Genomic DNA, 72,089 nt, shown 5'->3' with positions numbered 1-72,089 from the left:
TCTTTCCTGACTCTGGAAAAAAATTGCTAATGGGTTTTCCCCTTCATTTAGAGACATCCAAAGATGTTCTGAATGACATGTAATGTAATGTTAATATGAAGGCTTTGGGGACTTCCCTGGTGGTCCAGTGGTTAAGACTCACCCTTCCACTGCAGGGTGCGTGGCTTTGATCCCTAGTCCCTGGGCGGGGAGCTAAGATCCCACATGCCGCTCAACAGAAAAACAAAAACAAATATTAAAATTTTTTTCAACGCTTTGTGTGTCCATTGAGAAAGGTACAGCTTTAAAAAAAAGTCAGCAACATGGGATGGCTTGTGGTCAAGAGTAAAATCCATCACAAAGCCAAGCCTTGAGGTCAGCTGTTTGCTACAGACACGCTTCAGAGATCATTGCGGAGGACCTATTATTTTTCTAGACCCATTTACTTATGTTATTTCCACTAATCTTCACAAGGTGGGTGTTAATAGACCTCTTTTCATGGAAAAAGAAACCGAGGTTCCAGGAGGTTATGTAACTTTCTCAAGACACGTAGCCAATCAGCAGTGGGGGCAGATTCCCACCGCCACCCGTAGCCAATGGGAACTCATTCTGAGCGATGTTTCGTGAAAGCTGTGAAGATGACAGCACTGCATTTCTGAAAGAGCCCATTTACGTATCAGATGCTGCATAATATAATTTGGATTGAACAGGAAGGCTGCCCCTGGCAGATTCTGCACACAATGCAGGGAGGGAGAAATTCTTGATGATGAGCCCCATTGTACCCAGCTGCATACCCCTGGATTCCGAACTCAGGGGGAGACATCCCTGGCCACTCCAAATCTGCTCTTCTTGCAGTGTGATCTTTTCCTAATGTGTTTTGCTAATGCTCTGTTTCAACCTCCCACAGCTCAGATCCACAGAGCACAAGCCCCGTGAGCTATTTCCCTGCCTGTGGAAATTGGCAAAAAAGAAAGGGGAGGAGCCTAAAAGAAAACAAACAGACCTCATTTTCTCTCTTCTTGGTTATCACCTCTAGCTATGGACTGTGTGTGTTTCTGAAATAGTTAAAAGTCTCACCCAGTTTCTAATGCCTCTATGAAAAAGTTGGGAGTGTTCAGTGGGGTTGGAGGAACTGAGATACAGGGAGACGGCAGTGGGTACAGTTTGTGCCAGAGAGAACTTGGAAGCATCGTGACAGGATGAAGGGGTCCCTGGGGAGGAGTGCCAGCCCGCTTTACTGGGGTAAGATGAAGCAGAGGGGCATTAAACTCCTTCAGAACCAACTTCGCTGGCTTTCTAAGGGTTGATCCTCTCGCCGGCCCCTCTGTGTAAAGTCTCTGATCTATTGGCTTCATCTGTTTCTGAACCATCTGTAATACGTGCAGACAAGTGAGGCCCAGGTGGGCAATGAAGAGGCCTGGAGAGGAGGTGTCTGCCCATAAATGGAGACTTTTGAGTCTTAGGACAAGCCTTACTCAAGACCAAGTGGACAACCACACAAGCAGTGTGGTCTAGGGAGTTTGAGATCTAAGTTCTAGCTCTAAGGCGTTCTAAATTATTGTCCAAGGAAAACAGGTACATACACACCCACATCTCCTCATCCCGGTCCCTCCTTCGCATCTGATAACTGGAATTATGTTAGAGTTAATGCCCTTTAATGGAAGAGATTAAGCCTTTTTAAAAAGGAAATATTGACACCCCCATGCGAGAAAAAACACATCAGACATGGGTGTGTCAGCAATCTTTCATGCTTGCTGGGAAAAAAAGGATTTCGGGGTCACATTCAAGCCCTTATTGAACCTGAACCTCTGGTTTCAGGTATAGGAAGCTCTATTTTAAAATGCGGCATCAAAGTTTACAGAACTACTTCAGTGGAGAGTCATAATTCTTAGAACAATTCTTTACTGTTCTAATTTTTTTTTTTTTTTGCGGTACGCGGGCCTCTCCCGTTGCGGAGCACAGGCTCCGGACGCGCAGGCTCAGCGGCCATGGCTCACGGGCCCAGCCGCTCCGCGGCATGTGGGATCCTCCCGGACTGGGGCACGAACCCGTGTCCCCTGCATCGGCAGGCGGACTCTCAACCACTGCGCCACCAGGGAAGCCCTCTTGTAGGTTTTAAAGTACATCACAGAGGAAAAATGTAAACAAACTGGAGAAAGGAGGCAATAGAGCGGAGCAGAAGTTATATATGTAAACCAGAAAAAAAAAAAGGATAGAAGTGAGATTGCTCGAAGGCTTCCGGGAAGATGGCGGAAGAGTAAGACGCGGAGATCACCTTCCTCCCCACAGATACACCAGAAATACATCTACACGTGGAACAACTCCTACAGAACACCTCCTGAACGCTGGCAGAAGACCTCAGACCTCCCAAAAGACAAGAAACCCCCCACGTAGGGCAAAAGAAAACAGAATAAACAGAGACAAAATTATAGGGACGGGACCGGCACCAGCGGGAGGGAGCCGTGAAGGAGGAAAGGTTCCCACACACTAGAAGCCCCTTCGCGGGCGGAGACTGCGGGTGGCGGAGGGGGGAAGCTGCGGAGCCGCGGAGGAGAGCACAGCAACAGGGGTGCAGAGGGCAAAGCGGAGAGATTCCCACACAGAGGATCGGTGCCGACCAGCACTCACCAGCCCGAGGCTTGTCTGCTCACACGCCGGGGCGGGCGGCGCTGCGAGCTGAGGCTCGGGCTTCGGTCGGAGCGCAGGGAGAGGACTGGGGTTGGCGGCGCGAACACAGCCTGCAGGGGGTTAGTGCGCCACGGCTAGCCGGGAGGGAGTCCCGGGAAAAGTCTGGACCTGCCGAAGAGGCAAGAGACTTTTTCTTACCTCTTTGTTTCCTGGTGTGCGAGGAGAGGGGATTGAGAGCGCTGCTTAAAGGAGCTCCAGAGACGGGCGCGAGCCGCGGCTAAAAGCGCGGACTCCAAAGACGGGCATGAGACGCTAAGGCTGCTGCTGCCGCCACCAAGAAGCCTGTGTGCGAGCACAGGTCACTCTCCACACCCCCCTTCCGGGGAGCCTGTGCAGCCCGCCACTGCCAGGGTCCCGGGATCGAGGGACAACTTCCCCAGGAAAACGCACGGCGCGCCTCAGGCTGGTGCAACGTCACGCCGGCGCGACGTCACGCCGGCCTCTGCCGCCACAGGCCCGCCCCTCACTCCGTGCCCCTCCCTCCCCGAATCAGCGGCTCCTTTAACCCCGTCCTGTCTGACCCTCCTGCGACCTACACGCAGAGGCAGGGCCAAATCCAAAGCTGAGCCCCTGGGAGCTGTGAGAACAAAGAAGAGAAAGGGAAATCTCTCCCAGCAGCCTCAGAAGCAGCGGATTAAAGCTCCACAATCAACTTGATGTACCTGCATCTGTGGAATACCTCAATAGACAATGAATCATTCCCAAATTGAGGAGGTGGACATTGAGAGCAAGATTTATGATTTTTTCCCCTTTTCCTCTTTTTGTGAGGGTGTATGCTTCTGTGTGAGATTTTGTCTATAAAGCTTTGCTTCCACCATTTGTCCTAGGGTTCTATCCGTCCGTTTTTCTTTTTTTTAATTTTTTTTCTTAATAATTATTTTTTATTTTAATAACTTTATTATATTTTATCTTATTTTATTTTACTTTAGCTCCTTTCTTTTTTTACTTCCTTCCCTCCTTCCTTCCTTCCTGCCTCCCTCCCTCCTTTCTTTCTTTCTTTCTCTCTTTCTACTTCTACTAATTCTTTCTTTCTACTTTTTCTCCCTTTTATTCTGAGCCATGTGGATGAAAGGCTCTTGGTGCTGCAGCCAGGAGTCAGTGCTGTGCCTCTGAGGAGGAAGAGCCAGCTTCAGGACACTGGTCCACAAGAGACCTCCCAGCTCCACATAATATCAAATGGCGAAAATCTCCCAGAGATCTCCATCTCAACACCAGCACCCAGCTTCACTCAACGACCAGCAAGCTACAGTGCTGGACATCCTATGCCAAACAACTAGCAAGACAGGAACACAACCCCACCCATTAGCAGAGAGGCTGCCTAAAATCATAATAAGTCCACAGACACCCCAAAACACACCACCAGATGCAGTCCTGCCCACCAGAAAGACAAGATCCAGCCTGATCCACCAGAACACAGGCACCAGTCCCCTCCACCAGGAAGCCTACACAACCCACTGAACCAACCTTAGCCACTGGGTACAGACACCAAAAACAATGGGAACTACAAACCTGCAGCCTGCAAAAAGGAGACCCCAAACACAGTAAGATAAGCAAAATGAGAAGACAGAAAAACACACAGCAGATGAAGGAGCAAGATAAAAACCCACCAGACCTAACAAATGAAGAGGAAATAGGCAGCCTACCTGAAAAAGAATTCAGAATAATGATAGTAAAGATGATCCAAAATCTTGGAAATAGAATAGACAAAATGCAAGAAACATTTAACAAGGACCTAGAAGAACTAAAGATGAAACAAACAATGATGCACAACACAATAAATGAAATTAAAAATACTCTAGATGGGATCAATAGCAGAATAACTGAGGCAGAAGAACGGATAAGTGACCTGGAAGATAAAATAGTGGAAATAACTACTGCCGAGCAGAATAAAGAAAAAAGAATGAAAAGAACTGAGGACAGTCTCAGAGACCTCTGGGACAACATTAAATGCACCAACATTCGAATTATAGGGGTTCCAGAAGAAGAAGAGAAAAAGAAAGGGACTGAAAAAATATTTGAAGATATTCTAGTTGAAAACTTCCCTAATATGGGAAAAGAAATAGTTAATCAAGTCCAGGAAGCACAGAGAGTCCCATACAAGATAAATCCAAGGAGAAATATGCCAAGACACATATTAATCAAACTGTCAAAAATTAAATACAAAGAAAACATATTAAAAGCAGCAAAGGAAAAACAACAAATAACACACAAGGGAATCACCATAAGGTTAACAGCTGATCTTTCAGCAGAAACTCTGCAAGCCAGAAGGGACTGGCAGGACATATTTAAAGTGATGAAGGAGAAAAACCTGCAACCAAGATTACTCTACCCAGCAAGGATCTCATTCAGTTTTGATGGAGAAATAAAATCTTTACAGACAAGCAAAAGCTGAGAGAGTTCAGCACCACCAAACCAGCTTTACAACAACTGCTAAAGGAACTTCTCTAGGCAAGAAACAAAAGAGAAGGAATAGACCTACAGTAACGAACCCAAAACAATTAAGAAAATGGGAATAGGAACATACATATCAATAATTACCTTAAATGTAAATGGAATAAATGCTCCCACCAAAAGACACAGATTGGCTGAATGGAAACAAAAACAAGACCCATATATTTGCTGTCTACAAGAGACCCACTTCAGACCTAGAGACACATACAGACTGAAAGTGAGGGGATGGAAAAAGATATTTCATGCAAATGGAAACCAAAAGAAAGCTGGAGTAGCAGTTCTCATATCAGACAAAATAGACTTTAAAATAAAGACTATTAGAAGAGACAAAGAAGGACACTACATAATGATCAAGGGATCGATCCAAGTAGAAGATATAACAATTGTAAATATTTATGCACCCAACATAGGAGCACCTCAATACGTAAGGCAAATGTTAACAGCCATAAAAGGGGAAATCGACAGTGACACATTCATAGTAGGGGACTTTAACACCCCACGTTCACCAATGGACAGATCATCCAAAGTGAAAATAAATAAGGAAACACAACCTTTAAATGATACATTAAACAAGATGGACTTAATTGATATTTATAGGACATTCCATCCAAAAACAACAGAATACACATTTTTCTCAAGTGCTCATGGAACATTTTCCAGGGTAGATCATATCTTAGGCTCACAAATCAAGCCTTGGTAAATTTAAGAAAATTGAAATTGTATCAAGTATCTTTTCTGACCACAACGCTATGAGACCAGATATCAATTACAGGAAAAGATCTGTAAAAAATACAAACACATGGAGGCTAAACAATACACTACTTAATAATGAAGTGATGACTGAAGAAATCAAAGAGGAAATTAAAAAATACCTAGAAACAAATGACAATGGAGACACGACGACCCAAAATCTATGGGATGCAGCAAAAGCAGTTCTAAGAGGGAAGTTTATAGCAATACAGTCCTACCTTACGAAACAGGAAACATCTCGAACAAACAACCTAACCTTGCACCTAAAGCAATTAGAGAAAGAAGAACAAAAAACCCCCAAAGTTAGCAGAAGGAAATAAATCATAAAAATCAGATCAGAAATAAATGAAAAAGAAATGAAGGAAACGATAGCAAAGATCAATAAAACTAAAAGCTGGTTCTTTGAGAAGATAAACAAAATTGATAAACCATTAGCCAGACTCATCAAGAAAAAAAAGGGAGAAGACTCAAATCTATAGAATTAGAAATGAAAAAGGAGAAGTAACAACTGACACTGCAGAAATACAAAAGATCATGAGAGATTACTACAAGCAACTCTATGCCAATAAAATGGACAACCTGGAAGAAATGGACAAATTCTTAGAAATGCACAACCTGCCAAGACTGAATCAGGAAGAAATAGAAAATATGAACAGACCAATCACAAGCACTGAAATCGAAACTGTGATTAAAAATCTTCCAACACACAAAAGCCCTGGACCAGATGGCTTCACAGGCGAATTCTATCAAACATTTAGAGAAGAGCTAACACCTATCCTTCTCAAACTCTTCCAAAATATAGCAGAGGGAGGAACACTCCCAAACTCATTCTACGAGGCCACCATCACCCTGATACCAAAACCAGACAAAGATGTCACAAAGAAGGAAAACTACAGGCCAATATCACTGATGAACATAGATGCAAAAATCCTCAACAAAATACTAGCAAACAGAATCCAACAGCACATTAAACGGATCATACACCATGATCAAGTGGGGTTTATTCCGGGAATGCAAGGATTCTTCAATATACGCAAATCAATCTATGTGATACACCATTAAAAAAAAAAAAAAAGGAAAAGTGGAAGGAAACTGTAAGGCAACCCAGCAGTATTTATCAAAATTTCAAATGTGCATTTCCTTTTGGACAGAAATTTCACCACTAGGAATTTACCTTAAGGATATCCTTGGAAAAATACCTCACCATGGTGAGCATGTATAAATTAGGGCAGGTCAGCACACGCTGCGGTAAGAGACAGCGCCCAGGATCTTCTGGCTTACCACGTAAATTGGAGTCGTCACACACAGAGCACAGTAAGTAAGGCAGACCAGCAGGAGGCTCTGCTCCATACAATGACTCGGGACCCAGGCAGCTGAGCCTTCACCGCCTCTGAGCTGCGCCCTCCAGAACTCGTGACATCCTCGTCGAAGCAGCAGGGGGCAGGGAGCCTGGGATCCCACACCTGCTCTTTTGTCCTTCAAACGACATCCCCATCGTGGCCCATTGCCCTCAACCTAATTGCAAGTGAACCTGAGGAAAACAGAGGAGTACGTAATTACCTGATGAGCCCCACTGTCTCTGCCATTAACCATGAGATTACTCGTGATGTATTGTGTGTAGGAGCTTAAAAACCAAATTTTGCTAGTGGGTGATGATTTAAATGAAGTGTGGTGGTTGAAAAAAAGTGAATCTGAATGTACCAATGAGGAAAGATCTCCTAGATGTATTATTTACCAAAAAAGCATGAACAGTGTGAATAGTGTGATCTCTAGAGACAATATTTAAAAAATATATAGATAGATAGATAGATAGATAGATATAGATAGATAGATAGATGCAAGTATGTACATACAATATCTTTCGAAACAGGTAGACAATATTCTGGTTATGACGGCTGCTTTAAGGAATGGAGGAAGGGATGGGAAAGGAAACATAATTTTTCCCAGATGCAAGCACAGTACTAATTCTTTTTTTAAATTTATCAGATGAATAGTTCTTCAGATAGTAAGTGATGAACACTTTTCTAAATATGTACAAATTGTTTTAACAACTAATAAATGAAAACTTTCAGGTTTAACCACTTAGACGAGTTTTCAAGCATTTAAACATTATTACTTAAATACTTCTAAGCATTTAAACTCCCCAAATTAGTACAGTTGACCCTTGAACAACATAGGGGTTAGGGGCACTGGCCCTATACACAGGCAAATATCTGCATATAACTTATGACCTATAACTCTGCTCTTTCAACTTTTCTGGATATCTGAACATTTTCAAAGTAAAAAGTTAAGGAAAATGAAATGAAATGATAAAAAGCTTAGCACCGAAGAACAGAGAGCTTCACGAATCTCCTATCTTTCTGAGGTAGATGGAGTTTAGAGGTTGCCATATTAAAACGTCAGAAATCAGGCATCAAAATCTGAAATCAAGACACATCACAGGAAACAGTGGTGACAACGGTCTAGTGGAAGGAGTTCCCTAAAAGGATTTCTGTTCAGGCCTATAAAAAGCTGGGCAACCTTGTTAAGCGAAACCAGACCCTTCAAACTGCTTCATCGCTGTCATAAACATGGTACCTGCTTGGCTGGAGCTGCTGTTTGAAAAATTCAGTTGCCCTGTTTCAAACACTTTTCTGGAAACTGATCTTCAAGTTAATGTCAAGGAAACTCTTAAAAACAAATGCACGGGGGATGAAAAGCCATAGGACTGTAATCCATCCTCTCCTGCGTCCTTGGGGTGGTGGTGACTCATGGAGAAGGTATGTCCCTCCAGGTCATTCTCGGGGAGGCAGGGATGCCACCATCAGAGTTGACAGCTGCCTCTCACTGCATCCTTGATGATGCTGCACACAGAGGTTTATGAGTCCTGCCCGTTGAGTTCCGTGCAAACCCTGATATTTCCCACATTCATTTCACTGCAGCCAAACCCTGTCCCCATGGCGCAGAGCCGAGGTGGCCAGAGAGGAGGAACCATCAAGGGGTATTTTCCATCATCTGACAAAGTGAATCGTAGCTTCCTCTTTGGGTGGTGAGTGGTGCTTCTACCACGTGCTGGAGACCCTTTTAATGAACCTGACACACGTGCTCCTGGAAAGAACACATGTGGCGTGTCCTTGTCTTTCTCTGACACTCAGACAACAGTATGGTGGAAGCCGTGTGTGTCAATTACAGTGAGATTAACACCGTCATTATTTTTATCTAAGGTAGCTAAGGGAGTTGGTAGGCACCCCTTATCTTTTCTTCTCTCCTTTATAAGGAGAAAAGTTAAACGGCAGAGACCCAGGTCTCAGCAGGAAGGGCCCTGTGTCTGCTTGGCTGGAATTCTACGGCACGCAACTTGGAGGTCAGTCTGGCAAACATCCCAGATGCTCACACTTCATTTTTTTCCTGCTGTTTTTGAGCTCAGTGCTCACTACTGTTAGCAGACGTAAAGCTCGCTGCAATTCTTTCCTCAGACCTAGCTACAAGAAAACTACCAATTATAGCCAAGAAACAGTCTTTCAAATACACATACACTTTGTAATGTGGGCTGGAAACCAATTGGAAACGTTTTAATTTGCCCTTTAAGGCCAGAGGCAGGCACTTAAGCAAACTCCAAAGATGTTTTGAAGAACCGTTACACTAAATTTAGCATCTGAACCAGCCATTTGGCATATATGTAATGGAAGATTTAAACGGAAAGAAATGCAAACCACAGTAACAAAGATATAGGTTACTACTGGACAAACACGTTTTAAAAAAGGTGCTCCCGGAATAACACACAGACTGGTTATTATCGTTATTACTTCTTTTCCTTACACGTGTTTGAGGTGCTTCATTTTTATTCATGAAAGTTTTGAATTGCCGAATGGACCGTGAGGTCCCCGATAGGAGGAATCCTGTCTTTCATGTTGCCCTCTCCAAGGCTTAGCACGCTGGCTGGCATATATTAAGTGCTAAATAGACGCATGATGGGTAAGTGAACAAATTAAGTGTGTGTGGGTGTTCACTGGACAGAAGCTTCTAGACTTGTGTAGGGTCTGCTTGGGTGGGGCTCTCTTTTTTTTTTTTTTTTTTTGCGGTACGCAGGCCTCTCACTGTTGTGGCCTCTCCCGTTGCGGAGCACAGGCTCCGGACGCGCAGGCTCAGCGGCCATGGCTCACGGGCCCAGCCGCTCCGCGGCATGTGGGATCTTCCCGGACCGGGGCACGAACCTGCGTCCCCTGCATCGGCAGGCGGACTCCCAACCACTGCACCACCAGGGAAGCCCTGGGTGGGCCTCTTGTTAGTGTCTTGGACCAGAGTCTGATGAAAAGGCTCTCACTGAGAACGGCTGAAGCCAGTGGTACTCCTGCCTTTGTGTCTTAAGTGTTCACTGCGGATGAGCTACAGACATAATAGTTTTTGATTTGTTGCTGTGTTTTATAAGCTACACTTCAAAATGAGATGCATGTAACTGAGTTTAACGTTAGGAAGTCTCAGTGAGTGTCGCAAAGAATCCAAGTGCAGATGATTGGCCTCGGGGGAGGGGCAGCTATGCAGTTTGCCTGGGGGTCATACAAGGACCCAGAAGTTCCAGACAGGGGGCCCCAGTTCCGTGGGGTGTATGCTTTCTCTCAGGCAGAGGGCACTTCATCAAAAGGACGCAAAGGAGTCCAAATACAGTAAATTACACATGTAAAACAAAGACATTTGGGGTTCTGTTTACAGAAACTTCTTACACCTTTCTCAGCATCCTGAGTGATATGCAGATTTCCCAGGTGATAAAGAACTAACGGACCAAATAACTTACAGACTCCAGTGAAGGATGTAGCAAGTTGGGAGCTTTTCCTGTAGCGTTGTTGTTTTTCCCACTTGAGAGATCCTGGAGCTAGACATTCATCTCCACTACTTTTTTGGTTTTCCTTTCATGTTGCATTAATGAAGCTACTATACAAAAATGATATACCTCAGAGGCGTCTTGTGTTTGGCTTAAGGTTTCAGTCGATTTTAAGCAGTTTTCTTTGATGACGTGTATCTCCTCTACTGTTCTTGAACTTTTTAAGATAGAGCCACGATGGCTTTAACAACAAAACACACACAAAAACTCTAATCTCTTTATTAAGCATGAATGGCACTTAGGAAATAATAGTTCCATTATCAACCAAAGGGTGTTTTTTTTAGTCAGGCAGTTCTTTGCCACAGACTACAGAATCAGAGGTGTAAATAATAAAGGAGATATAAATAATAAGCATGTGTTCCAGATACCAGTGTGGAAAGAATGACTAGTAAACAAATGAATCTCAAGTGCAGGGAAGACAAAGCAAACTTGGGCTCAGTTAACTGGTGGAAGAGAACACTGCCAACAGCTAACACATTGCCTGGCCCCCGGTGGACCCTCGAGAAATGTTTAAATAGAAGCTGGGGGCCTGCTTGCAGTGACCTGACAATGTTTTTAAATAAAGACAAAAGAGTTACAGGCATGCCTCATTTTACTGTGCTTGGCTTGCCTGTTTTACAAACTGAAGGTTTGGGGCAACCCTGAGTCAAGCAAGTCTATCGGAGCCATTTTTCTAAAAGCATTTGCTCACTTCATGTCTCTATGTTACATTTTGGTAATTCTTACAATATTTCAAACTTTTTCATTATTGTTGTATTTGTTATGGTGATTTGTGGTCAGTGATCTTTGATGTTACTATTATAATTGTGTTGGCGTTTTTTTTTTAGCCATAAAGCAATTTTTAAATTAAGGTCTATACATTTTTTAAGACATAATGCTATTGCACACTTACTAGACTACAGTATAGTGTAAATATAACGTTTATATGCACTGGAAACTCAAACAATTCACGTGACTCGCTTTATTGCGGTATTTGCTTTGTTTTGGTTTGGACCCAAACCCGAAATAGCTCTGAGGTGTGCCTGTACTTGAAAATTATGGACAAAAGCCTGAAAACACAAGAACAGGGCTCCCAGTTCAATCAGTATGTGTAGATGCTTAGTTATTGGATCTTTCTGAGATTTAACGCAAGGAAGGGGTGGAGAACAGCAGAGCTCAGAGTCCGGATGCGGGCTCTTGATGCGGAGAGGGTGAACGGTCAAGTGCAGCCCAAAGCGGGGTGGGGTCTGGCTGTGAACAGTCTTCAGAGCTTTGCCCGTGGGATGCCAGGACAAATAGAAGCTTGCATCGAGATGCTTTTGAACAGCTGAAAAGACTGATGGCTTTGCTTCAAATCCTATAAAAAGTTGAAAGTAACCTTCAGTGTGTTGGAGGCCCACCCTCTCGCTTTATAGGTGAGGATCTGGGGTGCAGAACACAAAGCAATTTGCTAAAAGGCCATGGAGACAACGGTAGCAGGAAGAGAGCAGGAAGCCAGGTCTCACTTTCATTCATTGGACACATTTATCAACAATTTATGATTGTCCATAAACTGTGTGGGTATCATTATTTCTCACGCTGTGTACTTATGTCTCTGGAGATTTTTTATAAGGAGGTTGGCTGTTTCTTAAAATATAATTAAGGGGAAGCTGGGACAAAGTGAGAGAGTAGCATTGACATATATACACTACCAAAGCTTGCTGCTTTGTGACCACCTAGAGGGGTGGGATAGGGAGGGTGGGAGGGAGGCTCAAGAGGGAGGGGATATGGGGATATGTGTACATATGGCTGTTTCACTTTGCTGTACAGCAGGAACTAACACAACATCGTAGGGCAATTATATTCTAATAAAGATATTTAATAAAATAAAATATAATTAACTTCATATGAAGAATTGTTTCTAAGAGGTTCCATTAGTCAGTCCGTTTACCACAGTATAAAAATCTTGAGATGAATATATCTTCAGCTTTGGGGGCACAGTTTAATCACTAAAAAATTGATTCGTCTCCCTGGTATGCTATACTTTACTACAAAAATACAATATTTTAATATCCCCCCAATCTTTGATAAATCATTCTCTACCTGGAAAAATGAGGGGTAGGAAATACCCTTCTATTACAACACAGAAATTTGCCTTCGAGGACGTCTATTGTGTAAATATCACAAACAGAATCCCAAATTCATTGAAAACGGAAACAAAAGAACATCCAGGTCCTCTGTACTTCAGAAGCAATTATGTCTCCTTTTGGACCACCTGAAGACCTATTTGCTACCCAACCAAAAAGTGGGGTAATTTATCCTTTGCTGCATATAATAGGAAGTCAGTTTTACTCCTCTGGGTTTTATTTTATTTTATTATTTTTTGCGGTACGTGGGCCTCTCACCGTTGTGGCCTCTCCCGTTGCGGAGCACAGGCTCCGGACGCGCAGGCTCAGCGGCCATGGCTCACGGGGCCCAGCCGCTCCGCGGCACGTGGGATCTTCCCGGACCGGGGCACGAACCCGTGTCCCCTGCATCGGCAGGCGGACTCTCAACCACTGCGCCACCAGGGAAGCCCCTGGGTTTTATTTGTTTTCTTCTTTCGCTGATTCTTCTCTGGGTTGGGTCCAGAGACTGACAGCAAGCTGCAGAGTCCTGACACTGATATTTTATTGATTTTTTTTTCTCATTTCCATTGTGAACCTTTATCACAGTGTTTGAACGGGCAAACTGTTTTTACCGAAAAGGAAATGGACAACAGTGAGAGATGTTCCGAAGAGTTACCAGCTGGCCGGTCAACACTTAGCAACGCAGGGCAGGGACGTTTCAACAGCAGGGCCACTTTTCAAACAAAACGAGGAGCGGCCGCTTTTACAACCTCTGCGAGAAGTTTCTGTACGTGAGATTCCTTCTCGCTGGTTGAAAAGAATAAACACCAGGCACATTTTATTCTTCTCAGTTGAGGTTGGCTTATTCAGTTGGGAAAGTGTGGTTTCAAAAACAAGGTGGAAAAGATGACACTTAAATCGTAACAGGGGTCACAAAGTCAAAGTTGTAAATGCAATATTTCGTCATTGTTTTCGTTTACTCAGACTAATCATTTGTGACCCTGGTAGGTGGGGTCCAGCCTTCAGCTTAGTGACGTGGCTGTATACTGTGCCTCGAAACTTGGATTTGCAGTGAACGGGCGGTTAGGGACAGTGAAATAACGTGATGGAGAAAATGAAACTACTATTCAAGCACCAACTGAAACTGGGGGCCTCTGGAGAATTTTGTTTTCGTTATTTGGAAGGAGAGCGTTTGTTCGACAAACATTCCTTTAGTACAAGTCTGCTGGGCCAGTGCTGCAGAGATGCAGTCTTTCATGAGAATCTCCTGAGGGGCTTTTGAAACACACAGATTCTTCATTTACTGGGGCTGTGATCTTGGGCAAATCAGTCTGGGCTGGAACAATGTCTGGCTCCTTACTTCAGGGGCCCTTTCTCATCCTCCCAACCTAAAATACTTCAGTCCTTAAGGTAAGGATTAACCAGAGTTAATGCAGCTAGAGATCTGAGCACTTCATGGTGACTAGTAGTTGCTTCTGCCGTGCACAGCTCTGCCCTCAGATCTCATAGGAAGATGAGGGTGGGTGTCTGATGATCAATCTTAAGACCTCAAAGACAACGAGAGTGGGGAAAACACTCAGTGCACCTGGTCAGTTTCCCCAGGAAGGCAACAATGAAAAGGGTGGTTAAATTCACCACTGGCCCCTGACTTGCCTCAATCCAGTATCACAACACGCGCTTTCACCATGTTACAGTATGTTAAGACTTTTTCCTTCCTCCTGGGATTATTTTGTGAAGAAAAGTAAAGCAGTCGATAGCAAACTGCTCTGCTTGAATGGAAACTAGATCATCTTGAACTAAGCGTTGGGATAAAAGTCCCTCTTCTTCTCCTGGCTACTTTCACTCAGTGCAGGTCAAACTGCTCAGGATGAAGAGGATTTTATAAAACTTTATGCTAAAACGTGAGTTCAAAAGATTTATGGGGAAACCAGTGGGCTCATGCTGCAACGCCGCAAGATTAACCTTCGCGTGTGTGCACGGCCTGATTTGAAAAATGGGCATACACGTGCCCATGGGCAGAAGGGTCTTGATAACTAATCACAGAGAAACAGAGGAGGCAAATTAAAATAACAAACGAAAAAGAAAGAAAAAGGAAAAGAAAACAAGAAGGAAAGGAAAATACTTTGAAGGCGCTTTTTCCATAGGAAAAAAGTATTTTATTTTTTTAAGAACAAATGCAGTTTGAAACAGATTTGGAATGTGACTTCACGGATTTCATCTTCGGGGGGCTAACTGCAATGTGGAACTAAAGCAGATCAAAAACTTATGACAGGCTATCAAAATAAAACAAAGAAAAGAAAAAATATTTATAACTCAAGCATAATACTGCGTTACTTACAAATTGGACAACGAAATTTTAAATAAATATTCATGGTACATAATTACGGCACAAATATGCAGCAATTTGGCAACCTTTTATACCATTTTGTTTCCTCATTACAGTGCAAAGGGGAATGACACTGCCGTTTAACACGCTGTAGCTACATACATTGCAAAATTCAGATTTTATACAAAACATCTTGCCTAGACTTTATAAAAAACCAACATTGCTCTATGTACACAATCTGGGTAAGAAAAGCCATTTCTGTCTTGTTTTCATGTGTATTTTTATTAAAAAGGTGAATAAGGCTACTGTAACACCCCAAATCCATATACAGTAAAATCTGAACCTATTTACAGCATCTTCACTTAAACATTATGGTGCAAATTCCAAAGTCGGATGACTAGGGATGAGAATACAAGGAAGGCATTTACAGTAACTTTCCAAAGCTGAACCAACTTCAAATAAAGGGACAGTTGGTAGATTGTCATATTCTGCACCACACACAAAACAGACGCACAGAACACTGGTCAATTGCTTGCAGGTAACTCTTCAACAATTCATCTGATTTTTCACAGTTTAGCATATACCCAAAATGTAGCCAACTGATGATACACACCTTTGATTTCATTAAAATCAGACTATTTCCCATTTTTCCCCCTTCTTGCCCCTCTCCCCCATCCTAAAGGTAATTTTTGATGGCTCACAAGAAAATCTTGTATGAATGCACGTACAGGAGAGGTTAGGGTGATGGAAAGAATTACATATGTACTGTGGCCGATCACCATGGCAACCTTCCACAGAAATATGATATAGATATATATAATATATATTGTAGATATATATTATACATATATATACACATGTATACCACACACCCACTCACGCATACACACACGCACTTTGGACCAACATCATTTTCAGGTTCAGGAAATAGAGAAGAATTTCTGTGACAACTCATTTTTGCAGGTATTCACTGGAGGTTTGAGAACCTTAAAATGCTGTTGCTACGTTTATTCTTTTCTCCCAATTCAGAAAGCAAAGTGTTACCATAGTAACAGGACTATGTTAAAAGATGTCTATTTTGCATAGCACATAAAAAGTAGGTTTCCTGTTTACTCACTTCTTTTCCCAGAAGGGAGGGGGAGAGGGGAGGGGGAGAGAGGAAGGAAGGGGGTCAGGCTGAACTTTCAGCTGAAACCCCCTCGATGTGACCCGGTGGATTCTAGCGAACACTTCAGCTCACAGGGCAAAGGGAAAACACAGCACAGAAAATAAATGCCGGCACGTCTTGTCATTGTCGAAAACGATGCAGTAACACCGATTTCCTGGTATTTGGGGCTTGCATTTCCTAATCTACGGTGACGCAAGATGCCTTCAGAGGACTGGGTTATTTTTGTGTTTGCTCCCATTATTGTTATTTTTGGAGTGATGTTGTTTTTCCCAGAAGTAGCTGTCCAATTTTTTTTTTTTAAAGCACGGAGCATTGGGACCACTTAATCGCCACAAATGAATTTCCCATCTTCTGGTGTGGATCGTGTGCAATCTTAAAGTATATATTAGTAAAAATCTTTCACTTTATATCCCTTGTGTTCTATATATCTATTATAAATACATCCTACCTTCCTTCTCCCCCTCGACATCATAATTTATTTCGGTCCTCGGGACTCTAAGAGGTTTGCCATGTGTGCCTCACCTTGATACAGGGCCCCGAGCTGTGGCCTCGCTCAGTACCTACCCCTTGGCCCTCGCGGCCAGGACAGCACCGCCATAAACCAAAGTGTCCTAAGGCGCAGTGGGGAGGGGAGCGGCGGGGAAGGGGCATTGGGGGGGCCGGGGAGTCTGACCTACCTTTTATATATGAGAATGCCTTAATAACGTCGATGATGATGGAATTACAGCCTGTGTGACCTTTGGCTTTTAAACTTCTAGGTCAGATTTGGCTCTCTGCTAATCTCCTAAATGCTCTCCCTGTGTTGAATAAAATGTGATAAGTATAGCAGCTGAGTCTGCCTTAAACATTACCCAAAGCAGACCGACGACTTTCCTACAGCTTCACCGCTGTACATCCTATTGCCAGTACCACGAGAGTCCTGCCGGTGTCCATCCGTCCCTCCAAGCCTGGCCCTCTACCAACAATGCCCCTTTGTTCCACCCAGCGTAGAGGGACTATTTCTTTTTTTCCTGTGCATTGCTCTTTGATAAGAGTGAATTCCTTCAAATGCACCCTAATCTACCGTGTGTGTCGTTGTGTCTCCTACTTGCCTCTTAAAATCTTAGCAAAACCAAAGTGCTGTGCTATCTAATTGGAGTTTTCCCTCCCAACTCTGCTTCAGAGGTGGCAGAGCTGAACTGCCTTTGCAGACGGCCTTTCCCCCGGCCCTCCCTCCCGTGAACTCCTCACCTTCCCGGGCTGACAGCCTAGTATCTGACTGGAAGGCTCCTTATTAGCAAACAAAATTTCTATCCTTGTATCGCCCATTCGGCGGTAGCTGCTGCAAACAGATGAAGCAGGAGACGCCAAACGTTATTAATGTCTCATTAGTGATACGGAGTGTGGCGTGAGAAGAAATCTCATGTGAAGGCCTGCAGCGCCCTGGATGACAGGAGTGTGTGCAACAGTGAGGACTAAAAGCTAGCGCTCTCCGAGAGCCTCACGCGGCCAGAGTCTGTGCGACAAGACAAGTCCGGGGTGCAGCTCGGGGGGGAAGGGCCACGCCCGAGGCGGAGGACGGCCTTTCCAGGCCCAGCAGCCTGGGGGCCCTGGGACACCTGCCCGGGATGCTCCCGCCCACCGACCGCTCTGTCTCCCCTCGGCTCCTGCGGAGGCCCGAACGCCCGTGGTACCCGGAAGAGGAGAGGGGCGGGGCGCGCGCGGTCCCCACACGCATCTTCCACGCGAGTCTTCCAGCTGCCGGGGCGCATCCTTTGTCACCGCGGCCGAAACGCTACAGACTAGTAAGCTGTCCGACTCCACAGGGCTCTCCCGAGAAGGAGTGTCCCCTCTCCCCGCTGTGCGCCAGTCCGTCGCAGACACAGGGGGCCTCGGACCCTCCGCGGGCGGCAGCGGGACAGTAAGTTTCCTCCGGGAAAGCGAAGGCACCGCCGAGGCTCAGACCTTGTAGTAAATGTTCGCCGGGCTCTGCGGCGGCATCTCCTGGACTATGTACACGGGATGCCCGTAGTCCCCGCTGACCTTCTCGTAGTGAGGGCAGAAGACACTGTCCGCAGTCCTCAGCGGGATGATGATGTCGCTGGGCTCCGAGCCGTTGTTGTTGCCGCCGCGCTTGGGCGTGGCCAGCGTGCTGAGCGACAGCGTGGCCGTGTGCTGCGGCGAGTGCTTGCGGTGCCGTCTCCGGTACTTGAGCAACAGGACCACCAGCGTGATGATGATGACGATGAAGATGATGCACCCTGAAGCAATCCCTGCGAATAAGGCCACTTCGGAACCGAGGATATTGTTCCCAGAATGTCCGGCGCTGTTGCCGTCTGTGCTGGAACCTGCAGGGGGTGGGAAAGAGCAGCCGGAAGAGTCACCGCTCTCGCCGGGGCTGGCCGGCTGCTGGCTGGCCAGAGACTTCCCTGGCAGCTAGACTGGCAAACCAAGCGCCTCGTTCAATAGCTAAATGCAGGGATAGATTTAGGAGGCTGGGAATTAACAGATACACACTACTATATATAAAAGAGATAACCAACAAGCACCTACTGTAGAGCACCGGGAACTCTACTCAATATTTTGTAATAACTTATAAGGGAAAAGAATCGGAAAAAGAATATATGTGTGTATATATAACTGAATATCTATACATAACCGAATATATATATATATATGTATATATATAAAACTGAATCAGTGTGCCGTACACCTGAAACTAACACGGCATTGTAAGTCAGTTATACTTCAATTTTAAAAAATAGCTAAATGCAAACGGCAGAAGCCAGCCATCGGGGAGATGGAACTCCAGGTGGGACTTTGATGCTGCTCCCAGACCTCATTGCTTCCCTTCTATACATCATCATCCATCAGCTGCGTGGACAGGTTGCGACAGCCAGCCCTTGATCTTGCCCCACGCCTTAACCCAGGTCAGCCAGCCTGCGGCCACCACCAGGAGGAAGAAGGGAAGTGGCCGATTCTCCAGGTCAGCATCTGCCGCCCAGGCCATGCTGTTCTCGTGCCCTTTCTGGCTACCGTGGCTTCATGGGAATATCCAAACCGCCTGCCTTTAAAGACAAGCCCTGCCGACGGCTGGCTGGAGAGCCTGCAAAGAGGGATGGGGCCTGGGAAAACGTTCAACCCGTAACTCGTCTGTATTATTTGATTTACACTTAAAATATATTTGGAAGGCAGCAGAAAACTCTCACACGGAACAGACTGCCAACCCAAATGTTAAGCACTAAAAAATTGCCTGGCATCATTATATTATCCATTTATCAGTTTGTCATAAGAATTTGACACATCTTGTCATTGAAAGTTAGAAATAACAACTTTCCTCTTCGAAGCTTGGAAAGAGATGGAATATTGCTACAGATGCTAAATTCGCACGACTACCAACTAGGCATGCGGATCCCTAATACGGAACTGCTGACGTCTGCTCAGCGACCACCATATAAAAAATTCATTCCCGTGGTAACAAACACATAGCTATTTGTTCAAAGACCGCTAAAAAACCGAAGTTAAACGGCAGTCAATTTTATCCAGTATTCTAAACCTCTGCCAGGAATCCGTTTAATATTTTATTCTACACTGAAAATGTGAAAAAAAATTTTTGACGAAACCACCTGAAAAATGTGGCATTACGCAACATTTTAAGATGTTACCATCTTGAATGTAGAAGAGGATCAATCAGGCTCTCTGTGGATTAGATATAACTAGATGAAGCACTGGTACAGTTATATATACATTAACACTGGCTTGAAGCTAGGTTTGCAAACAGCACGATAAAGTGTCAGCCAATGAAAACAGCTTTGATCTGAAAGAGCAGTGCTAATAATTGGCACTTACAGCCAATTATGATGAATTCTACTCTTTTGAATGTAAGACTTCTGTGGGAATTAATTATTTTATTCTGGTTGAGTAATTGACAACAACTGATCGAGAGCAAAGATTACTGACTGCGGGAGCTACAAGTTCATCCTCCTGGTGCAGAAGTACTTGGACTCTGTTCTACCTGCTGTGATACGAGCAGTGTGGAACACACAGACCTAGGCACACATGGGTCACGCTGCTATACCTGGATTTGGTTTGACAAAAGGACTTGTTGTTGAACTTCTTCCATTTGTACCAGCTTCAAGTTCTGGCCGTCTTGTTGGATCATTATGCCTGGTTGACCCAGCGGAACTCGCATCTATATGAAAAACAAGCGATTACTTACAGCACAGACATCTGATGGGCTCTAGCTTTAGGAGCTGGATCTATATCTCAAGAGGCACAAATAGAAATGAACATAAGATTCTTTATGCAAAGTACTGTGAGATGCAAGAATATAATTTTCCTTTGAAAACAAAACGGTTCTACTAGTTATTTCAGAGGTTTAGATGGTGAGGCCATCTGTGGAAACCGTAGGGATTCTTGCATTTGGCAGGCAGAGCACTGCAGATGACATTTTAATTTAACTGAGTGAGTTGACTGACTACTATCCCAATTTCTAATTAGAAGAATATTTCTTTCTGCACAAGAGGTCATCTCTGTGTGAAAAGGCTCAGTGAACACAAGTCTTCTGTAGTCAAGATGCAGAAATGGGCAAAATGGCAGAAGCTTAGTTTGTATTCTGGATATTTTAATGGTGAACCAAAGAGGTGTTTTGCTTTTAAGAAGGAAAAATATATCTGTAGATACAGACATGGCAATAGACATTGTACCTGGCTGACCTCAACTTTTAGAAGTATCTCCAGTAAAAGAAGTGGGTTGCAACAACTTGAGGAAATCTGTCAGTGGCTCAAGGTGCAGAGAAAAGTTTACTTTGGAAACTAAACTGCAGAGTGAGTGAAGGCGCGTGTGGGCAACGCTGGCGCCATACTAGCTGGGGGCTCGACCAGATCAGTGGCTCCGTGAAGCAGCAGACGGTCTTTACCTTGTCCAACTTTCATGAGGATCTTCATGGCTCTTGTCTGGCACACCCCTCCCTCCTGGTTATCCAGGCCCTCCAAAGACCCATTTGATGTAGCTGATTAAAAATAAAATGGACAAAACAAAAAAAATAAAGAAAAAATCAGGAAATCAATAAGCCAAGTTTACATGAACATGAAATGTCTGAAAACAATTTGGAAAATAAGAATTCACCCTTAGTCACAAGTTTTCTTAAAGTATGGGATGCTGAAAGGCAAAACGAAAAAAATAAAGAAATAAAGAAAGATGGATATCGTCCACACTGCCGCACATATGACCTCTGGTTTCCAATGTACTTAAGTGCCTTCTCCTCCCTTTATAATTAACGGATTTTGTCTGATTCTACAGATAAAAGGGACAGCATCTTCCAAAAACCTGACTATTTTGGAGTTAACCTCCTAAAAGCAGAATAGTAAATACGGTAATTTCAAAACGTGGTAATCATCACACAGCACCTGCTTCCTCTACTATAGATTTCCTGCCTCAAGAACAATTACCTTGATGCTCCCTGTTTGTCAAGCATCCAACTTCTATAAACACTTGGAGAGGAGACTCCCACGCCCCTTTTCTTTCCTCAGCTTTGCTTGAGCTTAAAAGGTTGTACTAGAATGCAAGTCTTCCAATTCTGGAGTTTTCCTCCATCATTTTGTACTCGACCCGAAAGAACGGATGTGTTATTACCACCACCATCGACCTTGGTCAAACTCTTCAACCGAGCTCCCTGGTGCAGAAGAACTCTGAATGCACAGAGGGACTCACAGGTGCCCACTGCTCTCTGAGGGGCCTGGGACGGCTCAGGACCTAAGGTGAGGACTTGGTTCAGGTCCACCAGCTTGATGCCCTTCCCACCGCGAGAAGGAGGAGGAAAGACAGAACATTTGACCATTTTCGGTGTCTGTTTTTTACCAACAGCCTATGCCCTACTCTGTTTCAACCCATTGTTCTATCTCTTTAGGATGGTGAGTTCTCTGAAGAGCGCTGTAACTAAAGCTGTAAAAAGATAGGCTGCCAGGTACCTTGCTGAGGGACAGGATTTAAATTACAGGTCAAGTTCCAGAAGAGAAAAGGAGGTGGGGAGTGAGACGTTTTCATTCCTCCACAGTTCAAGGGGCAGGGAACGTAAGTGTTTCATAAACAATTCTGCCAGGTAAATCCTTCTCTACTTTAATTATCAAAGTTTTGTCAACTAACTCTATACTTTTAAAAGCACTGAAAAAGGGACAGATTTCCTGAAAAAAATTCATCCAAAGACATTCTTTTAATGGGCTGTTTGTTTTCCAAATGGTGGGGCAGCAGACAAGTTGGACAAGCATGCATGGAAATATGCATGCTGTGGGTAATTATCTTGGCTGGAAAACAAGGCCAGGATTGACTTGTCTTTGTGTTCTCAAGTTAGCGACTTTTACTTTCTGTGTTTTCCTTAATAATAATCGCTGCCTCTTGTGTGCAAAAATATCTCTTTGCTTATCTGAGTGTTTCCTTAAAGTCCAGCCTCACAATCATATCTCACTCTTCTTCTATTGCTGACACAGAGTTTCTCCTGGGAAACTGGGCAAAAGTTGCCATCAGTTTTTTGTTTTTTAGGGTGAAAAGTAGATAGTATCCTCTTGTAGATTGTTGAGAAAATGTGTGGCAGATAAATTAGAACAAATACCTAAGAACTAACTCTGCATGCTTCTGCGACTCTTAAAAAAAATCTTTTTTCCCCCCCATTTTCTCCATCTTCTTTCCCTTTTGTTTCTTCCAAACATGTACCTAAATTTCAAAGTATCCTTTCCTCCTAAAGGCTTAGAACAGTATGGATATCTACAAGCAGGCACTCTTTCTGGCCAATTTCAGAGCAGTGCTATGATCTTCACTTATTCACAGTTTTCTCATCTGATCTTTCTCAAGATGTAGGATATGCTTTTATATAGAAAGAAACAGTGGAAAGCGGATGTCTTTATTCGGCTGACAATTTCAAAGGTTTAGTTTACTTAATTCAAGTGGAATCTCCATGTTTTCTAATTAATATACACATAAATGCACCCCAATGCAAAGTTCAATGCCTAAGTTTTTCTTGCTAAAAGTTTAACACTAAGTTAACAAATGATAAAAATAAGATCTGAAGGGTGGTACCCAGAAAGAAAAAAGGTGTGTGTGGGGAGGAATATAGATTTACTGAATATTTATTTTAACCTTGAGATAAAAAGGTAAAAGGTTCAGGTCTAAAAGAAAAAAATAAAGGAATATGAGAAAGGACAGACAAGGCATGGCAGAGAACAGTCCCTGGTAAACAGAATTCAGAACTGCATCTGCAGAGGCAGAAACTACAGATGACTTCTGCTTTGTCAGTCTGGAAGTGCAAGAGGTGCACATAATCTGAGTGGCGTTTTCTTTTGATTTTAATGCGTAGGTCAGTGCCTTTTCTGAATACCAATGCCTTCGTGGAGAGCTCCCTTTTGTTTACTCAAAGTGATATCTGAAGAACTCCCAAATGTAAAGAACTCCAAAAGCATTCAAATTAAACTGCAATCTATAATCTAACATCCACAAACTATACATGGTAGGAAGAAAACTGGGTAGTGTGAGATGAAACGGCTTTGCATCTTTCACAGTGGAAACTTTTTTTATGCCTGGGGGAGGAAAAAACCCCTCAAGCCCTGGAGGTGCACAGAAGGCACCTGAAAATGCTGCCTTTGCTGAGTTCTTGGAGGCCGAGGCCACTGCTGGGATGGGGGAGGATGAGGGGAGAAGGGGGAGGGCAGGCCAAGAGGCAGAACTTTGGGAGTGAGGAGGGCTCTTCTGCTGCATTCTGGGCTCTGCATCTTTCCCCTTTAAGTCAGCTTGGAAGGTGCAAAGGCTACTGGAAGATACTGAAAAATTCATTCCTAACAACAAAACAGCATTCCCAATACTTGGCTGCTTAAAGGGGGGCTAAACTTTAAAATTCAGAGGAAATCCCCTGGCGGTCCAGTGGTTAGGACTCGGCGCTCTCACTGCTGGGGCCTGGGGTTCGATCCCTGGCTGGGGAACTAAGATCCCCGAAAGCCGAGTGGTGCAGCCCCCCCACCCCCAAAAAATATGGTTAGATGCTCCGCCAGGAAAGATTTTTGCCCCAAGTTAGGTATGATGTAAGCAGTCAGGGAAAAGCCTGGTTTTTGTTTTTGCTTTTTTTAAACATCTTTCTTGGAGTATAATTGCTTTACAATGGTGTGTTAGTTTCTGCTGTATAACAAAGTTTATCAGCTATACATATACATACATCCCCATATCTCCTCCCTCTTGTGTCTCTCTCCCACCCTACCCATCCCACCCCTCTAGGTGGTCACAGAGCACCCAGCTGATCTCCCTGTGCCATGAGGCTGCTTCCCACTAGCTATCTATTTTACGTTTGGCAGTGTATATGTGTCCATGCCACTCTCTCACTTCATCCCAGCTTACCCCTCCCCCTCCCCATGTCCTCAAGTCCATTCTCTACGTCTGCGTCTTTATTCCTGTCCTGCCCCTAGGTTCATCAGAACCTTTTTTTTTTAGATTCCATATATATGTGTTAGCGTACGGTATTTTTTTTTTTCTCTTTCTGACTTACTTCACTCTGTATGACAGGCTCTAGGTCCATCCACCTCACTACAGATAACTTGATTTCGGAAAACCCTGTTTCAAGATGTGAGCACCAACAGAAACTTCAGAAGGTCAACTTCATAGCAAGTTCAATTATAAAATAACTCAGAGTAACTTCAACTTACTTTATATTTGATCTCCTAGTAAAAATTAATGTCTCTTCCCCACGATCTGCTTAACATGGAGAGTAGAGAGCGTGGGCCTAACGCTAGAGCTGCCTGCCCACCTCACCACCTTGAGAAATGGCGCAGCTCAAAGTCTTCTGTCCTCATGGCGCCTCTTTACTGGCAGCGAATTCTGCAATAAAGCCTCAAGATTAATATTCTGATTTCTGCTGCAACAGCCAGTCACCAAGAAGCTTTAAAAGCCTTAGTGGCTGACTTTGAAATACAACAAGAAATTGCTAATGCTTGGGAACAAAATCTACCTCCATTTCAGGAGACGGTTTTGCAATTATTCTTATTGTTGATTTGAATGTATTGGGAATTTTTAACTTGGATAAAGTAAAAACAAACGGTTAACCTCATTCTACTTAGCTTTCCTTTGCGTCTCTCTAGCAGCAGCATCTAATGCCACCACAATCACAGTATTACTGTACTAACTGTATGAAACTGCATTTAATCATTTAGAGATAGAAAAACTAACACTGTTATATCTAAGCTTTTAGTGCCAGGCCTTTGTTTTTCCTTGGCCCAGGGAAAAAATAGACTTTATAAAATTAAAAATTACTAGAAAAGTATATCTAGTTAGAAAAGAGGTTTAATAAAGATACATGGGCATTTTATAGCGTGCTTTTAAAAGCTTTTGCTTCAGGGATCTAACTGCATGTAGTGAGTGCACTGAAATCACTAGATTGTTCCCCCAGGGCCTGATTTTAAGTGGGTGGAGATCATCGCTCAGCAAACAGTACCCTGAGTTCACAATGCCTAAAAGTTCCCTTCACATCCGAAAACTACTCCGCCAACATCCGGGCGTTCCCATTTATTTGTACACGAACTTATCTACGGTGTGCTGGTTATCTGAGTAGAAAAAAGAAGAACCAGTGGGCAAAGCAGACTGAAAGGGCAGGAATATTTCTGGCTGTGTTTTTTAGACTGTGCCCACGGAGAGGAAGTCCTATCGCATTTTAATGCGTCTTCATTTGGTTGTTACTGCTCTGCACACCAGGAAGGGTAAGCTGCTGCCTTGGATCTTGGCTGTTTTTATTTCAGTCTATCACTTCGGTAGTCAGATGGAGAATTAACTGCTGGATGTGTGCCGAAATATGGGTCCCATGCACAAAGAGGTTAGGAATGAGGGCAGCAGAAAAAAATTCTACAGAGTAAATGCATCCCTATGAAGAAGTATTCTTAGGTTATCATGGAAAGAATGAAACATCAAAATATACTATTGAGGACATTTTATACTATTTTACTTATTTGTTTATTTTTTTATTTGGCTGTGTGACACGGCACGTGGGATCTTAGCTCCCCGACCAGGGATCAAACCCGTACCCCCTGCGTTGGAAGTGTGGAGTCTTAACCACTGGACCGCCAGGGAAGTCGCTATACTAAATGTGGCTTACCGGGATGGGGCTGGGATGGGGTGGGGGGTTGATGGACACTCCAAAGCAAATAGTTTTTATGAACTTCATCAAAGAGGTCCACCAAAGAGACACAGATAATAAGCATACAGGGTCAGGAAAATGAGAGAGTTCAATTTTTTAGTAAGAATGAAAACTTTGTGTTTATATAAACTGCACATGACAAAATTTGCTCTTATTTGATTACACAACGAAGAGCATTTTATGAAAATCCTCTATCATCTTCTTGGCACTATTCTTGTCCATCATGTCATCATACACTGGCCCTGCTAATTCTGATTTCTTAGGGCAGCCTTTCAACATATCAGTCTCCTGAAACTCAACTCAAGAACTAGAAGAACTAGATGCCTATTACCTGGCAAACTTAGGAAATAAAAGAAGCAGAACCAAGTGAGAAACGTGAAAAGTAAAGCCATGACATTAAAATAAATATGACACATAAACTAGGTTACTGTTTTCTTCTAGCAGGGCTGACAAATTTTTGAGTGTCTAAAAACAAAAAATTAACTGAGGTATGTAAGTTGAAAACCAGAAGGCTGATAAAAATATAACTACCTAATGTGAATATAAAACTCAGGAAGCTAAGATCTACCCTACTTCACACCCTGACACGAATTCAAATTCAAAATATATGATGCACATTCAAAAAATGTACTAAAGAGACAGGAATTCAATTTCTAGAACTCAGTGTAGTTCAATGCCTTGGGTATCACGGTTATCCTTTAAGATACCAACTTAGAAGAAAAATTCTAACCATGGAAATGACAACAACCCCTGACTGCCAAAAATAAATGCCCTTTTCTTTAATTAATAAAAACTTCTGAAGCAAAAACATCTGTATAATGTGCCGAAAGGACGATGAAAAAAATCACTTCTTCTAACTTCTTCCTTTTTATATGCTTTTCTCTGTGGATTTATAGTCAAAGAAATGAGAATACACCACCATGATTTTCCAAAGGCCTCACTATTTTGCTTGGTGTAATATCAAAAAAAGTTCAGCAGGATTTCAACACATACGGCAGTTTATCCCAGAATGCCTGATCTTAGAGTAAAAGTTTTATAGATTCTTCTTAAAATGGCCTCGATTTGACAAAAGAAAAATACAAAGGAAGTTACAGGATGTGTGTGTTTTTCACCCAAGGAAACGGTGTTCCAGAACAATGGGATGAATCACCTGAACTAAACCCACATCATTCTGGTTGTGTTTTGAAATTTGAAAGCAGTAAGTCAGGCATTAAGAGGTAACAACTAGCTTAGCCCCAGTGACTTCTTTATAGCACAATTAAGTAGTTTCTCCACTAGACAGAACGCTTTGGAAAAATGAGTTAAAAAACCAGAGTCACAATTTAGCCCATCCTCCCATATTAAAATATGAGTAAAGATACCAAGTATCCCGTGTAAATGGATGTTCTCGAATAAAATGGTATAATTTTATTTCCTCAATGTTAAATGTTCACCATGAGCAATGATAGGATATTCTACTGACAGCTTAGAAATGAGAGTTTTGAGAAATGTAACCCTGAAACTTTTGTAAACTGCTTTTGTTTCTGTATTCACTGAAAGATTGGATGACATATTACTTTGCCACCTTCACTCTTTTGGGAAGAGGGAAGATACAAAGATACAAAGAACTGAGTCTAAAGGTGCCAATATATGTTAGTATATTTCCTATCTCCCGTGTTATGCGAGCCTTGGACGTTGAGGGAGGTCAGCCTATAGAGAGAACGGTAGTAAACACCATCCCTAGAACATAAGAAATTCCATCACAGCTTACTCATTAAACCTCTTCACCATTAAGAAGTGTATACAAAAATTAAGGTAGTGACAATCACTGAAGATGCTAAGAGTCATAGTCATCTTTGACGAGATAGTCCTGAAAAGCCACTGACTATATACAACCAGAGTGGAAAAGAACAGGTGGTAAATGTGAGTGTGCAAGTATGTGCACACATAGCAGGGATATGTCAGTGACAGAAATACCTTCCAGGCTCAGTGGGTGCTCTGACACTTTCCTGAGAAAGATCAAATAGGCCTGGTAATAAATCACCTGGCCCCTCTTTTTACAAGAGGCATGCTTAAACACACGAGATCATTTATGAGTGGCTTACTTTCTTTCCCCTCAAAATATTGCTTGCAACACCTTGATGTCTTGATTTTTCATAAATTCTGTTGCGGGAAAACATCCTTTTCTGAGTCTAAAATTTTATTGCTACAAGTTATGATGATTTATGCAGGTAGAATCTCTCATTAGGCAAGAAAAATTTTCAACAAGATTTCATTAAAAAACTTTACATCTAGCGTGCTTTCAGGGAGTTAATCTTAGTGTCACAATGATTCAGAATGAATTGTGAGAATGTGATAGTCAATGGTTAAAGCATAATTTACCTTTATACATGAGAGTCAACCTTAATATGGGCTGAAACCTACTAAGGAAGAAGAATCATGTTTTAAAAATAGGGGGCCAGATGACCACTTCAATATAATGACCAAACTCACGTTAAAAAAAAAAAAAGAATGATGTCAGAGTTCTAAAGATAAAACATAATTCCCTATTGTCTATATTAGCTTTACTTAAGCATTCTGATTTTTTTTAAAATATGAGACTTCCTGGTCAAGAGATAGTGATAACATCTAATAAAAATATTCTGAGCCATGAAGAAACATGTGTTTGCATGAATTATTTCTAGCACACAATTTCTAGCCCATCCCGAGTTTTTGACGGTCTTCATCATTGACATATCTTTGTGGAGATGTGGAAATGTCTAGAGAGCGAAGGGTCAGAGTGAAAAGTTCACAGTGGGGAGGGCACACATCCCAGAAGCCTCGTGCTCAGTCTGCTGTCACTAATCGCCTGCAATGATATTAATGACCCAGTAATTGGGAGACCGCGGCACTGAAGTGGAAAACCTCCATCTGAGGCAGAGTTCACCTCTGGGTGGTAGGGCTTCACCAGTGACTGAATTAATGTTTGCTGACAGCTTAGAACATAACACTGTAGATGAGAAAATGCACCACTCTGATGGCATAATAGCTTAGATGGACATGATGTTATTTGCTTTGACCATCTAGAGACCAGTGGTAACCCCGGTAAAGTGCCCTGTCTGAATTTGCCCTACACATGAACCTAATTCCGTTCAGGGGATGTGTTCTATGCTCCAAGAAGCCAGAGCAATTTTCCACATGTTTGCTTCAATAAAAGAATACCTTCATCTCCTGGTTTACCATCAGGAACAAGGAAACTGGGTTACTCCACTAATGCAGAAAGCCATTTGCAAAGCAGGACTGTCTTTTAGCAACACACAGCCTAGCTCCTCTTTGAAGTGATCAGTTACGCTCCTGACAGAGGTTCTGCCTGTCCATCCATCTGCTCATCCATCCATCTATACACTTATCCACTCATCCACCCATCCACCCATCTACCCATGCATCCATCCCTCCCTCCCTCCTTCCATCCATCCACCTGTCCACTCATCCACCCATCCACCCATGCATCCATCCCTCCCTCCCTCCTTCCATCCATCCACCTGTCCACTCATCCACCCATCCACCCATCCATCCACACAAACTGTAGCACTTGTATACTTGGCTAAGGAAATTTGAAGTTTCTTACTACCTCTTTTGTACATTTGAGAGATTTTTATTATTTTTAATTTTACTATTTAGCCACTTCCCATTGAGGGCCTCAAAGTACATTTGACCCTTGAACAACATGGGGGTTAGGGGCACCAACCCCTACCTAGTCGAAAATCCGAGTACAATTTATAGTCAGCCCTCCGTACCCGCAGTTATTCCATATCCACGGATTCAACCAACAGCAGACAGTGCAGTGCTGGAGGATTTACTACTGAAAAAAATCTGCATGTAAGTGGACCCAAGCAGCTCAAACCTGTGTTGTTCAAGGGTCAACTGTACTCGATAAAACACAAAGCACAGTCTTATTGACGAAATGGAATTGATTGATAGTAGCTCTAAAAAGAAAAAAGAAAATTCAGGAGACCCGACAAATTTCTATTACAACCACCATTAACCAATGGCCCTTTCTCCTTTCCTACTGCTCTGTAGAATTTCTTAGGTCAACTTTGGGGCCCATGACTGAAGTTAGTTATACGTTACAACAAAGGACAGGGCCTCTGGCCCAACACGTCTGATACAAACACAGAGTTGTCTGATATCCAGTTCGAGCAGCATCCTTGCATTGCTACGTATGCACTATGTATGTACATATGCTCTCTTGACTGTCACTATGTATGTGACGTGTATGTACTCGTACTCTCTTTACCATACTCTGTAAGTAGTGTGCTTTGGACTAGACCATCTTTCCTCTTGCTTTGTGTACATGTATATGCTTGGTGACCCAGGAGACACTGTCATAAACTAATGACGTTGGTCTAAGGGTCTGACAACCCGGTTTGAGTTTTGCCCCTGACATTTCAATGGCTGTGTGAACTGTACTAAACTACTCACACTTTCCAAGTTCTGTTTTCTCACAGTGATAAAAATTCCTCTGTCACCTGTCCTTTGAGACTGTAAAGTGACAGTCTCAAAGAGTGTGTGAGGCCGTAACACTTCCCTCTAAGTGATCAAACACCCAGCCTGAGATTTCAGACGGTTAGGAACAAACGTGGGACTCTTAAAAACTATATAAATAAGTTTTCGCCAAGTAATCTTTTCATGTCTGTCTAATGCCTCTTGGCTATTTCTTAAAGTACTTTATTTTGCTTTAAATTTTGATGATAAATATTTAAAGGCTATTAAGAAAGAACTCATTCTCATGCTTGTACAAAGATGTCTCCAGGACTGTTCAGTTATTTACAAGTCTAAGTAAACTTTGCAAAAGCTATAAATACAGGTGCTAGAGATATTAAGATGTATTTTATGAAATAGTAAAGGCAGTTTTACTCTGAGCAATTCCTAAATAATCCTTTTTTTCCAAGGAATCGCCTTCATTTCTCATCTGCTCTTATTTTACATAGGAGGTTTTCAGTCTCTCCCCATTGCTTTAAGAACCAGTCATCTTGTCCGTTCATGAGTTATTTTGGGAATAAGAAACAGTGCTCACAGGGCAATCTCTGTCTAGCTTTAAATGAGATAAGCTGTCACTACTGCCTAGGTGACGCAGTTGAATATGAACAGAGTCTCAATCTACAATAGCCTAATCCTCCTAAACCCTGACAGATACGGGATAAATACCCCAATGACCATGACTCCATCAGACCCGCGAGCCAGAAGCTTCTCAGCACAAGCTGCAACTGAGCAGAAGTTGAGATTTTATTCCTTAAAGTATAAAGAATTTAAGCTGTATTCATATTAAATTGAACAAGGAGCTTTACTGATATACTCTAGGAGAGAGCCTTCAATATGGTCAGAAAAGGATTTTATGTTAAGTTAAAAAATAATAGAAATTCGGGGGACTTCCCTGGTGGTCCAGTGGTTAAGACTCCGTGCTCCCACTGCAGGGGGTGCGGGTTCAGTCCCTGGTCAGGGAACTAAAATCCCACAAGCTGTGTGGCACGGCTGAAAAAAAAAAAAAAAAAAGAGAAAGAAAAAGAAATGATGCTTTTCCTTACCAGACTAGTGAAATGATGTAGTGTCCCAGCTTGTCTCAGTGACAAGGCAACCCTGACATGTACGTTTTTCTCTAAAAGAATATTTATACTACATTGGAATGTTGCTGAAATGATCAATAATAATAAGCCTTTCCTTTGTGTAACAAGGAACAGAGAAAAGGCCCTGGCAAGGCTGGTGAGATGGTAAGTGGGGGATGATTATATGTGTAGAACCCTCCTCCCAGTCTGTCTCTTTTGAGACTTAGGGAGGATCTACTAACAAGCTTGGGCAATTCCACCAACAAAAAAAATCCATAAATGCGTGTTTCTTGGTAAGGAAAGCCCAAGGACAAAAGAACTTTTATAACACTCCAAAAAGACAAAAAAGAGGGAAGATCTTATAATTAAGTTACGCAGCATTACTGAAACTTGGACGATCACTGGAATTTCATTTTGTGGACGGCATTTCAAATAAGTGACACTTTTTGAGCCCATCTTCCCCGCCCGCCAGCTCTCAGGAGAGCCCAGGCTGTCTCGCACCAGCCCCCCACCTCGCCTCCCCACAAAGAGACCCTCAGTTGTCCTTATTTGGTGCCAGCCATGGAGGCAAGCACTTTACATACATCACCCCATCTAAATGCACATCATCCCCAGCTGACAGATGAGGAGACTGAGGCAGACTGGGTAAGTTACTTGCCGAAGGACATTCAAGAACCCAGATCTGCTTGACTTGGGACTCTCAGCTAACTACCATGTTCATCTGTCGCTCTAAGTGCTGTGTGTGTGTATCCTCCAAACACCCAAGATTCTGATGACCATTCTATTACAAAGCCAACCGTCGTAGGTTAAAAATAAAAATGTGTTTAAATGCTTGAATTCACCAATGGTATGCAAGGTATCGAACGTAAATCCCCACCTCAAAGCCAGATAAGTGACAGGCTGATGTTGTCACGACCTTGAACTTGATGATGTTTAGTGATGGAAATGTAGATTTTGCTACCTTTATCATATAAATAAGTCATCAATCAAAGCACATAATCACGTTACAGAGGCCACACATATATTCTAAAATAAATCTAGGGCTTCCTTGGTGGCGCAGTGGTTAAGAATCCACCTGCCACCGCAGGGGACACGGGTTCGAGCCCTGGTCTGGGACGATCCCACATGCCGCGGAGCAACTAAGCCCGTGTGCCACAACTACTGAGCCTGTACTCTAGAGCCCGTGCACCACAACTACTGAAGACCGCGTGCCTAGAGCCCGTGCTCCACAACAAGAGAAGCCACCGCAATGAGAAGCCCATGCACTGCAACAAAGAGTAGCCTCCACTCACCACAACTAGAGAAAGCCCGCGCGCAGCAATGAAGACCCAACGCAGCCAAAAATAAATAAATTAAAAAAAAATAATTAAAAAAAAAGATATCTATATGTAAAAGTATATTTGAAACCTCCCATAACCATTTTGCTAGGGAAAGGGCTTACAGTACATTCAGTATATTTTAGTGCCACTTGCTACACTTACTCCCAGAAATAAGTAAATCAAAAACAGAAAAGAAAAACACAAACAAACAAAAAAAGGAAAACAAACACTCAACAAAAATACAGGAATGGAATCTGCTGTTCTTCTGTTTTGATTCTTTAAGAATAGTGTTTCCTTATATTTGTGTGCAAGCATTTTAATTTATTTTGCATTTTTGCTCAGAAGTGGAGTTGATGTCTGAAAAACAGCAAAGCTGACTGAGGAGTTTCCTAATTTTATATGCTCTGATAAAATTTTTTTTAAAAATTGCTTTGGAGAATGAAACCAGTGAAGGGCCTAAGAAATGGTGACTCATTCAAATTCATTCAGTGTTTCTCAAGGAAGACTTTCCCAGGCAAGGAAAGCAAGGAGTGGCTTTTGGAAGGACCACTGTGAACACAGCAGGGTGTAGTTTCAGAGCAACGTTTAATCGAACAGGCATTAGAAATGATGACTTTTAGATTATTCCACAAATCCATGTCTTGGCTACAGATTTGAGGTAAAATAATGTAAAAAATCACACAAAGCTAAACTGGGAGGTGCCTCGGGCATAAGGTGTTCTTTCCAACAGCTGGGCTGTGCCCATCGTTCACTTAAAAAGTATCCACACAGTGGCATTCATTTTCATCCATCTCTGACTCACATGATTTTGGTAGTGTGATGAAAACCTCTTTGTAGGTATTTTGCAAGGTTTTATGCTGAGGCTGGATGACCAAGCCATGGAACCTTCGTAAGGGCAGATACTGCAAAGGGCCTCCACACCAGAATTTCTGACTCATTCAGCTCCGGGTTATCACTTCTAAAAAGAAACTGGAAACCAAGCACAGAAAGTGTCTACAAGAAAAGCTTTTGACACAATTATGTATGAAGGCTGAGAACACAGTTAGGAATGCTTGCCTTGTATTAACTGGTGTGTTTTTCTAAGACAGAGCTTCCCTTGACAATGGGCCACTTCAGAACAGATAGTTATTTTATAAACTTAAAAAAATTTTTAAAGACATGATCAAAACAACTGTAGATTATATAAAATGTTTACTTTCTTTTTAAGGCAATGAAGAATCTGAATGTAATGACAAACAGACCAAATGGTTGTAACCTCCCCACCTCTGGATCATTTAATATTAGGAGATTTTATTATGCAAATTAAACCCAAGTCTAATGACTGAAACAGGTCACCTGAAAAAGTCAATTCTCAACATTAAGAAAACCCATATATATCATTTTGCCACATGTCAAAGCAAATAATCATCTAGGAGAAAAACTAATGAGGATGCATGTCATTTTGTCGTGTCATTTCCTAGGGGAATTTAGTGGATACTCGGTAGGTTTAAAAGTACACTCCCAGTTAAAAAGTAATGTTGACTTCTAGAACTTAAAAGTGTGATGCCTGTATTTTAAACCTGGTAACACTACAAATCAAATTCAATGTCTTTAAAGAGTTTACAGCAGATCCTGTCCATTCAACTGGAGAAGAGCCACCCTGACGAGAGATCCCATACTGGATGTGTATGTCTAACCATAAAACGGTTTGGAACTAGAGACTTCCATCATTAGCCAGAATAACAACAACAACAACAGTAAAAGCAGTTTCTAGAGAAGAAATCAAAATTCAAAGAAATGAAGTGACTTTCTCGTTAAGCTCACACAGGACGACTAGAACCCAGGTCTCTGGGTTCCTGGCCCAGTGCTCCTGGAATCAGTTCATCTAGGGAATGACCGAACAACATCAATTCCAAGTCAGTCCATTGGCAACTTGGACTGTTCGCCTCTGGGGTTATGAAGCACTGCCCCAAACTATCACTTCTCTTCTTCCCTCCTATGGAAAGAAACCAGGACACAATAACGATGCTGTTCATACTAATACTCTTGGTTATGAAGGTGCTTACTAGCTAGACAGGAAGATTTGGAGTCAAACACATGTCATATGCTTTGTAGCAACTCAAAAATACCAACATTGTTAACTCTCTCAAAGTTGAAGTGGTGATTTGCAGTGTTACGGGCAGTGTTCCATCATGCCGCCTAGTGTAGTACTGTTTTAAGTGGAGTGTGACTCTGTGTGTATGTGTGAGTGATCACTGGCTGTGGAAAGCACTGACTCTGAAAAATCTAATTGTCTGGGTGCCTTGTGATTCTCAAAGAAGCAATGGAAAGTCAGCATTAACTTTTTCAACTCTTTTGAGAGTTGTACTTCTCATCCTTCATTTCCCTTTCAGGGAAAGCTGTCCATCCATTGGCTTTGCTGGAGGATGGGTGGGAAACGGGGCCTGCGTTTCCCGAAGTATCTGAAGTGTCTTCCTATGTCTGTGACGTGGCGCAAGTCTTTCAACTCTGTGCTCTGAGTCTCCCTGAGCTCCTGGCCACCCTCTGAGCCCTGGGCCCTTCCCCACCCAGCCTGTAACAACCACCCAACCAGCAGCATTCAAACTTGAAACCCTCATCTCTATTTTCAGAACAATTCTTGTATCCCGGGCTACCACGTGCTTTTCCGGGTGTGGTGGCTTACCTCCCTGAAGAGCCAGTCGGCAGCCAGGGCTGCAGGTGCAGTTTTAGAGACGTATTTCACTCTGAGGAACATCTATCTTCAGGCACCCCCTCGTCCTTTTCCCCACCCTATTCAGGGGTCTTAACCTGCTTAATGAATTCAGTAGGGTGGGTCCCTATAAATGCTATGCTAAAAACGTCCTGGTAAACAGTCCTACTTAAAAAGACTTTTTTTAAGACACTGTTGGACTTCCAAAAGCTTAAGGTTTCCATTTATTTTGTCTAATGACTATTTTATATTTTCAAAGATTTCCCTCTTACTTCATACACTTTACCACCCCATCTGCTTGTCCCAGCCCTCAAAATGCTTTTATTTTCATTTTATGATCATTGTGCTTTAAAATCTATAATTCACCACTTTCTCTTTTTGTTACTTATTCTCACTAAGCCACTCTATGTGTATCACGTTGGTTTAAAACTACGTTTTCAGCCTCTGTGGCATTTCAGGTTCACAGCAAAGAACAAGGATTAGACGGCTATGACCACCTTTGTTTTAATTACTAATGAGTGTATATTGTTGAGTATTTAATAAGTAGTCAATGAATTATTGATTTTGCACTCTCAAGAGCAGCTAGGAGGTAGAGAAAGCCAGAGTTTCAACCTGATCACCCAGAGATGGGAGAGCACACCCAGCAGACAGCAGCTCAGTACCTCTGACGACCTGGAGCTCATCATGACGAGTGAGTGCAGACTCCCACCAAAGAAACCAAGAAAAACCATTTCATTGCTTGCCTGATGTGAACAGCTATCCTAGTCACCCAGACTGCACTCAGACAGACCCTGGGCCTGGAACAATCTAACTCTGTGCCAGCTGGTGACCTGCACCCAGTAGGCACGTGTTTCATCAGATTTCACAGCCTCAGGAGTGAACAGTAGCTCAGATAGGACCCAAAGGATACACAGTATCTGTTCCTAAAACCATGTGTCAAATTATTGTATAGGTAGATAAAAAAGTAATTCATTGAACAAACCCAAGTTTTTTTCTTATTCTTCCAAACCTGGTTTTAATGGCGCCCATGTACTAGTGTGGGTTGCCTGTAACTCCCATTCTTGGAACCTACAAGCTCCATGAGGAATGGGTACCACTTTACCATCTTGTTCACTGTTGAACCCCTAGCATTTATGCAGTTTCTGGCACAGAGTAAATACTAAATGAATGAGTGAATGGATGAATGGATGGATGAATGGATGAATGGATGGATGAAGAGAAAAGTCATTGCACAAGATTCACCTATCAAAATCTCACCAATGGTTCTTAAAAATGGTTTTGTCAGTAGAGATGCTGAATATATTCATATATATCCACTTATTTCAATACTACAAAAACTCTAGGAGGCTTTTTCTCTTTGGGTATCTATGTTAATGAGGAGTACTAGTACAGGGGTCCCTCATTCAACTAGGGCTTCTTTAAAAAACTTTTCAGCAAAGATTCCCACCCAATTGTTTGCCACAGTAATAATTTTAAGGAAACAAAAATTGATACAAACCTATTTAGCTTATCCTAATTTCTATAACATAAATGAATAGAATTATACTTACATATAATGTAATAATCTCTGTTCTTCTGAAATTCTAGACCCCAGAGGTTAGGGCTGAATTCTTGGAACTTGATAGTGAATTTTACATCTTGGTCTGGTCTGGCACAGTTGAGGAGAGGCGTATTTTCCTTCTTAATAGTGCATCTGTCTGCTTGGTCTTTATCCACCATATAAACTTTATAATATTCATACTGGCCAACAGTTTTAGAGTCCACTTTGGGGCAAATAATATCCAATTTGTCTCCTATCTGTGGGTATAGAACCAGTCCTTGTCCAGGCAGAAATCTAAAAGCATAAAAAAAAAAAGCGCCACTGAGTTGATAAACAAGTAACAGTATTAATGATAATGACAATATGGCCAGAGAACATCAAGAATTCCAAACCACAGTTTTATAGAGCCACACTTTTATTGACCAAACATATCTGAGTTCAGATCAGCATGGGATGAATGTATTTAGGAATTAAGCTTTAAAGAAAAAAAAAATAAGAAAAAAAAGAAACCACATTCCTGACTTTACCCAGTAGGATCAAGGCAACCTACTGACATTTCTTTACCGCCCCCTCGCTTGTAATATTTCAGTGCTCCTTTGTGTAACTTCACAATGACTTTTCCTTGGTGGTGAGTCAGACCTTCCCATCTGCTCATTATTTTTTAACCACTGGCAGCCTCAGTTTATTGGGCACGCCACAGAAAGAGGGCAGCAATTCCAGGGAGCAGTGGATGCGCTAAGACTTTGTTGTTCTGTTAGTTTCCATTTGCTGTTGATGCTAATTAACAGACAAGTTTCATCAAGAATGTTTCAAATTACTTATCATAATTAGTCAGTCACTGATCAAATAATGGGTTTTTTTTATTACCCCAAACAAAAGAAACATCTTACAAACCCATAAAAAAACAACCAGAAATAATTAGCTGGAGTATTGATTCAGCTGCAAGATGAAAAGTCCTCGACTGGGGAAGACAGCAACTACTGTCCCTGTCCTTGCCCCACAAACCTTTTTTCCCCCCTCCCTTGAGATGTATTTGCTCCAGTTAATTCTTAGAAGCAAATCTTTAGAACCCAAACCACTGACACACTATATCCCCTTGGTGCTCACAGACCACAGCGCCCTCCTCCCCTTTCTCTTTTCTCCCAGCCATGCTGCGGAAAGATCTTTCCTAATGGGGAGTTTCTCGGAGAAACTGAAACAAGAGCTTCGTAACGAACATCCTTCGACAAGTGCTAACACTAAAAACACACTTAGAAATCCCCTCTTGTTCCTTCCGAAGGAGCCAAGCCTGCAGGCTCATTAAAATATTGAAGCCGGAGAACAAAGCATCACGTCTGAGTCCTTCCAATCCAACCTCTTATTGAACCAGGGAGGCCCACCAGCCATGACGATGAATGGGTCATAATTCAGAGAGAGAGGAGAGAGAGGGAGGGAGGGAGGGAGGGAGGGAGGGAGGGAGAGAGACAGACAGACAGACAGACATGGTGAGAGAGAGAGACAGACACGGTGAGCGAGAGACAGACAGACAGACAGACACGGGGTGGGGGGGGGGAGAGAGAGAGAGACAGACTCGGTGAGAGAGAGACAGACAGACAGACATGGTGAGAGAGAGAGACAGACACGGTGAGAGAGAGACAGACGGACAGACACGGGGGGGGGGAGAGAGAGAGAGAGGGAGAGACAGACTCGGTGAGAGAGAGACAGACACGGGGGTGGGGGGGGAGAGACAGAGAGAGAGAGAGAGAGAGAGAGAGAGAGGGAGGGAGGGAGAGAGAGAAAACCAGGATGATGGGCATCGCCAATTTCAAATTGATACTGAGGGAACAGATGATGATGAATGTTAATGAACAGTATTAATTTTTCTGAAAAGTGCATGAGGTTGATTATGAAGCATCATAGAACATAACAGAAATTACATTACAGATTTATATTAAAAACCAATACTCTTTATGGCAGGGAAAAAAAATACATGTTGAACACAGTGGCTTGTCACTCTTCCTTGGGAATGTGTTCTTTTACAATCCCAAAGGGAGGGCAGCCCCCTTTCTTTCTTATTTTTTTTTAAACTGAGCTTGCTAAAGCAAGGATATATGACATATATTAAAAAAAAAAAAGTTGAAAAAGTGAATGAGAATCACCTAACAAAATCTTTCTGTGAAGTAGAACTCAAAATGACTATTTTTTATAATAATGACAAATTTCAGACCATCATGTGTGCACCCTTATAGGATTCTCTAGAACTGTTGACAAATGTAGATCACCACTTAGTAAGAGCCTCTCTGTGAACTTCTTGGCCATTTCTGCAGTTTTCTGGGGAGGCGCATGGGAAATTCAACTCCAGGGGACTGAAGGCCTCCAGGGTCTTCTCCCTGCCCCCCCGAAGGCCAGTGGTCTCCATCATCTTTGTGGTTGAAACACAGCTCTGGTTTCTGATGAACAGACTGAAGGACTGAATCTGAATGTCTGAGGCTTAAGTCTTTGCCCCACGCCCCCGTGCCTCAGTGATTCTGCTGGGCTTGGGAAGCAGGGGCAAAGTGCCTGGCAGTCGACGTAAGTTAGATATGGTTACAAGGCTCACCTTCCTGACACATCCTTCTCCTCATGTTTTATTCCTCGACCTTCTTAGGAAATCTTCACTGCACCCGAGAACCAGAGGCCAGCTCCTGTCTGGGGTTTCCCACCCCCGTTCCAAACATCTTCTCTCCTAAACCGGCTTCTGTACCAGCCGACACAGAGCAAGCCCCACGTTAGCTGTAGTGAAAAGTATTCCTGAATCACAACAGAAGTCTGCAGCCTGGACACCGGTACCTGCCTCTTCTCAGCTCTGATCTCCACACTGAGCGAGTTTCACCCTGGACCACCTCCTCCGGGAGCCCATCCAGGCTTCAGACATCAGGATCCTGAGCAGCCAGATGGGTCCATCCTCTTGTCCATCAGTTCATTCCTTTAAGAGAATGCGTCAGACCTGCCCTCACCCCCAAGCTGTGTATCATCTTTGCGCATCTTAGAATTCTCCCACATCTCGCCTACGTCTGAAGCTGGGCTCACCAAGCTCTTCCTTCATTCAAAATGCTCCCAAGATCCTGTCTCCTTCACGAAGATTATTTTTTCCTGCTTAACCAAAGACTCACTGTTGATTTCCTCCCTGCCCATGTGAGAACCTCATGACTGTCTCTTCACTCACCAAATCCAAGTTCTAGTTTTTGCTGGGGCTGATGGGGTCAAGTCAAGAACAGAGGACACATGGGCTGGTTTGGCTACAAGGATCTCTGCACTTCAGTCTGTATTTTCAGAAGGTACTAATCACTCAAAAAGCTTTAACCGTCAGTGACAGAGGAGCAATGTATGCGGAGGGGTCAACCCATGGGATGGCTTTTCAAAATAAAAGAGAAAGAGAGGAATCTCAATTTCAATAAGCGTATTTGATACACTCATAAAAAGTGAATCCCGATAAAACCCACTATTCCTAATGCTTTGAAAAGCATTAGCTCACTTTTCAGAAGACACTGTGGCAAAAAGTTAGGCAAGGATTTGCTCCTTCACCGTGAAAAATGGTTTCAAGAGAACAAACGTATGGACACCAAGGGGGGAAAGCGGGGGCAGCAGGGGTGGGATGAATTGGGAGATTGGGGTTGACATATATACACTGATAGCTGTAAAATAGATAACTAAAAACAAAAATTTTTTTTTGCTTCCTTATTTAAATCCATATAAAAGAACCCAATATTGGAGTGCTTTAGAGGTTTACTTTTTAAGCATATATAGGTATACAGATATACAAGCTGGTTAGCACACCAGTCTCTTTAATTGCTGACTTTATGGTTTCTCAGTAGACAAAGGCTGTGGTTGAGGTGAGAGCCCAAATGGTAAGTTTCTTACGTTATCACTAAGTACATCAAGCCCAGCAGTCTCTTTGCTCCCCTGGGGCCTTCACAGTTTTTTTTTAAATTGAGATAGAGCTGATTTACAACACTATATTAGTTTTAGGTGTACAACATAATGATTCAAAAATTTTAAGGTTCTCCATTTAAATAATATTAATAATTATTATATATAATAATCAATGATATTATATATAATATAATAATATTAATATCAATTGTTATATAATTAATTATACATATAATTGATTGTATTATATATAATAGTTATTATAAAATATTGGCTATATGCCCTGTGCTGCACAATATATCCTTGCAGCTTATTTTATACATAATAGTTTGTACCTCTTAATCCCCTGCCCTGATTTGCCCCTCCCCCCTCCCTCCCCCCACTGTAACCACTAGTTTGTTCTCTATATCCGTGAGCCCATTTCTTTTTCGTTACATTCACGAGTTTGCTTTGTTTTTTAGATTCCACATATAAGTGATCACACACAGCATTTGCCTCTGTCTGACTTATTTCACTAAGCATGATACCCTCCAGGTCCATCCATGTGCTTCACAACATGGGAGCAAACAGAGTAACGTGAGTGTAACAACTAAGGCACCTCCACACCAGATGCTCTGAGTGACAGAAAACTAGGATCTGGATCGCCAGGACTTTACAATCCAGCTTCCTGAGGGCAGGCAGGTCCCACGTGTGGCTGACTCAATACTGAATGCCCAAGGTCTGACATCTGGTAGATGCTTAAAATATGAAAGAACAAATGGCAGCTAAGATACACACAATAAATTTAAGTCAAATTTAGTGCCACGAACTATCGATATTTGCAGATCACAGGCACAGAAGATAGGATGAGCTAGGATGAGCTCGAGTTGGGATGGGAGTTGCTGAGAGCACAGCAGGATCACTTCCGGTATGATGGTGCTTCTGGACGGCAAGCAGCACTGTGGATGGAGTTTTGGACCCGTTCTCTCAGGATTTATGAATATTGGCAGTTTTCTGGAATCCCTTCCTAGTTGAAATGCAAGGCAATTCACCACCTCCAGAAGCACTAATAACAGAAGCACTGCTGCTTTTGAGCACGTATTCTTCGCTAAGCACTGATCAAAGCACCTTCCACCACTGTCTTCATTCAGTCCCTGTACACGTGCTTGACACGCAAACCAGATGAAGACACGCCAGGCCAAAGGTGAGATGCGACGGGAAAAGCCCCTTTGCCTGCACACTTCTCAGCTCTCGCTGCATCACGTTAAAGCATAAATCTGGTTTGGGGAAATGCAGCTTTTTCTAAATTGAGCTTTTCATAGACAAGCCATGAAGTTAAGGGAAATTAAGAGAAAGTCCATCCACATGCAGGCATCTGCCCAGGCTTCAGAGATCAGCATACTCAGCAGCTAGATGGATTCATCTTCTTGTCCATCACAAGGGCGGCCATCTGCTACCCCTGCCATGTCCTGGGAAGCCAAGGACCAAAGGGTGAGGAAGAAACTTACCACACATGGAACTTGTGTTTTAAATGTAATATTACAGATGGATCCAGATGATTCATGAGAATTGCAGAATGTACGTGGAAAGGAAACGGGGTGAATTTTTTAATAATATCATTTTCGAATGGAAAGCAATGCGTCCTATAGGTTATAATCAAGCCAGTAACCACAGAGTTCTATTTTTGAAGCCAGGTCACTTACATTTGGATTTTGTTACCTCAGGATTGCTCAGAGACTTTAACAAGTCGGACCACATAGCACATCTATGCCCTGAATATTTGGTAATAGTCAATAAGACTTGTCTTATTATTGACTTTGGAAATGTTTTCCTTTTTTTTTTTTTTAAAGAATAATTAGGGTGGTGACAACTAGCTAATTTTAAATTACTACACTGACTCTGCCTAGTGAATATGAAATGCAGATTTCTTTTTGTATGATGAGATTATGTCCATTTTTGTGGCCAAAGACACCTAGAGGAAAATCCCCATGTTTGTAACCCATACCACAGAGGTGAGGTTGTTTCTGTTAAACCACATCCAAAAAGAAAAAAAAAAAAAGTGGTCAGAAGTCTTCTTTAATAGTATCTGCTGGTTTTTAATTCAAAACAAAAAACAAAGGAGACTCACAGTGCCTCTTGTCTTATACAGGAGAGCGAACACAGGAGGCCAGATCCCTTTCTGGGCCACGTACTCAAAGTCTGAGCAAGCCACCCTGCTGTGCTCCTGGGACGGGGAAGCTGCATCTCCTCCCCATCAAGAGAGTCTGGGGTCAGGACTGCTTCCTGGGCATTGGTGCTGTGGTTTTGTGTCTCTCACTGGAGGGCTTCCCTGGGATGCCACAGCAGTGGGGTGTGCTGAGCAGAAATAGGCAACTCCTATGGTTTTTCCCAGTGAATCATTCCCAAGCAAGACAATAAGACGTGATGACTCTGAACTAAATCCAGAGACGGTATAACATGGAATAAAATGGAAACTCTGAGTAGGATTTCCAAAGTTTCCCTGCCCAAAATGAAGTGATTGTTTTTTTGTTTTTTTGGCCACACCATGTGGCAGGCAGGATCTTAGTTCCCCCACCAGGGATCGAACCTGCGCCCCCTGCAGTGGAAGCTCGGAGTCCTAACCACTGGACCGCCAGGGAAGTCCCTGAAATGAAATGATTTGATATTAGAATCTGTTTTTACCTTCCAATTACCTATCAACCTGAATCCAAGTTCTTAAAGGTTATTCACCAAACTAGATTCTAATACTTCCACAGGGAATCAATCTAATAACACACATTAGACTTTAATCTTTAATAATCTAAATTGGATCTCTAATAATCTCACTTAGACATTTATACTTCATAGTCATCATTGTAGGAACTTCTAAAATAATACAGCCATATGTGACACAACATTCTTTTTTTTAAAAATCTACTTTGTTGGAGTTGATTTACCATGTGTTCATTTCTGCTGTACAGCAAAGTGATCCAGTTATACATACATACACATTCTTTTTCAGATTCTTTTCCATTTTAGTTTATCACAGGATATTGACTAGAGTTCCCTGGCGACACAATATTCTTTAATGTTTTAACCCACTCTAGGAACACATGCTCGTTGAAAAAACTAGCATAATATGCATTTAAAGCCAAAACCTGCCACTTAAGAGTTCAGGGGTCACGACACACAACTGTCTCTGACTGATCATAACATCACATGTTCTGATCTCAAGTCTGGACCCTTCTGTCGACCAGCATCGCATGCCCAGGTGTCACAGGGTAAATCAGATGAGGGCAGTGGTTGCTTGATTGACTCCTGAACCTGGCCCGATGGAACAGCAAGATCCACGGGAGCAAGGAGCTGAGATGCTCGGGGCCCGCTGGGTAGTGGAGCCACAGCTGCTCTCCCCAGCCCCCCACGGATGCCCCGTTTTCCTTGCTTCTCTTTTTTCCCCTTCCCGCTGCTGCATCTGCAGCTGACCATAACACGTGCACCTCAGGACAAATGTGCAACGACTTCTTACACTTGTCTTCAAGGTTGCCAAAAATAAGTAGGTGACCCTAGAAGAACAGCCAAAGCACTATGGTCCCTTGATGCTGAAAGAGTCTGGGAAAGGAGATTTGAAGTACGAAGTCCTCGTTCTCCTGAGGGAAATACTGCGTGGAGGCATATAATTGAAGGATATGCCAAACTACCATATAAACAAGGGCAAATCAATATATTGTAGCCAAATGCAAAACTATCAAACTGGCACAGAAGGAAAGAGATCAGAATGAAAGGATGCAGACAGGAATGGCCACTTTCTCTGTCCAAACAAATGACCGGGTCACGCAAACCCCCTGCAGACAGCCATGAGCACAGTGCTGCTCATTTAAAGAGTGTCAGCTCAGACCCAGAGCCATTTCTGTGTACTGTCGTACACGTACAACTGTAATATCTATTTAAATACCTAATCTTTCTGCACACTTATGGCCGCTATCATCCGCCTGAGAAACAGGACCATCTTACTCACGTAACAGGACCAATGCGAATCCTGCCAATGTGCAAACTGGGGGGAAAGAGACCTACAGGTGATACTCTTCTCCCTCTGAAGCAAACTGCTAAGCAAAAGAAGACTCATTGTCTGAGTGAACAGACTTTACTTTTCCATGGAGAACTGATTTTTCCTTTCGTTTCAAAACTACATCATTAGAGTACATGATTATTTTAAGTAAATGGCTAAGTTCAGTTGAAAATATACACACATACACAGTAGGTGGTGTGTTCTTCTGCTCATTTTGCTGGCAATACAGACACAGATTTGGTCAAACACGGGGCCTTCATCTGCGGCTGCTTTGGGCTACTGGATGGTGGACTTGGGGTAATTTTTAGCTTTCTGTATTTTTCATAATTTTCTGCAATAAATGTCAAATGCTTTTGCGATCAGATTGGAACATTACGTTTCAATGTACAGTTTCAAGGAACAAACCATCATGTTCTTGAGCAATCTTTCCTCACTCTGGTTTAAAACAGAATATTCAAGGCCTGTAGACTTTTTTTAACTGTTTTGTGATGTATTTTCTGAGAATGCAACTAAATAAAATTATTCTTCTCTGAATTGTGGTCTATTTAACAAATCAATTCTTGAATCTACAAAAGCTGCAGTAACACACAACCAGTTTATTCAAATAGATGAAAAATATGGGGTACAGTTTATGCTTAATCACTCAACTGCACAGATCTGGGAGTTGGCTAACATTTCAGGGACCCTGAATCCCAGCTTTAGGAACAAGTTTATTACCCTAGCAGTTGGCACACCCCAAATCATACCACAGAATAGGTTTATTCTCAAACCGGAGTTCTGTATTGAGTACACTTCGAGTTTACCACATTTTGGAAAACATGCACTTTTCCCAGAAAATGCTTTTAGTTTTAATTAAATGTCAAAGGCTGCGGAGGAAGAGCAGTCAGTTTGTAAACCGGTTCGTCTGAAATTGTGAATGAGGACAAGCCACTGCTGCTTTGCTGTCACTGAGGCTCATCTTCCCAGGTCCTTCCTGACAAAAGATGCTCGCTGCTAGGGATGAGCCCAAAGCCTTGACCCCATAACCTCCCCATGCACTTGAGGCCTTCCAGCTCTATGTGGAGCTAACACAGCATTAACACAGAAGCCCGACATTCCTTTCAGAAATGCTCTGTACACTTGGGAACATAAATCCCCCAGAAAAAAAAAATGACTTAAATTCACGAGTATGTGAATTTGATGGCATATTTCGTCCACAGGCAGGATATCTGGGCTCGCCTCACTTCCGTTTTATGTTAGATTGCTGCTATGGCTTAATAAGATCAACTCCAAATGCCCCAAACAGAGGAGTTTGTCATAAATGAATAAAACTGGGGCCCAAGAAAGACTCAGGTAATATCGACCATAAGAAATACTGGGGGAAACAATTTTTCTGTTTTTGTGGATAGCACTTTACTGCCCCCTTTTGCACTTTCATATCAGAACAAGTTTCTGCCCAAACTTATTCTGAAACCAGAGAGATAGTGGGGTGTCGCTATAGGGTGTCAGGCTGATACAGAATTAGGTTACCAGACACCACGCTTGGAGGAACAAGTAATTACCTTAAAACTTCAAGTAAATGCACCACTATCTTCTCAGTGGCTTTAAAGCTCCAAGAAATAAGGTAGTAATTGGAGGCTTTAATTGGCATTTTCTGCTGTATGGGTGTTGGGACAATTGTCCGTTTTCACAGGTGCCCCTTCTTTCACACTTTTCTAAAAACAAATATCATCCGCAACATGAAACTGATGTATTCAAGGAAAAGAAGAGGTGCCTAAAAGCAGGCTCTACAATTTAGACCATTACCGGGTTCCAAATCTGAGAGCTGAGAGTGGGGGGCAGGGTGCATTTCAGACTTCACACCAAGGACAAGCAGCATCTTTTCAAGGCAAGGAAAGATGAGAAGCACTGAAATTCACAGGTGTGGTGAGCCTCTAGGTCCCTGAGCCGGTTTTGCAACTCTTCCCGGGGAGGTGGCCTCTTCATCTATGTAGACACTTGAAAGAACCGTAAAGTGCAGAATGAAGCAAAGTTTTATTTATAAAATTCTGATCTTCAGGGACAGTGCTCAGGGGCCCCACTCTTGGCCCAACGACCTCCACCTGCACTGGGCAGTCTGTGTGCGCTGTGCTGTATCCTTCTATTTCAACTTAATCCATTTCCCTCTGTCATTCTACAATTACCATACAAGTCAAAATAATATCAAATTTCACAGCCTAAGATGCTGCACAATGGAATGGAAGCTGACTCCTTGTGATGTTAATCTTGTTTGTTATTTGCGATATAATGCTCAAAACGCTGGGGGCTAAAGTAAATTTCATTTTCCAATGCTCAAAGATAAATAAGATGCTCACCGTTTAAATTTTCGTTCAGAAAAATAACACAAGTATGTATTTAATTTTTTATCCGTACCATAATTTCCACTGTAACAAAACCCTCCAATTCACAGAAGGATTGCCTGTAACGAGCTGACGCTGGAATAGATATCTTCATTCTAAGTCAGACTTTAAGCATGTGATGGGCAGAGATCATGGTTTTCTTTTCCCAGGTTCACGGAGACTAGTTAATCTCTGGCATGGAATTAAAAACAAAAATCAAGCGCCTAACTCAAAACAAAAACAAAAAAAAAACAAAAAAATCAAGGTCTTTATTTATGAAAGTGATCCAAACATCTCCTCCCTCAAAACTTTGCCAAAAAAAAAAATCATGCCATGAATGTCGTAGCTAGCTGAGGCAAAAGTCGGCGGTGGGCGGGGGGTGGGGGGGGGCGGTGCTGGAAAAGGAGGTCTGGGATGCCGAGATATGCAGTGGGAAAGCGGCTGGGGAGTGAATCCCGGAGGCCAACCTTTGTCATGCTGGCCTGACCATGCACCCCCATCATCCAAACGGGGATTTCATAACCCTCGGAGGCAAGAGACGGTGCAAGCTTCTTTCTCAAGTGTAATTTGTTTGCACCTGTACTGCCTTGTTCCAAACCATGCTCTTAGCAAGAGTCTACAAAGGAAGCTGGAACTCTCATTATTCATAGGTGAGGCCCCAGAAAGAAAACTGGCTTTCCTATAGAAAGAGCTGGTTCTCTGCTCTTTTAGACCTAAGTGTGGACATCCCTGTGCTTATCTACCTGAGTGGGAGCGCTGCAGGGAAGCAAAGCACGTGGACATCATACAGAAAGAAGCGGACTGGCATTTTAAGAACCTGAAGGGATGGACTTCAGATCTTAGCGTGGTATTACAATCGAGCGCTCAGGAGCATCTTTTCCATCAACCCTGCTCATCCCTTTCATTTCCATCAACACTTTTTTTTCCCTCTTAACTTCAAAGAATCTTGCCTATTTAGAGGGACCATTCACCCATGTTTTATGGGTGAATGACACCTCTCCTTTTGGTGGGGAAAACAGCCCTGAAAGAAAGTACACACCAAGGGGATGTGATGCTCGCTCTCCAGGCTGGAGTGTGACCCCAGGACTGAGCCTGTCGTGTTCCCCGCTGGACCTCGGGAATCCCACACGCCCGGGAACGGGTGTTTGTGTAATCATAAAAGGAGCACGTTCGTAAGTAAGGTTTAAAAAAGAGACAAGACTCTAGTTCTCTCTTGGTATAAGCAGAGATCCCCCTTGCCAGGCAAGCATAATCTACCAACACAATTTATACGGCTGTGCACTAGCCCTTCACAGCGACCTACACGGCCGCCTCCTGGACACTTCCTTCTTCATGGCTCCAGAGAGGGTCAGGGACGGGTCTGCTGTGGGTGGGTGACAGCAGCCGTTCCCCTGGGCCTCTCAAGTCAGGTCTGCGCTGCGAACGTCAAAAAGGAGGAAACCCCGGACTGGGAGACTGACTCCTACACAGATCGTCCCCAAACTGCATAAAGCAGGAAAAAAAAAAAATTGTGAATGGGGTCTTCCCTGGTGGCGCAGTGGTTGAGAGTCCACCTGCCGATGCAGGGGACACGGGTTTGTGCCCCGGTCCGGGAAGATCCCACATGCCGCGGAGCGGCTGGGTCCGTGAGCCATGGCCGCTGGGCCTGTGCGTCCGGAGCCTGTGCTCCGCAACGGGAGAGGCCACAACAGTGAGAGGCCCGCGTACTGGGCGGGGGGGGGGGGGGGGGGGGGGGGGGGGGGGGATGTGAATGGTGCACCACTGTAACTTTGGGGACAATACATTTCCTGCTCAGTCGCCACAAGCAGCCTGGAATGAGCTTGACCAAAAAACAAACACAACGTTAAACACCCTGAGTTATTCAGGCTGCTACTGAACTCAGGGACGGGAACTGGACCATGAAGACGTGAGAGGACGCCCGAGGCCCTGAGCTCTGAAAGGAAGGAGGACCTGGTGGTGTGAGACCCCTGAGGGCTGCAGGTGAGCAGACCCTAAGCCCTGGGGAGATGCAACCACAGGCTGCTCAGGAATCAAGAGCGCCCCAGGCCCACCAATCCTCTGGCCCTGCTTCCCGAAACAAGCTGCTCCGAACTCGCAGAACATCAAAAGCCAGATGGGCTACACTGAGTGAATCCACAGGCAGGGAGCCAGAAGCCCAGTTTGCTGTAGAAATAGGCCTGGACTTGATTTGAGTCTTCTCAGCTCTGACAAGCTGGAAGCTGGCACAGATCCCCAAATCCAAAATAAAATGGCATTTAATTGTGACTGGACTCTAAAAAAGATGTCATGCTATCTCCTTAGCTTGACACACGCGTGGCATCGAACCTCATGGAACTCTCCTCTGAAACCTGACCTTGTCTTCTCCCAGCAAAGAAACAATAGGATGTTTCCATTTTATAAAGGAAAACGTTAAGAGTCAAAGGAATAGCATGCAATAAATGCATTAATACGATAGACTTTCATAACTATCTAGTTTCCACCGGGTAGAACCTCGTTATCAAAGATTCAAAGGATCCATTTAGAATCGCATGCCCATCATAGGAAAGATTATAAATCAAGGTGGACAAGGGAAGAATTATACGCAAAACCTTCTTTTAATCCACCTCATATGGATTGCTTTGAGCAAACATATGCTTCATTTAATTATGTGATTTCTAATCTCTCTATGCAACAGCCTAAGAAAGAGAACTGGAGAATTACGAGGAAAGATCCCGGAAACAGCATACTCAGGTTCAAATACAGATGGTACCCACTTATTAGTTATATGACTTTGGGCAAGATAATGAACCAGTCTCTGCCTTGGTTTCCCCATTGGGGATCATGAAAGTATCTCCCTCAGATGGTTATTATGAAGGTTTAATGAGTCAGTATTTGTGGAGCAGCTGGAACAGCCACTGGTCCCTAGTACGTGCTCTATACCACCATTGTTAAATGAAACAAACTGTGTCCACCGGGTGAGGAGGTTTCTTAATAAGAAACAGCATGTAACATTAATGCAAAAAGGCTACACTGCTCATGCCTATGGGTTGCCTTTGTGTATTCATTGAACAACCCAATCCCTTACTGTACCCTGCACATAAAGGGGATTCAGCCCAGGCCCTCCCCCATCCACGGTGGAGAAGCTGAATGAATTCAGGGTTACAAACGTTACAACAAAGCGTCAGGGTAGGAAGCAGAGGAGAGAGCATCTAACTTGGCAGCTGAAGGGAAATAAAAAGGTGCCTCTTGCAGCAGAGAGGCCTGCAAGAATGAGTGGAAGTCTGGCAGCTAAGCAAGGTACCATATAACATCAGGGGCTTGAAAAGGTGCAGGCGCCATGGCATAATCTTTACTAGCATTTTACTTATTCTGCATTTGTATGTAGAAGGCAAACTGAGCCAGAGACAGGCACACAGTAGATGCTCAATTAACTTTCAACAGCAAGAGTTGACGTTTATTGGTTCCTTGTGCTAAGTCCAGAGCTAAGGTCTTTAAATCCTGACCACAGTTTTATTGCTTTTCTTCAGTCCTGTTAGATTACTGTCCCCATTTTAGAGACGGGACAAGTGAGAGACACGGAGGATTCTGCTCCCAAAGTTACACAGCTAAAAAAATGACAAACCTGGGAGTAGACTCATACAGCCAGATTCCACGGCAGTCCTCTTCACTAAACTAAAATAGCACTGGCCCGGCTCGCTTTGCTCAACTGAACTGCCTGACCTTTCCCATTATCAGCACAGGCCTTCTGAAAACCAAAAGGTACTGCTAATTCTCATGAGGATAAGGCGGCTGAAATCGCTGGGGCAGCTCTCCCACAGGGTCTATTTGTTCATTTGTGGGAATCTGTCTTTGAGCTCTGCTCAGACGTAGGAAATAATGTAGATTACAGAAGTACAGTGTAGATACTCGCCTCTCTTACCTGAAATGAGTTTCTTTGACTTGCTTACTGTGGTTTTTGTTTCGGAGCTCTCCCTGGACCGCTGTCTCTCCTGCCTCAGTTTCCCCTCCCCCGGGAGGAACTCCATCCCCTTCCTTCCTCTGTTCTCACGGCCACACTTGCCATGCACCACGGCACAGAACGTGTTTCTTGCACCAGGGAGTCCCCCTACTCCCTTAGGATTGAAGTCTCTTGAGGGTAGAGACTGCTCTTCACTGTATTCTCAGAGCTTCGTGTAACAGACCTCACAGTTCATAAATGCTTGTCCAACAAATCAACGAATTATCTACCGTCAACAATCAACCAAGCAAGAACGGAGGCCGAGAGTAGGGAGGCAAGGGCCACGGATTTCTTCAGGGATCCACAACAGCCTTTAAGAGGATGATCATCTAATCTTGGGCTGTTACCCAAAACAAGTTGTTACCCCAACGAATTCCATCCAGGGCAACAGTTCTCAAGGTGTGGTCTCAGAGCAGCATCAGCTGAGAGCCTGTTAGAAATGTGAATTTCAAGTCCCACCCAGACCTCAGGAATCTGGATCTCTGGGGGCGGGCGGCAAGCCTGTTTTAACAAGTGATTCTGATGCCCTAAAGTTCTAGAGCCGCGGGGCTGGAGGTAGATCTCCAGTAGCAGGTGATTTGTTAATGGGAGCGGCCAGAAACAGACATCTGGGCTGTGTCTGCTCTTCCGACTAATACTCACTGGATGTCAGTGCTCGCCGGCAGAGACTGATGACATGAAAGCATTCTGGTGCCTGCCTCTTAGGGATAGGCAGGGTGGCGAAGGGGATTAAGACTTGCATATGAATCATGACAGCGCCATGTACTATGTTCCTCCAGTGCCCTCGGTATTTAACTAAAGTGCTGTGGGATTACAGAGAAAAGATTTAAAGAAGTTATGTTTGATCTACACCATAAAGAGAGAGCAGTCATTTCAGGGAAATCGTGAACTTTAAGGACAGTCCATTCTCATGAAGATCCATTTTCCCATAGACAAAGGGGGATGCAGGGCTTAGGAGAGTCTGTTTTTATCTAAAATGTACCCCAAATATAGTTCTGGTAAGCTAAGTGAAAACTGGCATTTTCTAACTTCTTCTGCAGGTAGATGCATTCTGAGCGGGACTTGAACGTAACTGGCTCAGCCCCACTCACTCATCAGACAGTTCTCATTCAGGACAAACGTTTCAGACCACAGTGAGCCACCTTAACAGGGGGAAAAAGCAAGGACCGAGTTCAGAAGCATTTCAGCAGGTGGTGGTGTCACGCTGGACCTCGGGTTCCTCAGCTGGAACACGAGAGGCTGCAGAGAGGCTGGAAGGTGGCATTTCAGACACTGGCTCCGCAGGTCAGAGCTTCTGATGTGCACAGGGATATGTGGGTAGCACTCATCACTACTCTGGCGGGATACGGGAGTCATCAGTATGTGAAAAGCACAGAGTAACACCTCAGAGGCAAGAGAGGCTTAACCAACAAGTACTGGTAGAAGGATCCAAGGACTGTAATTAAAACTGGATGCAACCAAACGTGAATTGAGAAAATGAACTGGATTGTTTAAGAGTTTCATATAGAAAACATGAAGAAAATGAAGTTTTCAAAGCACAGTTCATGCGTAGCCTTCTGAATGCTTGCCCACCACTGAGTAGTTAGAACGTTTACCTACCCATGCTCTCGAGAATGGAAACAGCAAACTATTAACACTTCACTACTGCCAATTTTTTCTTCATATTTTGTTTGGAGGATTACTAAGAGCAGAAACAACTTGTTTCCCTTCAATGGAGCTGTCTCCTACTATGGTTTTTCATTTGAAAACAGCATGTCTGTGTCCAAAGCCACAGAATGCTTTGGACTAGAATTACATATTTGATATCTATACATCAAAAGGGAAATAAAGAGCCTCTGCTGATTCTCTGCAGGAGCCACAGAAATTGGTGCACCTGGCATTCAGTGTGCATGGAAAACATTTCATAATTTATCACCTACTCTTTTCACTGGGTCGCCGGATCCAACCATCCTTATCCCTAATGCTCCTGCAATAGGCTCTTGCAGGTAGAACGCAAAGCTACGTGTTGGACGCTGGTTTGTAAACAAGTGGCAGGACTTTCCTATATCATTTCTTTAATCATTTTAACCCCGTTCCTCATAGAAAGCTGGAGGCCAGGGCAATTCAGCCCCTCCTTTTGTCCTTTGCCTACCATAAATATGCACCAGTCTGCATCTGAAAGGCGGAAGGAGGCCGCAAGCTTGCTGGACATTTATCATGCTCTGTTCCCTGCTAACAAGCAAATACTTTGGCTGAATGGACCATTAGCAATCATTGTCAGATGCAGAATGCAAGGTGCTGGGATGTGACCAGCTTGTAAATTAGGGAGTGTCCGTTCTCTTTGATGAATCTGGACAAATGCACTGGATCTTTTGATATGTTTTCTGAATTAAATTAGAAAGGAAGGTAAAGTAGCTGGCACTGGGTAGGGCAGGTCTCTGTGCAATGTTTTAAATGTTTTTAAATGGTGAAAGCGACACAGTGACGACCAGAAAAATAGGCAACAAATGCAATAAATCCATAGCTCCAAACAGTTGAGTCAGCTCTCTGAGAATTAGCAACAAAATCCACGAAATGGGTCTGAAATAGAGCGTTTAGGATATAGTGAAGATCTTCAGACATAGAACGTGTTCCTCTAGAAAGTTCCCATGTTCAGAGACCAGCCCTGAATCCCCTCCATCCACGCCAGCAAGACAGACACTTGGGGTGTTTGTAAGCTTTCAGTATTGTCAGCGTCTTAAGAGTTCAGACTTTCCTAAAGAAATGCTGGGACTTTTCTAAGGCCCCAAATAGGGGGCAATAAAGCACAAATCTCCTTTCCGGCTTGACGCAACTGTGATGCCACTCTGCCCCCCAATCACAGCTTCAATGGCTGATTTTGGGTAACGACTAAAATGGAAAGTGTGGACGGCCAAAACAAAAGCCCAGCTCATTTACAAGGTTGTTCAGGACAGGGGGCAATAAGATTCAACAGCCTGGTGAGCTTCTGCTGTTTTTAACTTTCAAGCTGGCAACACTCACACTTTTATAATCCTATCGTTTACACGAAGGGGGCCTGTCCCATTCAGCTCAACTCACAGGAGTGAAACACCATCTCCATTGGGCCCGTTGGTTTGGGCATACTGGATTACTACCGATTTGAATGACAACTCAATTCCCCCTGTTATTTGTTTTATTATATGCTTTTTTCCAGGGTGGGAGAGACAAAACTCAGAGGAGAGCTCTCTGGAAGAGGGAGGGGGACAATGTATAATGTTTACCTCGGCTTCTCCGGGGCTGAAAGATGGCTGAAATCAAAAGGTTTGTGTTTTCTTTTCGGATCCCTCTGGGCCTACCTAGCCCCTCTGGGCTCTGTTCCTTCCCAGCAGGTCCCTGCCTGGAGCCTAAAGAGATGAAGGCGAGCACCGCCAACTGCAGCTAATCCTACAGAACGGCCGCCACTGTTAGGCCAGGAGCTAAAAAGGAAAACCTTGCAGGCCTGAACTAACTGCAGTGATCTGAAGTTTTTAATCAGCCCCCAATCTCAATCTCTGGAAAAGGCAGTCAATGGAATCTACCTTTGCCATATTATCCGCCACCAATGAGCAAGAACTGAGCATCTTTTCTTCCCGGCTTCAACCATCCCAGGCCACAAGTGGGGCTTTCATACTTTCTAATCCGAGTTTCCAAGTCTGTGTGGCTCACACATAATAGCCAACAGCCTGGAGCAAGGGCCTTCCTTTCTACACCCTTTTCAGAGACATGTCATTGCCGACATCCAGCTAATCTATATGTTGCCATGGCTTCACCCTTTATCTGCCTTTACATCTTATGAACTGCATGGATTTACCACATTATTTTTATCTGAAAGACAGAAAATGGTGGTTTTATTGCCATACAATCAGATTACCGCTGCTAGTTTCTCTATGCCTTTTTACCATACTTCAATCAAAAGGGATCAGTTTCTTTATACTCTGCCCTTGATTTACATTACATCTGTAAAGACCCAGTCTGGGTTGTAATCCCCTTATTAACTATGACCAGGGTTGATTTGCCTAAAAATAAAAGCAAATTGTGTCAGACCCTTTCACTTTGTTTTTGATTCGGAACTACAAAATGGATTACTAAAGAAATCTTCAGAGTTCACACGGCTCGTATAGTACTGAATTTAAAATGAGAATTAAACAAGTCAAACAGGAGAGCCATGTCCACGGTTTACATTTTCCATCATGGGAGAAGGGCTGAATTGCTTATGTCTTTGTGTTCTTTGGCTTTAGAGAGACAATGAAGCCACAGGAGTTTTTCCAAGCTGTTCGGAACCCTGTCCCATACCCTACCCTTCCCTCTTTGCTTTTCTTCTACCCTTCTCCCAGCCTCATTCTAATTCCTCCCCCCCCCACAAAAAAAATAAAAAATAAATAAATAAATAAAAACTGGGAGGGGGGGCAGCTCTTCCCTGAAAGAACTAATTCCCGACTAGAAGCTTCTAGTTCTATGGGTTCTGCATATTTTAACCTAAATATTTTAAACAGTTGAACACTCCTATTTAAGGCTCTACTCCACCACACAAAGGGCGAGCTCATAAGCAAATCTATGTAGATATATGATAAATGACCTGAAAACAGGCTCTTTAGGTCAGCAGCCAGCGAAGGCGGAGATTGGGTGGGCCCGAGTATCATTTCAATGATTATTTTCCTTACAAGAGCCCTCCTTCTTTTCGTCTAATTTGCAGTGGGAGAATTTAAGAATAAAGTTTTCATGAAATGCTCAAGTAATGTCCTTCTTAGATTTTTTTTTTTCTTTTCTGAAGAGGGTCTCCAGTCTGTATTTCCTTCCCCCGCCACTCCTATTCCTGTGACGCGTCACTGCAGTCATGCTGGGATCTCAAATCATTTCCCATTAGGTGACCTCGCTGGGAACCGTTGCCAGATGGTGGGTGTCACCCTCAACCTCCCCGGCGCTACCTGAAGCATTTCAGTGCAAGGCCAGGTAGCGATGCCCCTCTGCGGGTAATTATCACGCTGACCCACCGACCAGAGGATTCCTCTCTGTAAATTTCCAGATAAGAGGGTTTACTGATAATTATTCTAAACATACCATTTACTCTCCAGCTGACTATGTATGGAGAAACCATGCCCATCGGCAGTTCTCAGCTGGTCTGGGGCTTGACAGCTAATTTACCTGTCTCCCTGCTTCAGCCTGGGAGTCAGGGACACTTCGGAATGCTGGAGTCATTTGCATTTCTTTGCATCCTGGGACAAGTGTCAAGAGCTCCGCTTTGTGAAAGATTTAGAAGCAAGTGCTTAACAGAATCATCTTAACCTCCAGCTCCCGTTTCTGAGGCTCGAAGCTGTAATTGCTGAGGTTACAAAGTACAGTCCCTGGACACACGATTCCCAAATAAATTCTGTCCTCATCTGAAAAGACGGCTCCCAAACATGTTGTGCGACCTCGCGGCAGCCCCGTCTTTGTGCTCTCCCTTCTCAGTCGTCCCGTGGAACAGCGACAGTCCGTTGCCTACAGTTTATCATCCTGACAAAATGTGAGGAATGTAGATGTGAAAGCACTAACAATTCCACCCCTTGGTGCTTTGGGCTTTTTTTCCTCTCTATATTAAAACCGACAAGATTAACCCAAACGCAAACTGGGGAGCACAGTTCAAGGAGCTATTCAATCCGTGCTGAATGTGCATTTGTTTACCTACAAAAATAAGAATTTCAGACACAATGGAAGGCAGGCTGGCTTATATATGGTACTGAATGGACTGTTTAAACAGCACTATCCATTGTAGTTTATTTTATCAATCTCTGACAGATCCGTATTTATTCAGAGCCTGACTGTGGTGGAGCCCATGTATTATAGGTTATCTGGATATTATCCAGCCATTCTTTTGTATCAAGGCAATCAATACCAGGAATTCACCATTATGTAGGGGAAAATGACCTGGGAAAAGCAAAACGCTTGGTTAACTAGTATATGGTGCCTAGGGAATCGCACCCCTAGACGTAAGAAATGAATGCTCTGCTGAAATTTTCAACAAAGTCAGTGTAACTCACTCTAGAATACCATACCAATACTTTTTTAAAAAAGAGCCAACCATTTTACTTTGGCAAAAACATCGTGCTGGAAAAAAATTGTTCTACTGAAATGCTAAGCCAGGCTTTGCTTTTCTCTCCAGAGTTAAAAAAAAAAGAACCAAAAAACAGAAAAAAACCAACAAACTACACAACCTGAATGGCTACAACTGACACAAACTCTTCCAGAACCTATGGGTGCAGTGATTACCGTTTCAGTATTTGGAACTTCTTCCCACTACTGCAAAAACTCTCGGGGGTGGGAGAGGCAGACAGTGTGATTAAAGTAGTTATGGAGACGGTGAATTTACAAAGGATTTTCTGGACCCTGTATCCAAACAGCTGCTGCACGCTCCCTCTGTCCACCACCTGCTAAAAAAGCTGACCTCGGAATGAAACAAATCTAATTACTGATGGCTGCTTCATTACAAATGAATTGTTCCACAGTCCCGAGGAACTGATGTGCAACTTCAATGCCTTTGATTACCTTCCTGCCACATCCCATTTACTGACGGAAACTTTTCCCTGGAAATAAACATGAGACTTCCCCAACAAATAGGCAACTCCTGGGCACCGGGTTTTTCTGGGTTTTTTTAATTCATTCTCAAACTTAGAAAAGGCTCTTTCATATCATTCATCCAGGAAGAAATCTTTCTGATATTTCAAGCTAGCATTCAGCTGCACAACTTTGTTAAGCAGACCTTTTCCAGGGGACAAATGATCCCTTCCTCTAGGCCAGCCATTAGGTGCGAATTTTAAAAGAAATTCTACTCTTGAGGGCAAGGAGCAATCACGCCAACAGCAACATCGTCTGTACGGGGAGGGAGGCTTCTCCAAAAGCAGGCCTCCAGGACGGTCTAAATCAGTGGCCACAGCTCAGAAAAACAGCCCGACCCTCACAGAAGGCTAGTGAGTAAATATCAGTGAGGAAATATAAGTCACTCCCTTCCCCCAGCGCACGAGGGAAAGAAGACATTCGTGTCGAAACCTTAGGCTGAAATAATGACTGCTCTACCTTTTTTTTTTTTCCCCCAAGTAGGTATTTGTGATCCTACAAACCAGATAACGTCTACTGAGCCGAACGCTGAAGGGATTAATGGGAATTTCTTTAAACAAGATAGAAATGTAAAAATTAAATCCTGTTGGGGGGCGGGGAGGGAAACGCCAAACCAAAAACCGGCTCCCGAAGACGGCCGGCGAGCGAAAGCGCCAAGCGGGGCAGAGCAGGAGGCCTGGGGTGCAGAGGCGCGGCCGGCGCGGCGAGCATCGCGCAGGAAAGAGTGACCCCTGGAGGCAGAAAGCGAAGCCGGCGGCTCCTCCGGCTCCCGGCCCGGCTCCCGGGCCGCAGGTCCCAGCCCCGCGCTTTCCCGCACCACCCGTCGCCTCACGCTGAGGTGGTGGACGAGAGCCGTCACTGCCGCGGCTTTCTCAGCAATTACGATGATCTTACACCCAGGGAAAAAAAAGAAGTCCATCCAAGATCAGGCTCCAGGGAAGGAGGCTGCATTAAGTAACTTCTACACAGGAGCAGTGTTGGGAAGCGCCAACCAGCATCCTGCAAGAATCTCTTGTTTCATCCCATTTACAGCGGTGACGTCTTTCGCCCTTTAATAGGGAATTCTTGGTTAACATGTTGGTGAATCTGAAACTGACCACTCTTAAGAGTGGATGTAATTATTTAATTACGATGTGATCTTTAAATCGATCCCCCATCCCTTTATTTCTAAATCCATGGCCGATTTACTCAACTTCAAATAGGTCATTGACTTTGCTTCTGACAAAGTATGAACAGCCAGTGTCTTCATACTTTCCCCAAGCTTCCCAAGGTTAAAATTCCATGATTCTGTAAAATATTTTTGGCTAGGATTCGAAATGTATCCCCAGAATGAGGTAATATGCAACCCTGAACGCACAGACGACTACGAGTCACGGCCATATATATTTATGGATGGATCGCCTCTTCTAAATTCTAAATGTACTCTGGTTGCGCGGACTGAAAACCTCCGCAAGGCCTGGCTTTCTCCCGGCTGCACTGTTTGATAAAAGCAAGTCGGATCCAAGGATCCCATTCCCGCCCAGGCTCCCCAAGCGCGAAGGCTTCAGGAGCTGCGTCGACTGGGCAGGGCCTTAATTAAGCTTTTGCAGACAGCGTCCCTAAAAAAATCAAGTTAGTTGTCGGGACCACAGAATTCGGGGCCATCGGTTCAGAAGCAAAGGGAGAGGCCGACGTGCAGAGGGTTCCCCGGGAGCAGCCTAAGGCCCGTCTCCCGGGCGAGGAGAAAAGGGCCCGCTGCCCGAGTTGTCCCGAGCAGGCGAGCTCCCCGCGCACCCCCCGGGCAGGCGGCGCGGCGCCCAGGCGCGCGAGCTCCGGGCGTGCCAGGGAGCACAGGCTCCCTTCTCCGCGGTGCGCTTCACTGCCCCCGGCCCGCGCTCCGCCGCTCCTCAGGAGCGCAGCATCCCTGCCTCTCCGGAGCCCGCCAGCCCCTGCGTGCCGCTCAGCCTGTTGGTGGCCCGGCTTCCCGTCCTCTGGAGGAAGTGAGGGTCAGGCCTCGCCATCGGACACCTTCCCGGACGCGACACCCGAGTCAACAGGGCCTTTTTTTTTTTTTTTTTTTAGCGCCGGGGAGCTCCCAGGGGGAAGGAGGACGAGGAGAGCGCCCCTTAGGGCCGGCGCTCCGGCTGGAAGGCCGAGCGGAGTCTCCACGAAGTAAAATGTGGTGGGGGACCCGGGGGCGCGAGGAATCGAGGGTCCAGAAACAGGCTCCGAGGCTCCGCAGCCCGACCCTTCCTCCCGCCGGGACAGCGCGACGCGGCGGACCTCGGGGCGGCGATCGAGGGGGGTCGTGGACGCGACTTACTTGGAGTTCGAGGAATTCCAATAGATGGGCTCTAAAACTATCGATCTGGAAATCGCAGTTCTGCATAAAACCATCAAAACTCCCCAGCAGTACTTCCACACGGAGTCCCTCCTCACGGCCATGGCCAAGCCGCTCCCAGCTCCGCGCACTCCTGGCGTCGGAGGGACAAGGTGCGGGCCGGGAGCCCCAATCCTCTGGGCAGACAAGGGAGAGACTGCAGGCAGTTCCGGGGCGCGCCGAGCAGCTCCAGCGGGCGCCGAGGCCGGTGGCGCTGCCCTCGGGGCCCTCAGAGCGCGGGGCGGGAGCGCACGCGAGGGGCGCGGCGGCGCGGCGGGCTCGGGGATCCGGGTCGCCGCGCCGGACGCAGCTCGGACAGCCGGCTCCCGTGCGGCTCCAGGGTGCCGGGCGCGGGGCGTCAGGGAGGGCGCTCGGCCGGGACACAAAGGCCAAGAGACGGCTCGGCGGAGGCGGCGGGCCGCCTCGCACTATAGATCCAGGGGGGCGGGCAGCGGCCCGAGCGCGCGGGCGCCGCTTCGGCGCGGTTCCATGTCCCGGAGCGCGGAGCGCGGTGCGCGGGCGGCGAGGGGCGTCTCCTGGCGCACAGAAGCCTCCACACTCCTCGCGGCTCCCAGCCCGCGGAGCAGGCAGGAGGGGCTCGGTGCTCGCCGCGGGCGCCGGATGCGCGCGGGCCTTTGTGTGCGGGGAGGGCGCCGGGACCAGCTCCGCGCGCGTCTCCTCGCCTCAGCCGGCGCCGCCGTCCCCGCCGAGGAGAGTCAGCTCGGCCAGCGCGCTGTCAGAGCACTATAAACGCGGGGCCCCGCCCCACACCGTGCAGCCCATTGGCCCGCCGCTCGGCAGCCGCTAGCCGGTTGGGCGGCCGGCCGGTCCGTCAGCAGCCCCCGCCCGACATTGGGCGCCGCGAGGCGGGGCGCGGGCTGACAGGTGAGCCCCGCCCCCTGTCCCGGGCGGCGGCGCGAGCGGCGCGCGGGGGAGCCCGCGAAGGCGACGGGCCTGCGCGTGCACCCGGGGCCCCCCGAGATGGTAGGGGCGGGCGAGTGGGGAGCGGGACAGCCCGGGGCACCTGCCCCCGCGCCCAGCACGCGCTCTCATTGCCCGGCAAGTGTCCAAACTTCAGCAGAGGTACAACGTCGAGGGCGAAACTTTCCCTGCGGAGCGGAAGGCAGTGGGCTTCCCGTGGGTCTCCCTCCTTCACTGCAGAGCGCCCTCTGCGTAGACTGGCTCACACCCCGCTTGCGCAGCCCTTCGCCGCGCCCACCAGGCCTCTCAGTGATGTGTTTCACACCTGGGTTCGGTACCGAACGTCGGCTGGGGCCCGAGCTAAGTCAGTGGGGCCGGGAGACGCAAAACGACTGCCGGGGACGCGGCGCCGGCGAGGCAGCCGACTCCCGGGGCGCGGCCGCCCGGGCCCCGCTCCCTCCGCACCTCGCTTCCCGCGAAGGCAGCACCTCTCCCCCGAGTGCGCGGCGGCACACCCGCGCCCGCCGCGGGATCTTCTCCTTAATTAGCCTCCGGGCCGCGCTCATACCTCCCCAGAGTGACCGGGAATTTAGGGGTGACCGTGACGAATAGCGCCGAAACAGGGAGGCGGCAGGAATTCTTCCACTGGATTCCCGGCGAAGCGCCTGCCTAAGAGCCTCTGGGACGAGCGCCACCGCGCCGCCGCTTCCGCGGACCCACAGCGCCCACTAGCGGCCGGCCTGCGCGCTCTGCCGGCGAGAGCACGACTCTTTGGGCCACCCGGACCCAGACCCCGCGCAGCTAACCGCGTAGAGGGTCCGAAGGAGGGTCGGCAGAAATGACCTGACCAACAGCAGGGAGAGCTCGGCACAAATCAGGCACAGCACAAATGTAACAGTTCTCATCCTTAATGTTTTAAAAGCAAAGAACCGGCCAGTATTCCTACAAATTCTTTTTGTTTTTAAGGCAAATTATCCACGAATTTAAATTTAAAAGAGAAAATATATATGGTAAAAACATCTCGTTTAGATACTTATGTTTTCTTTTCACTCTTCTTTGTAATAACTTTTGTAGGGCTTTATGGGTGAGTTAAGTATTCGTTTTTTGAACATTAAACGTTAATGTACATTTTAACTGGGAGTGTTACATAATTGTGAAGACTAGTTTGTTAAGACCGAAAACACTGAGGCACGCGAGGCACCGAATACATTCATATTATTCCAAGTATGTGAACGAAGAAAACAACTTTATTTTCTGCAGTTTCTAGTTTTAAATGAAAGCCTCCACTTTGAAGGAACATTTTTCTTTAAAGGCTCAAAGACAGTAAACCGATTCGAAGTCATCGTCAGATTCCCAGAGGACTGAAAAACCAGGAAGGAGCAGGCGGTATTATTTCACAAAGGCAAAAGAGTCGTTTTCTAATAAGCTTACAACATTTAAGGGATTCATTTGAAATTTAATATAAATCTAGTTTAATATACTCTTTTAAAAGAACTAAAACTGAGTGTATCTCAGTAACTGTTTCACATTTAGCAAACCTATATTGTGAAATTTAAGTTGTGAACTCTTAGCACCTACATGCTCTCTCGCCAAGTAAACTAGAGGAAATGAAGGAAATCTGCATTGTCTGAAAGTAACCCTGGCTCCCATTTTTAGTAAATCTGATACTCTCAAATCCAAAGCCCTTTACCTTGGGAAAAATGTACATGTTTAAACTGCTTCCTTTTTTTAAAAAACAAAGTGTGTATTTGACCAAAAAATAAATCCCTACACAAAGATTCCTATTGTATAACTTAAGTGTGTGAATATGTATTAACTTACTTTCAGTAAATATAATTAGCTGTAGAAACTATGTGAAAAGTATCAGCAGTAGCAACTCCAGTGCTCTTTAGAGAGTAATTTCAGTAATTAAAAGCATCACCTCAAGCCACTTGTATCTATTGTACATATATCATGCGAGGAAAAAAAATCAGCAACATCTGCATGTACAAGACATTGAAACTTTAAATCCTGTCACATCAGTTGAATACCTCTTTGTATTTGGACTTTTTACAATTGTTGGAGAAACGTGGTTATTTTTGCAAATCTGTAATTCTACCATCACATATTTAACCCGACATCAAAAAATGAGATTTTATTTCAGCAAAGAAAGTTACTTCAACTGTTTCCAGAGTTAAGGAAGAAATTTCTAAAAGCCTAATAAAAATTGGGGGGATTTCAAAGACATAGCCAAGTATAAATGTTGATGGATATAAATTTGAATAAATGTAGAATGAAGTGGCAAATATAAAATTTGGATAGTTCCAGTTTTAAAAATAAGAGGGCAGGGCTTCCCTGGTGGTGCAGTGGTTGAGAGTCCGCCTGCCGATGCAGGGGACACGGGTTCGTGCCCCGGTCTGGGAAGATCCCACATGCCGCGGAGCAGCTGGGCCTATGAGCCATGGCCGCTGAGCCTGCGCATCGGGAGCCTGTGCTCTGCAAGGGGAGAGGCTACAACAGTGAGAGGCCCGTGTACCGCTAAAAAAAAGAAAAAAAAAAAAAAAAAAATTAAAAAATAAGAGGGCAATGAATTTTGCCCAAGTAAGTGTGCCTTACTAGTCAGGTTTCTGCCCCTTTTGAATCCATACGCAAGCTTTGGTCTTTAGAACTTATAGTTGTTTCTTACATATTCCTTGTACAGTAAGATGTACTTCGAAAGACATCTTTAACTCCTATAAAAACAAAGAACAAAAGCCTTATCTAAATGTAATGTTACAGAAAGATTATTCTGCTTTATGTATGTTGATTAAATCTTGTCCAAGCCATGAACTTTCTACATAGCTGGAAGACTCTACTAAACTGCATACAGTTTACCTCATACAAGTCACTGAAATTTTTAGAACTCTCCCACAAATGACACTTTGCTTGGTTTATTCCACGGGAAGACCTTTCAAAACAAGAGTAAAACTCTTTAGATCAACTTCGCCATACATTTCTGTCCATCTATCTGCTTCTAAAATTCCTATTACACATTGTAGCACGTTAGTATCTACTTATTAGTTTGGTAGGAAAAGTATTAGTCATTACATGGGGCTCTTGGTCAAAAGAATCATTTTTCCCTTTGGGAAGTTTCTTAACTCATACCTTACAGACCATACCTATTCTTTATGGAATCAAAATAACCATTATTTTCCACTACAGTAATTTAAATCTCTAGCTCAAATTATCATTGCTTTTATAACGTTATTAACGCAAAAGCAGCCTATGTGGAAAGAATACAGGTTTGGCTCCAACTAGGTAGGGTACCTGGCTCAAGACCTCATTTCCTTATATGTAATCCAACAAGTTGAGAGGGCCAGCTATTTCTAGTCACCATTCCAAATTCGCCTAGGTAGTTCGGTGGAGATAAACACGCAGGTAACAAAACAGCTAGCTGGGCACTTTTATCACTCATTAACTTTAGCATTTCTGTGACTCCCACTTTGCGGACTGATATGATATACACATACTGTATGTTATAATAAAGTTAAATTCTGCTCTCAGCATATAAGGGGTATTACTGACAGCAGTCATAAGGAGACAACCCATCTCCTATTATGGGTCCATCAAACCATTTTTGCTCCTTTATCCCACCTTACAATAAGCTATTCAACAGAGCCAATTGCAATTATATATTCCTTTGTTAATTCATGTTGTCATAAATTTAATTGATGGTGAAAGCCTGGAAAATGAGGAAGGCAACAATCATCATGCAAATGTATACAAAGAACAAAAAGCCCATTTTATTCGAACCCTAATAAACCAGGTTTAGTGACCAGCAGTTGTATTAATCTTAGAAGATACTGACACTACTGAACACACACACACCTTTGCCTGAGTGACAGTAAAACTACTGAACGATGATTTTACTCTTTTACTCTGAAACCTACTGGCTTTAGACGTGGAAATATAAACAAATATGTATAAAAAACAAGACTGTTCCAACATCCTCTGGTCAACCACTGGAGACTCAAGTAAGGAACAATCTTCTTTTAAAATGCATTTCAATCATACAGACACCAACTTTAATTTCTATTGGGCCCTCTGTATCCCCCTTCCATTGCTTCCTAGCTGCAAGTCAGTTACTCTAGTAATTATAGATACACCATATATAATAGATCAGACAATGCCATCTAATCATCTAAAAACCAACTATGGCAAATCTGCTACAAAACATACAGTGCAGTGTTATTAGCAAATTACCACACCACTGGCAACTCCCTATGGACAACAGAACGTTAAAAAAAAACCAAACCCACCCTCAAAACATAAGAGTAAACAAGAAACATTACAAATAACAAAGGTGATGGTGAAGAATCAAAACTGGCAATTCAACAAATGAAAGAATGGGGCCTCCTGCTTGGGCTTCAACACCCTTTCTAGATTTTTTACCTTCGGTGGTCCTTCTGCTAATTAATAACACTCTGGTATTTGTTTATAAGACTCCTGGATGGACTGGCAAGTCTCAAAAATTAAGATATACTGTTTTCAGAATTTCTTATGGCCAATACAAAGCAGATGGATGGTTCTGGGGTAAAGGAGCAGAAAATTGGGACAAATGGTAACAGAAGCTCTGGTTTTATTAACAGCTTTGGAGAAATTTTAGTTAAGAAGGACCCGAATATAAAATGAGGCATTAGAAACAACACACAGAGTTCAATTGGCCAGGATTCTGTACTTATTTTACCTCAGAAAATTAAAAAGTACAAACTTCCTTTTGCAATTTTTTTTTTTGTAAACTATTGTTATTTTGGGGGGAAATTCTTGAAGTACTGGTGGCCATACAGAAAAGCTATGAACATATGTTACTAGCACAACTAACTCAGAAATTAACTGAGGACACAGCCTAATTTGCTACATCTTCGTAAGAGAAACTGGAGCAGTAAACCTTTAACTACAAACCCCTTCCCCTCTTTGCAAGCATTAAAGAGTCCTCACACATAGCTAATTTAAAGGTTTAGTTTATACAATTGATTTAATTCTGCAAACTCCACAATATAAATGGCAATAACTACATATATTAAATACTGTAATAAAAATAAACAGTCATTAGTTAATTCTATAATGCATTAAGAGCAACTTTAAAAAACAAATTGTGAATAAAGGCATACTTAATAAATTAGGGAACATCTGAACTGCTAATAGTTTGGGAAAGAATTTGAACTTTTTACAAAACCAGTGGAAACAAATGAAGAAAACAAATTACTACACATTGCTGTAGCACAGAAAGGATTGGGTGCGTTTTATTAACAATGACATCCTCTTTCCTGCAGCCTGACACAGGAACAGTTCCATTATCTGATGTGAGCCTCCAACAGCAAGCAGATACTGCAGCACGTTACTAAGCAACTTACTGTGATTTCACACTATATGTGGCAGGAAGAAATTTTTTAAAAACGAAAAGGCAGGCATAAGCTGATTTCTAATATTTTAAAGTCCAGGCTACTCTCTTAGATACAATGCTTAGAACACTTGTATACCAAAACAACTTTTAAATGAACATTTCCAAAAACTTGCATATACAACTTAGGTACAATGGATCTGGCACCAAAAAAAAAAGGTTACATTAAAAAAAAAAAGTGTAAGAATCATGAAATAATTAAAGCTAACCTAAATTCTTCAGGTAAATAAAGTGAATGTTTTCGAGTAATAGGTATCATGTTTACTAAAAGTCAGTTCTCACGAGTTCATGCCTATTTAAAATCCTATCTTTAAAGATATGTAAACTTATTTTATTGTTCCTTACCACAATGAGACTTATGGAAGAGCTCAAACTAAAGCAACAGCATTTTTCTTAGCATGCACAAACAAAATAATCTACCATTTAGTCATCTCATGAAGTTATGTTTTCACGTTTAAAAGACTGATCAAAACTGTCTCAAAAATACTGGAAAGTTTCTCTACTTTGATGACATATCTATGCATCTCAGGTAGCATTTTTATATCCATATCCTTTTCTTGAATAAATGTTTTAATACCAGTTCACTTAAACATATGTAAAGATAAATGAGGCAGATTTTAGTGTAGCAAAGTCATCCATAAGATATAACATGCAAAAACAAAACAAAAGCTTGGAAGTTTAAATGTGTTTGTCCCCCCAAAAAACGTGCAGGTACCCTACACTGAAGATGATTTGACTACCTAAGCCTTCTATAAAAGTACAAAGCTAAGTTCTTTCTGATGGCCCACTTTGAAAATAATCTAAAACAGTATAACTTTTTAGAATCATTCTTCTAGTCTTTATTAAGTATAATTTGTGGTAATAATACTTATATCCTAAAATAGAGGCACAGGATTGAGAATTTAAATCTTTTTCTGGGTGCTTAGTCATTCTTAACGGTAATACTGTTGTCATAATTTGTTGTATCAGCATAAATTAGGTATCTGTAAAATAGCCATTAAATACTAATTCTCAAGTATATTTAATGTACATATAAATCCTATGTTAAAAGTGAAAAGAAATATACAGCATAGTCCTAGGATTTCTAGATTGTTGACCATCAAAAAGTAAACCACCCTCTTTTAAGACTTAACAGAACTTTAAAAAAAATTGCTTCAACATATGAATTTAAGACTTTACTTTATTCAGCAAAATCATTTATTTACACAATGGGGAATGCTGGTTTGATTTCATCAATGAAATAAAAACAAGTTGAACAGAGACAATACTGAACTGTATGTATATGTTGTATCAGAGCTGACCAACTGTATCCTTACCTGTGTCAGGAACATCAAGAGTAACAGTACCACGAGGACACTGGTTAACAATATACCACAAAGGTCCGGCAACACCCTGGGCGCTTCCGATGCAATTACCAACTTTTTCTTTTTTTATAAATATATAAAAAAACAAAAAGTCAGCAAAACCAGCATTATGATGTAGTAAACAGAGTATAACGGTGAAGTCAGTGGGTCAGTAAAAACCTTATCAGACCATCCATAGTTTACAAAGTGATCTGCTCTTCTTCAGATCACTAATACAGAATCCAACAGGTGAAAAAATATCGCTTTGTGGAAGATAACAATGATCTGATAAGGATTTGACTTAATGGACATTAAAGGAGTGGAGGGGAAAAAAAGGAATTGCAGAGCATAGCCCCTATTAGAACAAGCTAACTTTCCAGATTTTCCAAATTAAAAAAAAACAAAACAAACAAAAAAAAAAAACCACTTCAACATGAAGCTACCATACAAAGTTTTTCCATTTTTCTTTGTAAAAAGTTCAGAGTTTGCAATTTAATCCTGGGTTTTTAATGAGAAGGACAGTTTTGGCCTGGACTTCCCCTTGCCCAGGATAATTTTTTGTTCTTCTTTTTGTTGACGCTGTCGCTCTTGTTCTAGTTTCATCCTTTCCTCATGAATCTTTCTTTGTTCTTCAACAATTCTCAACTGTTCTTCAGCCTGAAAGGTAAAAGTAAAAAACTAGAATTTCATGTCTTCTATTAGTAATATTCCAGAAATTGTGTGACAAATTCATCAACAGGGGCACACAAAAGTGTATGTTTAAAAAATCTTGCCTAAGATCGCATAGAAAGTATCAGGAAAACATACCTAGGAATTAGAAAAGAACTCCTTATTAATTATTCCAACATTTTCTGATTTTTTTTAATGAAAAATATATGAACAAATTGTAGGAAAGCACTGGAACATTTTGAAAATGAAAAGAAGTTTCTACAAATCATGTCGAGATCAGTATACATTTTTGTCCTATTACCTATTTTTATTTTATCTACACCCTCGATGCACCAGATTAACAAACTGTCAAATACGAATCAAGGCATGAATTTTCAGAGTATGTCATTACCAATCACTATAACTAAGTTTATAATTAGAAAGGCATACAAAAATTATAGACAAAAATCCCCAACAGAACTACATTATATTGTCAATATACAACCATGAAATAGTAAGCTTTTTTCTGGAGAGAAAAATGAGACCTTTTGACCTGGCTAACTATAAAACGCCATCTAATTTCAAATAGATATCAATCAAATTCCTGCAATGCCTCTGACTCCTTCACAACTCCTTCAGTCTCAAGCAACCGACTTCCTTCCTGTGCTCTCTACAGAAGACTCCCCTCTGCACCAAGAAAATCAGGTCATTCTCACGAGCTCCGTCAAGTTGCTCCCTCTCCCCAAAGATTTCATGTCCACTCCTGTAATTCTCAACCAGCTGTAGTTTTATTCCTCTCCCAGGGGACATTAGGAAGTGTGTGGTTGGTTGTCACAATGTGTGTGTGTGTGTGTGTGTGTGTGTGTGTGCGCGCATGCCGTGTGCGTGCATGTGTGCCGTGTGCACGCACATGCTGTGTGTCATGTGTGTGTCGTGTGCGTGCGTTATGTGTGCCACGTGTCTCGTGTCGTGCGTCGATGTGTGTGCCGTGTTGTGTGTGCATGTGTGTCGTGAGTGCATGTAGTGTGTCGTGTGTGCATGTGTGTGTCATGTCTCGTGTGTGTGGCATGTGCGCGTGTGTCTCATGTGTGTGGTGTGTGTGTGGCGTGTGTCGTGTGTGTGCCGTGTGTGTGGGTGGCCCTCCTTGCACCCAGTGGGCAGAGAACGGGCCACCAGACATCCTACAAGGCACAGGACAGCCCCCCTCCCCAACAACAAAGAATTATCTAACTCCAAAGATGAACAGTGCCAAGGTTTAGGAAACCTGCTCTAACTCTTGACTTTTAAATCTCAGCTACCATCACTGAGTTGTCCTTTTCCCCCCGCATCTGACCCTGATCTTAAAATACACACTGCATCCTTCGAATGCCTTATTTCCATTCAAAGTCAAATTTTAAAAATTCACTGCTTACATCTCCATTATTCTACTGAAATTGTTTTTTAGATGGTCAAAAACTAACAATAAGTTTAGTGGCCTTTCCCTTTACTCATTCTTCTGTTCACTTGAACTTGTCTTTTAAAAATTTTCTCTCCTCCCATAAATGAAACACTAAGGTTCAAAAGGCTAAGGTCCTCCATGGATAGGTTTTTCTTTTCAGGAATACTAAAAGTCAATGTGACTGAATTATAGGCTTTATGGCAGAAGATGGAAAAGGTGACAAGTTCTAGTATTCAACTTAATAAAACGTTTAAATTTTATCTTATAGGTAAAAAAAAACAAACCAACTTTTAAATACATAAGTCACACCAGAAAGAGGTTTGTTTTACTTTAAGATGGAGGCCGGTGGGGTGGGGAGCAAGTAAGGAGAAGGATCATGACCCTAAAAGGTGGAAGACAGTGGGCCAAATCCACTGTTACCAAGTACGGTCAGAGGTGAGGAAGACCCAAAACTGAAGGAGTGGGAATTAGGTGGGCAGGCAAGATGGGCAAGTGGATTTTCACAAACTTCTGTATCTTTATATTCTCATAAGGTGGAAACCCAACAGAGAGCTGAAGTACCTCTCCCATACCTTTCTCCTAAGCTACATTTCCAGCTGGCTGAGGAACATCCAACTGGGAAACCTCTTCAATACCTTCAAAACTCCACATGTTCAAGATTTAAATTCTTCAAGCCTAACCCTAAAATGAACCAGCCCTTTCTGGCCTCCCTCCTGCCACGCATCTAGTATGGCTTATTTCCTTCCCCTCCTCCCTCTTCCCTCGACACAACCAAACAGCCCTCAGGTTTGTCAATTCCCCCCTTATATCCCTCTCTTCCTTTATATTCTCTCCCCTAGAGCTCTGTCCCTTCCCTCTGCCACCGTGCCAGTTCAGGGCCCCAGATCTCTCGCAGACCTAAAATGGTCTTGTTTCCAGTCTCTGCCCTTCAATCCACCCTACACAATGCTGCTGGCTTCACCTTTCCTGAGCACTGTGCTCTCCTGCCCTCAGCCTTCCAATGATTTCCACTGTGCACAGACATGGCCTAACTTCCTAGATTAGCATACTATTTGTGACTTTCCATATCCTTTCTATCTGCCCTCCACCAGCTCAGCTCATGCCATTCTTTCCTACGACAATCCTACCTGTGTGTCAAAGTCCATTGCAAATCACCATTCTCTTGTTTAGACTTTCAATGATAATTACAAGAGAAATAATCATCTGCTTCTGATCACCATTAGTAAATTCATATGCAAATTCATCCAGTTTTAATAAATCATCCCACATTGGGGTCAGAGCATGGCACATGCAACTGAATCAAGACTTAATAAAGACTCTTAGGGGGCACGCTTGTGCTTTGGAAACTCTTTCCAGGATAAACACCACAGACTCGCTTTTCCGTAAGGTTCTAACTCAGCCCCTAGGAAAGCAGATTAGAAAGAAGCTTGGGGACTAACCGGTTTGAACATCACAACTTCAACCCATTTGAGAAATTTATGAAAACTACTTTGGCACTATCCACCCCAAACTACATTTCGCAGTACTTTTATATCCAGCAATTTAATTTTCTAGATTTTATACTATAAACATACTTGCATACATGCAAA

The 72,089-nt window shown here is 43.5% G+C and overlaps 2 protein-coding genes and 1 long non-coding RNA gene across 5 annotated transcripts in view; 1 reads left to right on the top strand and 2 right to left on the bottom strand.

The window, feature by feature from the left end:
• Window positions 1–14,925: 14,925 nt before the first annotated feature.
• Window positions 14,926–61,108, bottom strand: EFNB2 (ephrin B2). 2 transcript variants are annotated; one of them, XM_067712854.1, is made up of 5 exons: window positions 60,675–61,108; window positions 37,547–37,830; window positions 21,184–21,276; window positions 20,344–20,457; window positions 14,926–18,613 (listed from the first exon to the last, which is right to left on the bottom strand). In XM_067712854.1, the coding sequence occupies exons 1-5, from the start codon at window positions 60,794–60,796 to the stop codon at window positions 18,225–18,227; spliced, it is 1,002 nt and encodes a 333-aa protein (XP_067568955.1). In that variant the 5' UTR covers window positions 60,797–61,108; the 3' UTR covers window positions 14,926–18,224. The 2 variants fall into 2 exon arrangements, with proteins under 2 accessions (XP_067568955.1, XP_067568954.1); XM_067712853.1 differs by lacking the exon at window positions 21,184–21,276 and having other exon boundaries at window positions 60,675–60,934.
• LOC137210844 (uncharacterized) lies at window positions 21,763–25,347 on the top strand. Its single transcript, XR_010936746.1, has 2 exons — window positions 21,763–22,024; window positions 24,807–25,347. It is a non-coding gene; the product is annotated as an uncharacterized lncRNA (long non-coding RNA).
• Window positions 61,109–68,233: 7,125 nt separating the features above from the next.
• The window catches only part of ARGLU1 (arginine and glutamate rich 1), a 25,234-nt gene continuing 21,378 nt past the window's right edge, over window positions 68,234–72,089 (bottom strand). The window contains exon 4 of one of the 2 annotated variants that reach the window (XM_067713397.1): window positions 68,234–69,071. In XM_067713397.1, the coding sequence (XP_067569498.1) occupies window positions 68,907–69,071 (165 nt within the window). In that variant the 3' untranslated portion in view covers window positions 68,234–68,906. The remainder of the gene's footprint in view (window positions 69,072–72,089) is intronic. The other variant, XR_010936938.1, reaches the window with a different exon arrangement.

Source organism: Pseudorca crassidens, chromosome 18 (assembly GCF_039906515.1).
Source record: "Pseudorca crassidens isolate mPseCra1 chromosome 18, mPseCra1.hap1, whole genome shotgun sequence".
NCBI classification, from domain to species: domain Eukaryota; kingdom Metazoa; phylum Chordata; class Mammalia; order Artiodactyla; family Delphinidae; genus Pseudorca; species Pseudorca crassidens.
The sequence above is the reverse complement of the archived record's forward strand: the minus strand, read 5'-3'. Positions and strand labels throughout refer to the sequence as shown.

Bases quoted from the DNA above. Each gene is read 5' to 3' on its own strand.
- EFNB2 (XM_067712854.1), bottom strand. From the start codon at position 60,796: ATGGCCGTGAGGAGGGACTCCGTGTGGAAGTACTGCTGGGGAGTTTTG. The intron at 37,831-60,674 runs GTAAGTCGCGTC...TTATGCTTTTAG, and splicing joins TGGAATTCCTCGAACTCCAA to ATTTCTGCCTGGACAAGGAC. The intron at 20,458-21,183 runs GTAAAGACCGTC...TTTTTCATATAG, and splicing joins CCTCATGAAAGTTGGACAAG to ATGCGAGTTCCGCTGGGTCA.